This window comes from Rhyacophila brunnea, unplaced genomic scaffold (genome assembly GCF_057557595.1).
Source record: "Rhyacophila brunnea isolate RB1 unplaced genomic scaffold, BYU_Rbru_1.0 scaffold_20, whole genome shotgun sequence".
NCBI lineage: Eukaryota > Metazoa > Arthropoda > Insecta > Trichoptera > Rhyacophilidae > Rhyacophila > Rhyacophila brunnea.
Window position 1 is genome coordinate 29,918,440 of NW_028232860.1, and position 72,089 is coordinate 29,990,528.

Here is a 72,089-nt window from a genome sequence, read left to right on the forward strand (position 1 = left end):
CCCTGCAAACACCAACCATAAGCGAAAACTAACCAACACCATATGAAAATTGTAGTATTATTTCAATGAAAAGAAACACGTATGACTGACAAAAGTTTAATGTGCACTATTTATGGCGGATCGTAACAGCCTACCTCCACCCTTCGCTATTGGTAGGTACCTACTACATTAAGATGAGATGCATAAAATGCTACTAATCACTAATAGTGGTGTGCGGTGAGTTCTGCATATTATGTATATATTTTTTACAAGTACAATTATTAATTGTTCACATTTAATGACATCTCTTTGAAATTCAACTTAAACCTCAAAGCTAGTGATGTCAACCAGTTTTCAGTATTGAATTCAGTATTGAAGATTAAAATTAGATGTATATTAAATAAATTATAAGGAACATTATTTTGTTTTCATGTTTACATATAAAAAAGGTGTTAAAATAATAAATCTATGTATTGCTAAATGGTACAAACCAATGTGTCAGAAATATCAACCTAATAGGATCTCAGATTCTGGTGATTTGGGTAAGTGTCTAACTTACCTATCATTTATTCGCTTTTTATATCTAAATTTGATTTAGTGTATTTTAGTGGTACTCGTATATATTTTGTTGGTCGGTAATACGTCTATACCAGGGTTTCCCAAACTTTTTCTGCAATGGAACACTTCGCAAACCCGAAAATTTTAACGGAACACTTAGTTTATTTTGTAGGTTATTTATTAGCCCAGCTAACCGTTCTTCCAATTTTGGCAACTGTCGTTAAACTGACAAGACTTGTCAGCCGGTCAGTTAAAGACAATATACACCATATTTTTCATGCGTACGGTGTGAGTCTGTACCTAGATCATGGCCCCCACATCCCGAAGCGAGTGGATGATGAAAAATACTATATAAAAATTGGGGCGGAATTTTGTCTAGGGACGACATTGCTTAATATCGATGGCAATATTAAGTTAGAAGTTATTTTTTTAATACTCACGTATATACATAATATACTTGATATTTTTTATATTCCAGTTCTCACGCCATAGCATATTTATTATATACCGGGGCGTGAATTTCTGCCTATTCTATTCGTTTCCCATTCAATGTAACGCTATTGGTACGAATCCGTATTTTGTGGACAGTATTGTAGGGGGAAGTATTAATTAGAATGGCTGATTAACAGTTTTTTTTTTGTCAAATCCTAGAATTGTATTTAAAATTTGCATTACTTTTGGTAGCCTCTGTACATTCAAATGCTGGGCCGGCTGATTGGATCCGTGTTTTCAATTAAGCGCATTTTGGTTCAATGGAAGTCATTTGTTAGAGTGTTTTTTGGAACCAATATCATGAACCTTAAACCAAGTACCCACTAGACAAATCAAGCGATTAGAACCTGAAACGTATTGATTTATCTACTTATTGAAATACTTACGATGGATACAATAGAATTTGTCATACTTATATCTTCTTGTTTTTCAAGTATTTTTTTAAACAAAGTCGAGGTGCCTACAATATACATCCACATTGCAGATGCGATTTTGATGGCGTTCACGAGAATTGTGTAATTATATTTATTTATTTAAGAAACAAATCATTGACATAACAAATTTAAATTCAAGACCCTCACAACAAGAGAGAAAAAGAGAATATATTATTAGATAAAATTATATAATAATTAAAAAAACATGAGTACAATTTTATACAGAAAAATAAAATTTCGAATACAAAATACATAGCACGTCACTAAAAATTTCTACGTCTTTGGGGAGCGCATTGACTAGTCTTGTATCCCTCGCCAATGGTTCCTGATAGGCTTGACACGAGGAAACGGTTCCGATTCAGAATCCATCATGGCTGCGACCACGCAGGTAATTGACAGGCGCATGTAAATTCAAATTCTTTAGGACGCCAGCGCATCTATTCAATACACAAAACTACTATCGGCCGCTACCGGCGGTTGACGAGGGTAGTTCATCATATATTTGTATTGAAGTATTATAAATGTTACGATAAGTTAGCCGTCTAAATAGTCAAAACTGTCTATCTCGCTCTAAAATTTAGCACAGTCAACAGAGGTGCTGCTAAAACATAGCACTTATTCTAACAATTATAACTAACTTATTGTAATTGTTACAATAAGTGCTAATACTTCGATACAAAAATATGAAAAAACTACCATCGATAGCTGCCGATAGCGGCCGATAGCGTTCTTGAGAAAAGAGTAGATGCGCTGGATTGGAAACCACCCCTTGCGATAACAGGCAAAAATGTTTCAAGAGCAGAAGTGACCAACGAGATTCAAGAGAGTGAAAAGTAAGCATGTCTTGTAGAAAGGCAGTTAGCATTAGCGGTTGGTTTTGTTGGTAAGAAAAAACAGCTACCTAATGATACTTATAATAAACTAAAAATTATATTCAGCATGCATTGATGGAATCTATCGTTCAAAAGTTATACTATTCATAGGTCGCAGGTGGCTGTAAGTTCGAGCGACCACCGTGCCGGTCTACCAGATTGCACAGAATACGAAAATGACAATTTATTTAAATTAGAAAATATCCACAAAAATGTTGAAATTAATACTGACAGAGCAGTAGCAGTATTAAAATTATGATGTAACTGTCACATAAGTGGAACAGGTCTCCAAGAATCCCTGTTGCTCGCCAGTCTTCTTGCATCGTTCCAGGTAAAACCAGCATCTCGTAACTCCGCCGTGTACACTAATTGTAAGCGATAAATATTCTTTTTAGTCTATTTCTTCCTATCCGTGTATACTCAGCTTAATACTGTGATACGTGAGCTACGGTATAGAAATAATAAAAATCATAGTAATATAAAGGTGTAAAATACACATATAAGAATATACTTTTTTTATTTTTCGTCATATTCACTTTTTCTTTATGTATATGAGATTAACGTGCATGATGCAAGAATGTCATACGTTTTATACGGTTTACAGTATAATACAGTGAACAGCGTGAACATTAATGCGGTGTCACACAAACAATTTATTATTGTTAACCAGTTGTAATGTCGCATCGATCTATTCTAATCTGATCTATTCTAATCTGATTGATTAAACATGCAGACTCGTTTACTCTCGCTGATCGTTATAAGAAATCGTCAACCTTGAATAGAAACGGCTCAGATAGCATTTTTATCATCTTCATGCTTATTTCGATTGTTTCGTTACATATTATACAGTATGCTGCTAGTGTTAAAATTTATATGTAAAATAAAAAGGAACAAAAAATTACACTAAACAGTAATTTTTTTTTATTTTTTTATTCAATACTGGATATAGGTAAGGTTTTAAGAATATATATATTTTTATTGTAAAACATTAATTAAGCATAGAATGTTTCTGAAGTTTTTCAAAATTATATTTTTTATTAACAGTCTTTTATTGTGTTAACTGTCAATTAATGGTGGAATTGCATTGAATTATTAATTTAATTTAATAAAACCTAATTTTCTTATATTATTTCTTCCACTTTTATTAATTACATTTGGACCGGTTTCGCCCATCCCGGACGGACATTTTTAACTAAATAATTTTTATAAAACTTCTAATTTATAAAACAATTATAAGGCCAGTGGTCACTTATGGCTGTGAGACTTGGTGCTTAACTTAAGACGAGGAAAACAAATTAGCTGTCTTGCCGAAAAATCTTTGGACCCACGTTGGAAAATGGGAACTATAGAATAAAAATGAACCACGAGTTGGAAGAGCTGATTGAACAGCAAACAATCATAAGGTACTGTAAGTCCCAAAGACTACGATGGGCGGGACATGTGGAGAGAATGCCTGAAGTTAGAGCGCCAAGGACCATGACGAAATGGCTACCTCAACGGAAGAAACCCAGAGGCAGTCCAAGAAGGAGATGGGCTGACGCCGTAGAAGTAGACTGGCTTCAGATAGGAAGACCCGGTAACTGGAGAAGTGTGGCGAGAGACCGGAGTGAGTGGAGAGCGGTTGTGGAGGAGGCCAAATCCCACCTCGGGATGTAGCGCCGTGGAAGAAGAAGAAGAATCTTTATAAAACAGGCATTCATCTAAACAAATTCAAAATGTGATAGAAATAATCTACCAATAAATTGAATTATCGGCGGACGAAACCGGTCCAGATTTAATCAATGGTTAAAGTACTATAAAATTTGCGTTTTATTAAATAAAATTGATAATAAACAGTCTTAGTTCAAATGCCACCGTAAACTATTGCAGATTGTACCTGTTTAAACAAGAGATAGTCGCTAATTATATTTCAAAGTATATTATTTTTCTTTTGTAATTATATTATTGTCTATTAAAATAATGATTAAATTATTATAAAAGCAAATGTCAGACTGATAACAGTGATAAAATTGGCAGAGCGTGCCGAAAGCGGCCGGTCGCGGAAGTTTGCGTCTTCAAACTGGCTTAAATATAAATGTATCTATTTCGCTCACGACGAGAAGAAAATATTTAAAATTATATAAATGTTGATTGGGCCAGATAGTTGGTAGAAAAAGATGATCTGGTGATGGCAAGGCGTCCCTGAAGAAAAGCAAACAGACGCTTACACACTTAATGTTTCCTCTTCTAATATTACAATATATTTTTGTATGTTTAAAGTGTCTAATTAATCAAATAATCAGAAATAACTAATAATTATTCTTTACTACCTATTAATATTAAGTATTACAAAAATTTTATTGTTGGTAAACGATTGAATAAATCAATTTTACAACGTTTTTCTTAGGTCGTATTCTTACTTGTCCGGTACAAATCTTGCAATCAATTTTTAACTAACTTCCCGACTAGCTAGACATTTGAAACTTTTAGAATATATCAGAACACGATGCCAATGTATTTTTTTAATAGTTTTAATAATCTTTAAGTAGAATTGAATTCATTTTAAGTTAATTATGTTTTGTATGAAAAGTTATTTCGACACTTTTTCGACATTGGTTGCGAGGGTCTGCGGTCCTAGCAACTAAATTATTAATATATACGTGCGTTACTATGGAAATCAATGACATTTCAGTATTATTTTTATCAAGTACAAATTTTTTTGATCGTTAAAGCTAGTCAAGTCAAGTTTATATGATTCAACAGAAAATTTAAAAACGTTGTAAAATAAAAAGTTCTTTTTATCTTGTAATTATCTGGTAATGATATTGACGTTTCTTATTGCACAGGACCAGTAAGACTTGTTAAAGTGTAGGAAATGATGACATTTATTGTATATTATAATCATTTAGAAGTAACCTGCGATGCAGCAGTTTTGAACAATCTAGTGGAAACTTACCTTTATAATGTAAACCCTTACCCGTATGAGTAAAAATAATCTTACAAGAATACATTTAGTTTTGAGCACGTCCCATGCTAAACTGACTTTTGGCACGAACGACAAATAGAAAAATTATTTCTGCCTTTATAGGAAAGTATATCTGTGAATATTGAATTCTAAGTTAAGCTAAATTAAAAAAAACTGTCGTAAAATACTAAATAAATATTAGACACACTGTACCTGATGGAAATCTAACTTAATTTATCCAAATGTATTTCAACTTCCATATTGATCATATTTCACGACCTAAATCAAAATTGTAGTCTATAAATTCAGTTAAGTTTTATTAATTATACATAATTATAATGTTAAAACTTTTCCAATTTAGAATTTATACTATACATACTTAACTTATTACTAAGACTATATTATAATTTAGTCAATAAGCATAGAATCTGAAGTTTACGTTTGAGATACTGAGATACAGGATGTTGGTTTGACTTGGAACGAAGCATGAATACTGGCGAGCGACAGGGATTCTTGGAGGCGCCGCGTGGTGTCCTAAGGGGCGGCTATGGAGAAGAATAAGATAGTGTCTGCAGATGCAGAAAGGTGAAACTCAGACAGAATAAAACAAAATTGAAATCAATTTTAATTTAAATTCAAATCAATCAAGTACCCTTGGGCGACAGTATTTTGCAACATTTTTATTAGCTCGTATTCTTAATTGTCCGGTGGTTGTTTGTCCGGTACAAATCTTGCAATCGATTTTTAACTAACTTCCTGACTAGCTAGACATTTGAAACTTTTAGAATATATCAGAACATGATACCAATGCATTCTTTTAATACCATCTTTAAGTAGAATTGAATTAATTTTCAGTTAATTCTGTTTTGTATGAAAAGTTATTTCGGAAGAAATCCGTAATCCAATCCACTATTATTGGTTGTTAAGTGGCTGGTCCTAGCAACTAAATTATCAATATATACTCGTACGTGCGTTACTATGAACATTTCAGTATTCTATATTTGTTTGTTTGTTTTTTTATTTACTTCATATCAAGTACAAGTTTGAGCATATTGAGCATAATAATTCAACAGATAATTCAAAAACGTTGTAAGTATATAACAAGTTCTTTTTATCTTGTAATTTTTTTTTGTATACTTTAAATGTATTGGTTTAATATTATGTCCTCATTCAAACATGAAAAACAATTACTTATACATTAATTTCTTTTATTTTGTTAACTGTCAATTCATGGTGGAACTGCATTGTATTGTTGTTTTTAACGCAATTTTTTTGTAGTACTTATTTCACTTTTAATCAATACATTAGGACCGGTTTCGTCCGCCTCAGTGGGACATTTTCAACTGAATACATTTTTTTTAAAACAATATTTATCAAACAAAATCCAAAGCGATAGAAATAATACAACAATAGGTACATAAATAATTATCCGTCCAATAATACCTTCCCAATAACAGATTAATTTAAAACTAATGAGGTTGGACATTAATATTTCATACTACGTCAGGGGCATTAAACAAATTTTAATTTGTTAAATGATCAATTATATTTTGTGTCTTCTCCATTATTATACCCTATTTAATATTTGGGATTGTTATAACATAACTTTATATATTGTACATTATTTATTATTTAAAATTTTATTTAATTTTGACTCATATTTTGGTTGTATTTGTTTTTGTATTCGATCTCACTTCAATTGATAATATTGTTTATTTTATTTTTTATATAATTTTTATTGTAAATTTTGACTAATCATAATTATTTGTTGATATTAATGTTATTGTAAGTGTAGATTGTTTCATATTTTGTGGTTTATTAATCTTTAAAATAATTTCTTTAATGCCCCTGATGTAGTATGAAATATTAATGTCCAACCTCATTAGTTTTAAATTAATCTGTTATTGGGAAGGTATTATTGGACGGATCATTATTTAGGTACCTATTGTTATATTATTTCTATCGCTTTGGATTTTGTTTGATAAATATTGTTTTAAAAAATGTATTCAGTTGAAAATGTCCCACTGAGGCGGACGAAACCGGTCCTAATCTATTGATTAAAAGTGGAATAAGTACTACAAAAAAATTGCGTTTTATTAAATAAAAACAACAATACTTATATATTAAAATGACATTATTTTAATAGTAATAATAGAGTATTATCCCACGATGGTCACGCGACTTAAGTGTCAGTATATAGCGTCGTGGGTCCCAGGTTCCAATCCTGGGTCTGGCAAATACACGTATCAATTTGTGTTTGGAGTCAGAGCATGGACATAATAGGTTGAGCAAGTGGCTAACATTTATTTCTCGTAAAAACAAAATCTGTTAATATAACCTCCACTCTGCGGAGGTCCATAATATGATCTTCTACGGATCGAGCATGGCGAAGTAATGTGATAAAAATACACAATTAAATAAACAGGTTTGTGTGCGATGCTGTGTATTAACTGACTTTAAGTGACAAAAAATTGTTTAAATTAAATTTGTTTAATTAAAAAAAATGTTTGTAGCAGTTTTCACATTACCACGTTGTTATCTTGTGTGAAACACGATTTACACTGAGTACTTATTTTCGTTATACAAATTTTATTCTCAAGATTTTTAGTTTATACCTTGTATATCGTGTATAACATGTTGATATTCTTTATATAGCATTGTACATGTATAATTTGATTTCAAATTGATTTAAGTTTTGTACATTTTTTTCACCATCCGATGACGCAAATGTGCACTGAAACGGAATAAAGTCAATTCTATTTTATATAGTAAATTTAAATTGATTCAATAAAATATCATGGCAATGTTATTTAGTAAATAAGTATAGAATCTGAAGTTTAGTTGAAGAATATTGATTAATCTGTAATGGAATTTTAATATAATTATTATTAATGTATTAACAATGACAAGTTATGGTAGTGTACGATAATTTCAAATACTTCAAAGTAATATTTTATTCCTTACTAAATAATAATTTTTTAATGTAGGAATTAATTTGGTATTTAATTATATTTTCTATTTTTAAGTGGGTGTGCATAGTGCCTGCAGATCGCAAAAGGCAAAACTCAGGTCGTAAAAAAATACTTAAATATAATAATACAACACTGAAATCAATTCTAATTTAAATTCAAATCAATCACATACCCTTAGGCGACAGTATTTTTTTTTAATATACTTTGAATATATTGGTTTGATTTGTCGTCTTTCAAACATGAAAACAATTATTACTTACACATTAAAATGACATTATTTTAATAGTTATAATATCAGTGACGTTCCGAGACAAAATGCCGTCCCATTTTTTTCACACACTATTTTTTATCATCCGTGCACGTGTCGTTTCTGGTCACCAAAGACGTCGAGGGTCAATGGAAGTAAACTAGACATCGCGAACCCGACAAAAAAAATACAGTACTATTAAACTTTTATGTCCATTAATACATTTTGTTTCCAACCAGTGAGCTGACTTTTTAATAGAAAGATATATTCTTTATTGCTAAGTTTAGGAAGCTATTTCTATATACCAAATGATTCTCCTCGATTTGCCGACCTTCGAGTAAGTGCCGCCTCCAAGCGACGCTCAATCTGCATACCCCCACGGGACGTCACTGAATAATAGAGTAGTTGAATAGTAATGCTGATTTACAGAATTTTGGAAATAGTTATATAGAGCAGTTGCATATTTATCTTGAACATCAATTTAATTAATTTCATTCCCGGTGTACTTGTACTCATTCAATTCCCAGCACTTTAATAATTTTACTTTTACAAAATTATTATTTTTATCTTAAAAATATACATTAATGAGTGATTCAAGTTCATTTGAGTACATGGTAATGAATACTGCAAATACGATAGATAAACAAATATTTGACATGTTTTAGATAATGCGATTTCGATTGTCCTTATCATTGAAGAAAAAAAAGTATAATCTGAGCGCGTTACTACAAAATGAGAAAACCCATTGTAACACGTGGAAATGGTAAACAATAATAATTACTAATTAGATAAATTAATTGTATCACGTCTTGGAAAATTAGACGTAGGTATTCCTTGAAGTACCTACGTAATATTCAAAGACATAAAATCATCATTAAATTAGTTCTAAGAAAAATTCCATATAAGCTCATTATTGTGATAATTGTTGACATAATAAATATGTATTTTTACTTTGCGCCAATGCGGCTCGTGAAAATAATTATTATATTAAAGAAACAGTCTACATAATAATATGTTTAACGATTATATTATTGGCTTACGTTTAAATTTTATGTTTTTAATAGTGTTTTTAAAACCTTATTCCGTTATTCAGAATTGAATTGAAATAAATTAATATTAAATTTACCGCTGTAAAAAATAATTGGCAGTAAATCCGAAACCAGCCGCGATTGCCGAAGATGGCAGTCTTTCCAATGAACTTGAAATCTGTAGGTATTCCGTTGCATTCAGCCAACTTAGTCTCGTGGTGATCAACGATGCATTCTGTGCGAACAGAGTGCAGTTGTGCGCGTCTTACTCAAGCAAATGTATGGCTGTGAGACGTAGTATCTTACTATTACCAAGATGTCATCTTACATCAAGACTTTGACATCAGTTTTGTTTTATGATTTATACACAAGCCAATAAATGCAAAGAATTATAAAGCACATTGAAAGTTTAATTCATATTATCTATCATACAGACGTAAATATTTAAAATAACATATTGTTTAACACAATATGTTTCAGTTTTACTTTTATATATTTAAAATGTAATATGACTTCCATACTAATTTTTCAAACCTATTGTTTTTGTTTAAAACAACCTTTTTGCTGGGTATTTTAATATAAACTATGTCTTCTCTAGGCGAGATGTACGCTAAATGTCATGGCCACTGATTTGGAATGCGTCATTAGCTTTCAACATATTGTCGATGGTGCAATTTGACATGGAATGTAGACAGTCTATCACCAGCAACAATGCTACGCCAAAAGTTATTGGTCCACGGTTCTTCGCCCACAAGTTTTTTTCCGACCACAATGTATTATTCGTATCTCTTAATATTCATCGCCTGGAAAAGTTTTCGTCGCATATATTTTTTTATCGTTCAAAGATTTTATTGTCTTCATTTAAATTGTTTTGTCATCGAAGTATTTATATATTATGCTTCTATTACAACAATTGATAGGCAATTATTAAATTAAAATGCGTACTTTTTTGTTAGCAAATTTAATTCACCGACTTGCCAAGAAGTGGTTTGCTAATTACCGTAACAAAATCTTTATACCTACTTCCTAGATCTCTATTCCCATTTTGCTCAATTATTTCACTGGCCTTGAATATGTGGCGAAGAATTTTTATGTGCGAAGAATTGAGACGTATAGGTACCGTATAATAATCATAAGAACAGAATTTTTAAAACTCAACGATTTACTGAAACCGATTATTTAAAATGAATTATATTCTTCATATTATATTTATTGCACAAAAGCAATGACATATTGCACAAAAGGAACGGCTAAAAGAAATAGACAGATTGTTGTAATTTAAATAAAAATACCAAGAAACCAACGTTAAAAGCATGCTTGACGCACAAAAATGTAATTTTATCACTGATAATGTTATAGTTATGATTTGAGAGCGGATTTATATGCAACATAAAACATGATTATATGCATGCACATATGCACTTAAAATCATTAAAATATGCAGCTAAAAATTCAAAAAAAAAATTAAAAAGTGGAAAAAATTGTAAATACCCACTTCATCCAATATTACTGATAAAAAAATTGAATAACAAATTAATATTCTTAATGAATATAATACAATAACAAAAAAAAACACAAAGTATCAATATAAAGTTAATCAATTACAATTTTCAAAATAGGTTGTTTACATGTAATTGAATAAGGAATGCAATGTAAAATAAACACAACTTTAAAAAACAAAAACGACACACTTAACTATTTGCTGTTTTTTTTGTCCGGAAAAAAGTAACAATATTTTTTTCAATATTATGCTTTGGCATTAAATTTTTCCGCTTATCTGTTAGTATTTTGTTTATATGCGTAAAACGACCTCTCAACGTCCATAGAGGTGATTGCGCAAAATTTAAATAAAGATGCACGAGTTGACTTCACTTTTTCTGATAAATCCACAGCTCGGGGATGCCATTAAAAATGTAAGTGCATCTAAACTATCTGCCAACCTAATTTAGCTATATTTCGATAAAATAATTTAAAAAAACTGAAGTTATAAATGCAAAAACCCTAAAATATGCATTTATTTATGAAATATGCTCTAACGTCTCAAATATGCATTTATATGCACAATAAAATTTTATTTTTGGATTCTGCACCTTTCAAAATGGATTTATGTGCAATTCTCATAGCTGTGCATACACCGTAACAAAACATGCACTAGCATATAAATCCGGGCCCTAGTAATGATAGTTATAGGAGCGAAGAATTATTGTAACCAATAAGAATGTTACAGTTTACAGAATCACATTATCATATTACTGCAGGTACTATAAGAACCGTTATTTTTCTTTAGTTACGATTAATGCAATATTTAATTTCCATTATCTCAAAAAGTACATCGATGATACTCATGCTTTTTTTTATATTTCCATCTGGAAACCGTTCATGATGAATGAATCTATTAGCTAAGTTTTCCGATCGATAGCAGCAATGACAAAAAGAATAATGTATGGAGACACCATGTTTGGTGTACCGGACCGCAGACAATTTTAATAGCATATTGCGTTATCGAAAATATTTTTTTCTCAATTTAAAAATAATATACCTACTTGGAGTGATACTAATACAAGATTTTATAAAGTACACTGAACTTGACAAGAAATTAAATATAACATTGTTTTGTAGCTGCAGAATAATAGCATATATCTATTGTTTATAAAAATATTAAATTACTTTGCAGTAATATATTCCTAGCGAATCCATTTCCAGTAAACAACATAGCTAGACCATTGGCGAAATTAGAGACGGTGTATTATTACATCATATCACAGCTCATTATACCATTACGGTGTATTAGCCGAATAATCATTTTTCATAGTATTATATTTTCTTACGGCTGCAATAACAAATAATATTTCTTTTCGCTACTCAATTTAAAACGCTGATTCTATAATTAGTCTGATATAATTATCTACCAGAATTTTATGTTAATGTGTTAATTTTTATTGTATAAATAACGAAGAATAATTTATCTCAATGTCACTCGAATCGAAGTACTTAGCTAGTAACTATCATGTATAATATACTATTGTACCGATACGCTGCTAATAAATCTCACCCTGCTACATCGTAGACTTCGTCATTATCATCATCCTCAACCTACACATCAAACACCACACACTAGTGACCCAACAGTTTTAAGCCACATAACGTTATTTTCATTTTGACCACTATTTTTTTCTGAATGCACACTTCGCGATAAAACTACTTTTTTTTTGATTCTCTTAAAAAACTTGCACACCAACCTGTTTTTGAACATGTTAAAAAATGTTTCATTTAAATTATAGAGCATATCAATGCTTCTAATAATAAAATAGCAGTACATACCTACTTAACTTAGTTTTTGTGCTCATAATAGTCCAGTAAATATAATACCGTTATCTGACAGATACTATTCTAGGTGAGATCGAACTAAAAAATAACTGTAAATAACAACAAAATGTCACCTAAGACTGTCGGTATGACATTCGATTTACATACCGATTTAAAGCATGTTATTATAATTTCTTATGCAACAAGGTTGTCTTATTACAGATTAAATTATTTTTTAAATACTTGAAAAAACACTAAAAAATATAAGACGTATAGGTTAATTATATTAATTTCTATATTTTTTAAATTCATCTTTACACTTAACATTAAGACATATGCGGTGCGATAATATTTTTAATTTTAAGAAAAAAAATTGAAATCAATGAAATTGAGTGAATATATTGGTATAGATATACTATATATATATATATATATTTATGATTGCTCGCTGAATCAAACTGGCATGGATTTGTGCGCCGGAATAGTACCTATCTTAAAAAGTGACCTCGCATTGTATTAAACGTAAAGTGTTCAACCAATGTGTGCTACCAACGCTGAAGTATGCATGTGAACAGTATCAGGTAATCAGAGAGACGACGTCTTGTTGCTAATAAAGAGAATTTTTTTAGTAAGGAGGAAGTGAAAAAAATCGCTGTTTTCCACTTGCGCACACGCTGTCAAAAAGTGGATTTAATCAAATTTGAAATCTATCTTTTTTATAAAATAATAATTTCAATTATTTTCTTTTTATTAATACTATCGACTGAAGGTACTTGATGGAATTTGAATTTAAATTCTAATGGATTTAAGCTTTGTACTATTCCATTTGAGTCTTTTTTTGCGACCCGGGTTTTGCGTTTCGGTATCTTCAGGTACTATTTACACTCACTAAAAAGCAAATATACACTGACAATGAATACAATTAACTCTAACTTATAAAACATATCAATACAATAAAGTAAGTAAAAACTTTATCACCTACCTATTAAGTCAATAAAAAAATATAAACAAACAAATTATGAATAGTTGAAGTGTTTGTAAAAAGCCCCCTTAAATTTATTAGAATTTAAATTTAAAATCCATCAAGTACCTTCGGTCGGTAGTATTTATATTATTTAAATTCAGATTAAAATCATGTCGGGATATTGTGATGTAGTTTTCCTCCTCGAAATACAATTTTCTTCGTTGCCAGATTTAGATTTCTTTTCTAATTTCGATTTGCTACATTCCGTTGTGATTTTTTTTAAACAACCGGTTTGAAAAACATGTGACCTCTCAAATTCCGATTCGCACAGTGTCCTAGTTCTGGTTCAACTGGGATCCGGGGCATGGTTTGTTTTTTTTCCGGGATGATCTCGGCCAAGCCGAAGCGTCTGGAAACTCTACATGAATATCTTTTTTGATGTCGTTAAATTAATGCTCTACAACTCTTAGCGTGAAAATGTGACACTCCTACCACAGAGTCGCCAGTATTTACCGCATTTTAATTTGTCTAAAAAATGAGAGTATTAATTATTGCAACATTAGTTATCTCTATTTTTTACACTTAAGAATATTGCATTTTATACAATGTAGTAATTAATTTAAAATTTGCTGGTAAACTGTGTTGAAATAAATCGGAAGTTAGTTGCAAATTGAATAAAATGTATAAGTCAATATAAATATTCATTTACCATCATACAGTTATAACATAATTTGAATTTGGAACATGTTTTAGAAAAAAAAATAGAAAAAATTTACCCAACGGGACTAGAACCATCGCAATTCTGCAAACAACGAATACAATGTTACTAATCAATTTTGCATTTTAGGTATTATTATTTTATAATTCTCGTTTACCTAATTACCTATTATGATGCTAGTTGACTATTTCGGCATTTATATTGTTAATTAATTATCCTCCATACTATTTCTTGGCGGAAAACGACTTTGTTGATAACTTCAATTTTCCCTTTTAAGCGAGCATATTTTGAAAGAAATTTACATTTTCAGAGTTATATTGTTAAAAATAGACTTTTTCCCACCATTCAATACTGTTCCAACAGCTTTATAACGAAAATTAAAAAAAAACTCTTTTTGTCGTTCACGATGTTCTACATAATAATTTTAAATAAAAGTGTTCGAATGAAAATTTAAAATCTGCATACCGACAGAAGAAAAAAAATAAAATTACATATTTGGATTAATTTATTACGATTAACTACAACAACAAAAAATGAAAGTATGACAAGTAGTGAATACAATAATAATTAATTAATCAATAAGTACTATTTATTAAATATTTTAAATATAATTTAATTGAATAATACAATAAATCTTCAAGTTATTTCAATAGTAATCTTTGTAAACCCTCAAAACCGCTTGTCAACTGTTTTTGTTTTCATTAGAAGCTTTGGTATTCTAATTTTTGAAATCTAGCTGTCAGTTCAAATAAAAAACAATGTCAAATTGAACTAATATTATCTGACGTTAAATATTATGTTTATTTATAAATTATAATATTTAGATTCATAATTGAAAATAATTATGTGTGTTGTCTCCCATACTCCAGTGCATCATTGTGCAATTTCTGATATTTGTACGTTTCCTCAGACATTTTTCCCGTATACGTTGCGTGTTTAAAAACTTTTTGTATATGTTATGTTGCAAACTAACATAATCATTTATCCGTTTTTTTCTGTATGTTTTTAGTGAAAATCACTACCACGATCAGTACCATGGCTCCCACATTCTGAAGCCTCCAGACTCGAAACTGTGGCTGCCCCCGTACATATCACAAAGGTTAATTTAAAAGACAGTATGACGAACGACATTTGCGTATTCCTGTGTGTATTTTTAGTGATTTTTTTTGAATTTTTGCGTTGTCGAATATCAAAAATTGCATAGCACAATCACATTATTTTAAATGTTAATACGCGTGAAGTGAGACTGCAGTCGACATTTTTTAACTTTTACTGCAATTTTGTAACGTGTGTTTATCTCACTTGGCTGGTCGATCCGCCAAGCCGGGCCTCTAGGCTAGAGCCCTGTCAGTCCCACCCTCGTGGGGGCCATTATCAGTACCTACCAAGCTGTTTTCATCTCCATAAATAGAAAATCTGTTTCTCAATAAAGTTTTTAAATATTCGTTTCATCAACATTAATCATCAGTCAACCCACTGCTGGATGAATGCCTCCCCTAGCTTTCTCCACTCTTATCGGTCCCTAGTTCTTTGCTGCCAGGTACATCCACTGAAGTTTATGAGCTCGTCTATCAATTAATGAATTATTTCACTAGCATTGGGGTTGGGTAGGTACTCGGAAGATAACTATAAATTATATTTTGATTTACTTTTTTAAGCAAACGTTTTGACAACTTACTCTCTTAATATATTATTTTGAATATTATATAGTAAGGCGTAGCCGGATTTTTTCTAATTTAACATTACCTACTCATATAATAATAGATATATATAGGTGTAGGTATTATATCATAAGATATGAAGAAAATTATAGTACTTGCTTATATATTATCATTAGTATTTTACAAATCGTTTAAAATACAATTTATTATTATTAAAATGCATTAAAGTCTAATTTTTGCATTGATATAATAAATTAATCTTGCGAATTCGCAAATCGGATACAACCGCACGCTATTGCAAAATATATATTAACTTTTTGCAACAAATACGTAGTCTTAAAATTCGAGCCGCCTCTGGGGTTTTAATAATAATACTAATATTGGTCAATATAATGACTTGCCGGTAAAAATAGTAGGCATTACGACATAAGAAATTATTTCGTTCTTCACAACGGCATATCAAAATCAGACACAAACTTTGTACATCAGTATCGGTTTAAACTTTGCGAAATTATAACATTGCGGTGCACAGTATTATGGCTAATTAATAATTATATTTCTTCATTAATTTAATGATAACACTGTTTATAGACATTCTGATAAGTGAGTGTTTATTTTATCTTTTAAAGCAGTTGATTATAATGTATAAACCATCACTTCGATAGATTTCAATATGAGTAATTTAAAATCAATTTAGTAAATGGTTTGGCTACATTGAAGAATAACGTGTTTTATATGAATTATTTTGTTTTTAATTTAAATAGTTTATTGGTTCAAATACGTTGCAAAAACGGTGCATTTTTATAAAATGAGTGGATAGTGCATAAATATATATCATCAGAACAGTGTTAGTGAATTAATTTAAAATCAATAAACCAAAATGCATCAATTATTTTTTTGTGCGTTACTTGTAACCTTCACTTGCACATCGCAAGCCGCAAGAATTTTGTGCATATACCCGACACCATCAATAAGTCACCAAGTTGTATTTCGCGTACTAAATGAAGAGTTGTTGAGACGAGGTCATCATCTGGTAGTTCTCACGACAGATCCTATCGAAAATGGACTGCCGGGATATCAAAACATGACTCAAATTGACGTACACTCAATATCTTACGATATATGGGGTAAGTTCTTCAATTTCGTCGAGATAAGAGATACGAAGGGAAGTAACTCAGCGATGTCTCCGATGTACTTTGAAGTTATGATACAAATGATGGATCTTCAGTTACAAACTCCGGAAGTAAAACGACTGATTGATGACAAAAATGAAAAGTTTGATCTACTTATAGTTGAGACATTGGTACCAACAATGTTTGCTTTTGCCGATAGATTTAAAACTCCGATTGTATCAATCTCTTCCTTCGCTGCCACTCTACAAAACTATGATGCCATGGGAAATCCATCTCATCCGTTGTTATATCCAGACATGTTCTGTCCATTTGTTGGTCAATTATCATTCTTCCAAAGGCTTTACCTTGTATACCAAGACTTAGAATTCAGGTGGACTTATTATCAAGAATTTCTGCCGAGATTTGAAGCAGTCGCCAAGAAACATTTCGGTGAAAATTCGATGCCAGTTGGTGAATTGGAGAGGAAAACTGATATAATGCTGCTAAATGTTCATCCCATGGTAATTGGAGTCAGACCTGTAGTACCTGGAATCGTCTACATTGGAAGCTTGCATATCTTGAATAAAAAACCATTACCAAAAGTAAGATAATATTATTCTTGTCTTCATTTATTCATTTAAAACCTGATATATTTTATTAATATTATTACAACGTTTTTATTAGGTCGTATTCTTATTTGTCCGGTACAAATCTTGCAATCGATTTTTAACTAACTTCCCTACTAGCTAGACATTTGAAACTTTTAGAATATATCAGAAGACGATGCCAATGCATTATTTTAATACTTTTAGCCATCTTTAAGTAGAATTGAATTAATTTTCAGTTAATTCTGTTTTGTATGAAAAGTTATTTCGACACCATTATTAGTTGCTAGGATCTGGGGTCCTAGTAACTAAATTATTAATATTTATACGTGCGTTACTATGGAAATCAATATGAGTGTCAAAATGACATTTCAGTATTATTTCTATCAAATACATTTTTTTTTGATCATTTAAGCTAGTCAAGTCAAGTTTATACGATTCAACAGAAAATTTAAAAACGTATTTAAAAAGTTCTTTTTATCTTGTAATTATTTCTATTAATCCTTAATAATTATTATTGCATGATGTTATTTTTCAGCAACAAACAGATGTATTATTCTTAATATTTTTTGTGTGGATGTAATTTTATTAAAACACTTGTAGTTCTCTGCAGTAGACAAAGTGTGCTGATAAAATATGGCACATATGTCACTGGTTATTTATAATAATGCTACACATGAAATGTGACCGATTAGAAAAGTAATATACCTACACATTGAAGGGCTGGCATCATGCATTTAAGGGTTAATATTTTTTAATCCAGTGGTATTTAAATTTTATGATGTAGGCTGTTTGCAAAACGTAATAATTCCAGACAATCTTAATCTAATTCTAATAAATAAATCTGGACCGGTTTCAACTGAAAATGTCCCTCTGAGGCGACGAAACCGGTTCCAAATTTATTTATTAAAAGTGGTAAAAGTTCTAAAAAAATGCGTTTTATTAAATTAAATCATTAATACAATGCATTTTCACCATGAATTGACAGTTACCACAATAAGAAAAAATAATGTAATTCACTGATGCATGATGATAATGATTGATTTGTATTATTGGTATTTGGTGGTTATTTTCTTCGAGCAGCAGTAAAAAATATTCATTAACTGATTTTCCCTTACTGCTACGGTGTGGTTCTTATTTTAATTTTAGAATGCACTCAATTAATTTAGCGTTTTGTCCTTTAAACAGTTGATAGTTATTTTTCAAATATTATATTGATTTTTGAAATTCATACCTATGTATACAATTTTCATTTAAAAAAAATATCTTGACCTATAAATAGTAATATTAAGTCAATGTCCTATGCATTATATTATATGTGTTTAATATACTTTTTGGGTTTGGGTCAAAATCCCGAAGGTCGAAATCCCGAAGGCCGAAATCCCGAATGCTGAAATCCCGAATGGCCGAAATCCCGAAAGCCTAAATCCCGAAAGCGGAAATCCCGAAAAATAAAAAAAATACAAACAGTAATAATTGCGCAATTCAAGATAAGTGTTAGGACTGCGCAATTTTTTACATGGGAGACAAAAACCCATTTGTTCTACAAAAAATGGTTTTTGTCTCTCTTGTAAAATTTCCGCAATTCAAGATAAGTGTTAAGATTGCGCAATCTATAATGTTTGTATTTTTTTATTTTTCGGGATTTCGGCCTTTGGGATTCCGGCCATTCGATATTTTGGCCATTCGGGATTTCGGGATTTCGGCCTTCGGGATTTCGGCTTTCGGGATTTCGGCTTTCGGGATTTAGGCTTTTGGGATTTCGGCCATTCGGGATTTCATCCGGCACCCATACTTTTTTGTATAATATGAAGGTTTTGCAAGCAGTTGTATTTCACATTTTTTATATGAATGATAAGCCGATCGTAAAAATGCTGTTTGAACTAGAAATGAATAACGCGGTCTAATTAATCCACTAACCTTTCTAAGCAAGGTTGTTTCTCCACGCGCAACATAATCGAAATTCCTCGCAAACGCAAGTATACCTATTACTATGATGGGTGCACTTATTATGTCAAAATAGCTTCTCCCCATAAATATGATGTGTCAAATAATTGATTTTTAGTTTTACTAATTATAAAATAATCATAGATTATGTTTGTTATTTACATACTGCGACGATTTCTAAAAATTGCGATAAAGAGCTAGCGACTGGTTTCTTAATCGACCAGAACAATAAATTAATGTACCTATTGCTAATGTAATATTATGAAAAGCGAATGGAATAGGAAATATTTCTTACAGTATTTCGTCTCTGATCTGGCAGAACAAACTAACTGGAGAATACTAATTTTGAGTAATTTGACTTTGACGTTGTTAAAATGTTTGAAATGGTCTATCATGTGAGTCTATTAAGTAATCGTAAAAAGGATGACTTTAAAATAAAGACTGTTTATTTATTAAGAAGGTTTCCAGACGGTAAAGTTTGAAATAAGGTACATTTTGGTATAACTAACTCAATATGTCATGTTTTCGAATTAGTGTCTTCTCCAGAACAGTGACGATTTTTTCTCTGAAATCTGTTAATACAACCTTGTTACTCTGTGGACGCCTATATTATGATCATCTTAGGATTGAAATTGGTACAAAAAGTAAAGAATACAATAGATACATTATTCCGATGTAATAAGTATGAATATAATACCTAAAAGCTCCTTACATTTTATTATTATTGTGAATCAAGCTTTTAATAATATGTTATGTGAAATGGTTTTTTTTATAAAAAAACTGTTATTTGGAAAAAAATTATATTTATCAAAAATATTTGGCTGCTCACTCTGACGAGGAAATGTGTCGTGAAATTGCTTATTTAGGATTAAAATAAAAATGATTTTTAATAAAAAAACAAAACATATTACATAATTTGAAAACATCTCATGCATATACTCAATTGAAAAAAATACGGCACTCGACGGAACTTGAACCGGTAACCGCTGGATTTGTGCCAGTATGCTTTTCCAATTAAGCTTCGGGCATCATACTTAATTACGACCAATGACATTAATATGGACGAATCATCTGGGAAAAAAATGACACTCACTTTATTGTCGGGTCTGCCGAATGGCATAATCTGTTCTAACGCCATTACAATAAAGGTGATATTGCTATAAATTCCTGATGCTTTTTGTTGGGTCTGCCGAATGGTTCAGTTCGAACGGGTTCGCTCAAATGAACATTGACACTATTAGAAACACTGCTCTAACGCCATTACAATAAAGGTCATATTGCTATAAATTCCTGATGCGTGATATCGCTTAATGGAAATTGCGTGACGTCTACTTATACATGCGAATGCGCGAATTTACTTGCTAGCTACTGTATTGAGTGCGTCGTCCATTAATAATGTCATTGATTACGACGATTTTAATTAGTAAGTATTACATGAAATGCTTATCAAATTGCGTCAGTAATCTTTTCTATCGGTATTTTTGTATATTAAATCAAGGGAGGTTCAAAGTATGTTTATAGAATATTACATTTTAAAATCTGTAGTATACCAAAGTAGACGTTATTTTCAATGTAAAATAACCCTATAAAACCTGACTGTCTGAGTGTATATTCCCGTTTTTTATGTGATTACTAAAAATAATCATACACACTACGTAACATTATGGTAGGTACTAAGATTATTTAGATATTTTTGTGGTTGACAAGGTTCCGAAGTAAAAAGATAAAACTTGTCGAAAATAATGCTCGAGGTAAATTTGTCAGATAGCAGCTGTTTAGTAATGAGACAAGATGCGAGAAAAAGGGTGTGCTCTTACATCCAACTGTTGTCAAGTAACGCACTTGCAACAATGTATCACGAGTAGGTACAGTAGTCATATAACAGCAGTGAGGTGGAGTGCGGATGGTCCTACCTGTGGTAGATAATATATCTCATTAATTAGAATCAGTCAATTTCTTTATTCTATATTTCTCGCAGATGACGTTTATCTTTTTTTCCCCCGACCATGTACAATCCTAATAAGATCATATGGACCTCCACAGAGTGGAGGTTTTTATTGACAGATTTTGTTTTTACGAGAAATGGAGGTCAGCCGCTTGCTCAACCTATTAGGTCCATTCTCTGACTTATGAACATTGAAGCTAATCCCTCCAAACCAAAACCCACCACACACCACAGTCGTTCTTAATAGAGCGTATCACGTGTCCTTACATTGGCGATGTGAAGCATCTAGTTAAGTTTTAGGCCGGGAATGCCCTAGGAGAAGATACCCAGGACTAAGGTTGCTACGCTCAAAGTGAGCTCTGAATGAGTTTAAAGAAGTTACTTTCTAATACAAAGTGCCGGGAAATAAGAGCATAAGGAAATTATAAAAATAAAAACGATTCTAGTGTATATATAACAAAAATAATGAAGCTAATCATACGGACAGCAAAAATTATGTGAAGAGATCTTCACGCCCGCAGTAAGACGCCGCATTTTTTTTAAATGCAAGATAATTGGCCTTAGTATGACTTATGAACAAATTGAAAAACAATATTATGTGTACTTGCCAGAGCTAGGATTCAAACCTGGGACCCTCAATGCTATAAGCCGACGCTTAAGCCACGCGGCCATCGTGAGTGTCTTTAGGATTTAATAGTATGACGAATATTAAACGTAAATATAACTATTTAAAATGATTTAATAAAATGTTATTTTACAATTTTATAATACATGTATTTTTGCAGTAATAGACGTACTTTATATCGGCCAAGGACGAGTCATTGGTTCCATAATATGTTAAATCTAGTTAGGTACATGTTTGATTGGTTTATTAACCCAGTGACTTACAAATTTTCCGCGTTATCTGTCAAACTATTAATAATTCATTATGTGCTGTCAAATATTTTAATTTATTATGTATCCGGTGTCACACCAGCTGTGTTGTTGAATATATATTACATCATATTATATAACCCGGATTTCTTAAAAAAATATATATTTATAATTTATTCAAGGTTTCGTGACACCCATTAATAATGGTATATACCTACGTATTTTAGTATTCTAGCCAAATTTACAAATTATAAAAAATCGATCAATGTTGATTTACAACTGATAAAATTAAAAAAAAAAATGAAAGCAGTGATTTGCAACATTTTTTTTTGTATGGTACCCTTAAGATTCAAATAGACTATATGACGATCGGGCACATTTATGCTAAGAGCGATTTAGTGTCTATGATCATATCTATGCCATTCCGACATATTATACATACATATTGTATGACAGCTATGACATCGTATTTACACTTTGTGACACCCTGTGACATAGGACGACAACATAAGAAACGGGGTTTTCGGCATTTATATGACCGATCGTTATAGAGCCATTAGGTAACCTTAGCGATATATTGTAATTTTTGGGTAATTTCTGTGGTCTATAAGGGTAATTGGCTACATTTTTGTCTAAAAGTAATGGCATATACAGGTAATGTTTCGACATTAAAAACCCACTTAATATGCCGCTAATTAAGAACTATTTTGATAATTAAACAATCTCTAATTAAAAAAAAAACCGTTCACAAGTTATTACTATTTGTTCAAAATGAATGGTCAGACCAGGTCAATATAAAACGTACGAATGAATATTATGCCAATAAATCTATGGTGCGATATAATAATACATATGTACCTCTAATATTAGGTAACGCGGAATTTTTAAGCGATTTAACAAACATATTATAATGAACAGCTCGTAGTAGGCTAGGCGGTGACATTTATTATAAAACTACTGAATTTTATATTGCTATAAAAATCGACTTTCAAATAAAACTCTATTAATTCTAAAATAATTTATGAGATGATTAATTTAAGATAATGGTTCATTATTTTGGCTCACGTTAGCAAAAACCCGGTTGTGAATTATTGCAAAGATATGTACCTAAGTATTAGTTGGCATTGAAAATAAGATAATATTTGATATGCGAAAACCTCATATATTATATTATTTATAAAATAATATTTGCATAGCTTAAAGTTTTGAAATAATACGCATTAAATTTCATGGTCATTACTAAAATATACTGATTATACAATGGAGAAAATTTATCGAAGGACAGATTACTGATTATATATTATATTATTATCATATACTATACGATCAAATAATAACGTTTTATTTATAATGTAAAAAAAAGTATTTACCTCGCATAAAAATGATAATATAATAGGTATATATACATTTATCATTCTTTGACTAGATAGTGATGGTCTAAATGGAATTGTTGCTACATAAATATATGTTTTAAATAATCGGTTACTATTTTTTTTAAATTTTATCGCATTTTTAAAACGCTGTATATCTTCTCTATGAATGGTCATGAGGTCGTTGATAAAGTCCGAGGTGGTAGCGAAGAATATTAATGTATGGAGGAATTTTATCTTGACAAAATGTTAAAATGGAAAAAATAGAACTTAATGGCTGCCCCCCATTCTTGATCTCCAATTTATTTATGTAATGAACTTTCTGGCCTTATCTCTTTCTTTATACTTCTTGATAATTTATTTGCAATCTATCAAGTTTGCGAAAATATAAAGAGAAACCGTCATCAAAGTTTATCGTCACGCTTTATGATTGTAATATTAATTATTACTACATTTGTATCTCAAAGCCAGCGTGACGTATGTACAATATTGCAAGAAACGGGTAAAGTAAATATTTGGTACGTACTTTAAGGGTCCATAAGTATTATTTTTTCGACCATGTCCGATCCTAATGACATCATATGGGCCTCCACAGAGTAGAGGTTTATATTAACAGATTTTGTTTTTACGAAAAATGGATGTCAGCCACTTGCTCAACCTATTAGGTCCATACTCTGACTCATACACAAATTGAAAAACAATATGCGTAATTGCTAGACCCAGGATTCAAACCTGGGACCCACGACGCTATAGTCCAACGCAACGGCCATCGTGTGAGTATCATAATATAATTCAAAGCTAATTAACCTTATATTATATATATTGTATATTCACTACGGATATTTGAATTTCCTAACATGTATCATATACTACATAGACTTTGCTGAAAACTGTTAAATTACCTTTTTTGGATTTTTTTTTGTATAATGGGTATGATATGCTGACTCTTGTGTAGTTACAGATGATATTTCAAATTTTTCTTTGGTTATCTAAATGTCCAAAGTATCCATGTTATTTTGTTTTTTTTTTTCGTTCTGTCTAAAATAATAGGTAATTTTATTATTGTTTGATTTGCCATTTTTTTTATTTGCTCTCAACATTTGTTAAGTAAATTCAACTCACGCATACATACACACATACCGGTAAAACTCATAAATATTGTTTGTTTACCATAATCAAAAAATGCAAGTGTGTGAAACTGAAAAAAAAATCCATGTTACGTATGCGAATTTCCGCAAAATTTTTTTAGTTAAAAAATGACATTGACATTTTGATTGTGTACATAAAATATAATAGGTACCTATCTGCCTATTTGATAATATCTACCAACATGTAACCATTAATTTGTTTTGTCATAAAATTAAATGTTTGCAAAATACATTTAAGTTTTATTTAAATTCATTCCGTACTAAATAAAGTACATGATTTAGGCATCGTTTGGGAAAATATATATTTCATTAAGTTTATGTAATAATACGGATCAAATTCATAGATTAGAAATAAAATATTGATTCAGTAAAGAAAAAATGAATTTATTAAAATCTACTTGCAAGATTTGCATGCCATGAAAGATTCATACTTATCTATAAATAAAAAAAATGTAGTTTATTGTCATTTTTGAGTTATTTTTTTTCAATGTCATCTCACTGTTTTTCTTATATTATATTTAAAAAAATCATATTATTGATAATATTTTTCCTGTATAGTAGGTGCATATTGGATACTAATTGGAAACAAGATGTAAATTCACATGTAATAATCAAAGACGAATGTTTTCTTTGGTATCTGCAAAAAATATAATTGAATAAGGTGTTATATAAAATTAATATTGTAGATTTCTTATGTAGAAGTACAATAACTAAACATAGTATTTAGATTTTTTTTTAAAACGAATAGCACACTTCAACTACTGGCTATTTCCGTCATAATTAGATACAACGTACATGTGGGTCTATTTTATACTTATTGACCGCTAAAGTGATAGAGTGATAAATACGACGGCTATCTAGAGTTAGTTTGTATCATTAGGTTTGTAGCATTATCTCTTATTGTAACAATTACAATAAGTCGGTTGTAATTGTTGCAATAGAGTTGCAAATTTAGAGCGAGATAGACAGTTTTGACTGTTTAGACAGGTAACTTATTGTAAAAACTATAATACCTCAATACAAATATCAGTGGCGAAGGGTGACTTTTTGAAAGAGGTAGGCTGTGGAAGTAACCATGCTTGTGAGATATATTTGCGGGAAATAAGAAGATAACCCAATATTACTACTGACGAATGGGTACGCTAAAACGAAGAAATTTCAAAAGCTAAATTGGTTTGTTATAATTAGTTCATAAAAATAAGCAATTAGTTTGAATTACTTGTGTACTTTCCTAAACATTTATAAACGTATCATATACTCAAAATATTTTACCTTTCATCTATGAAAATATCCGTTGTTGTATATATATTATGTTCCATAACAATTTATAATTTAACCCGTAAAACTAGATATTTTAAAATACTTCTATATTTAAAACACAGACTTAGGTAGGTACACTATCAGATATCTAAATTGTCTAATGAGTGAACTAATAAATAAATAAAAATCACGAGATAAATTATTTTATATTTTTAACAACAATCAATACATATTTATATGATTGAATCCCATAGAAATTATTTTTTAAATTATCTTCTTATTAATTATTTTGAATAAATGTGCTCTCGTGACGTAAGCGCCAACAAAACAGCTTGTACATTTGTATGCGGGACGCCAGACATTTTGAAATAATGAGAAAAAAAACTTCATATTGAAAAACCCGTCGATTCACGCGAAAATAATCCTTTACAATATGTGAAGCGAAATGCGGTGTGTTCTATTTCGGGAGATGCCATAGATGGTGCTTATTGAAATATGGGAAAAGAAACAATTATACGATAGATGTCTTTGGGCATATTGAATATATTATTATTTGTGATTATATAAATACGTCAACATGAAAATAAAAATTATTTTTCTTAAGAAGGTAGGCTTTAAATAATCGCCTAGTATGGAATCTTCGCCACTGACAAATATATTATGTAATACATACTATCACTTTATCACTTTGGCGGTCAATAGTCGCATTGTGTATAGAATATACCCGCAGGATTGGAAACCATCCCTCGCGATAACAGGCAAAAATATATCAAGAGCAGAAGTGACTTACGAGATTCAAGAGAGTAAAAAGTTAGCATGCCTTGTAGAAGGGCAGTTAGCATTTAATATAGCGGTTGGTAATATTGGTAAGAAAAAACAGCTAATGGCGCTTATAACAAATTAAAAATTAGATTCAGCATGCATTGGTCCAATAGACCCGCTGGTTCAATTATTAAAGCACAATAACGCGAACCCAGTGGCTGCGAGTTCATAAAGACATGATGAAGATCAGTTAAGGTGATTCATCAGTGAAACGGCAAATAATTTTCAACCATAGGCGCGACGAAATTTTGCACTCGCTCCCATTCGGAGAGAGAATGTAGAGCTGGAAACACGTAATTTTGCTTCGTGATGGCGACGGCCGTAATAATTCTTAAATCGTGTAAAGATGACTTAAAACGTTACCCATTTACTTTAAAAAGAAAACATGTCAATGAATATATTATTATTGTTACTGATAAAACAATAAACAGAACATTAAATGGACACATGTTGGATTTATAAGACAAATTATATTTGGTTTGACATGCCTCATTTGCACCCGCGGCCCGCAATCCGCGCATCGCCTAGCGACGATCTTTTGAGACCGTGTCTCAACTAAGGCATGGCCTTAATACAATAATGTATGTATAGCTTTCATCTTAGTCGCTATATTGATTTGCATCTGAAAATAAGTCCATTTTACCGTAAAAACCAATGTTTCATGTATTTGTACCAGTAATTTCGAATATAAATGAGTTTAGGGCATGACTGTAACCTACTTATTAATGGCCATAACCACACGATGAAGATAATTTTTATTTTCAGTTGTTAGATTTGCGTTGGTAATTTTTTGATGAGACCTTTAGACATTTTTATTTATTTATATATATATCTGAAGAGATACAATGACTCTAATAACGTTAAGATTTTTATGCCCCAATTATATAATAGCCTTATAAAAATATATATTTGCCCCAAACAATACAAATATTCATTGAATATTTAATATTTAATATTCATATTGTCACGTTATCTGCAGTGAACACTCCATATATCAGAGGAACCTAGTGGAATGAAAAAAAATACTGTCAATGATAAAAAAATTAATGAATTTCATGTTGTACCTACACAAGTTTTTTTATAAAAATTGATGATTTTTAAAATAAATATAAAAAACATTAAAGAATTTATCATAAATATTTTTTTGTAAGTTAGTGAAAAATGAATTTTAATAATAAACATGATCACAAAATAATGTTATATAATAATAATTAGATGGGATCTTTTAACGAATTAATATTTTGACAATAAATAAAAAAAATCTTTTTAATGTTTAAATTAATTATTAAACCACTTTAATATGTAAATTCTCAAAAGAATTTGTCAAATTGTAAGACTTGTATTTTTCCGCTAGTAGCCTCTGGTAGGTGGAGTATTCACCGTAAGGCTTTATATTTATATGTATTATCAAAAACGGCTATTTATACATGTTGCCAGACAAATATTTGCAATTTTAAAATTACTAAAATACCCAAAAGCAAAATAAAATTAAACTGTCAAACGTGGAAGACTGAAGATGTCCAACCACTCTCTTGAAATGCAGAAGTATGGCATAAGGGAAACATAATTATCGACTGGTAAAGTGTGTTATTTAATTTTTTGTAGGGGAGTTTCGTTATTCCTCGATTGTCCGATATGCCCGGTGTTCCCCTAATTGTTATCATATTATTTGCGTATTGTTTTATTTATAGCAATCACCTGCATGAGATTGCAGATATATGCCAATAAGGCAAATGAGTTATGTTATTATTGATTTATTAAAATCCGTCGTAGTTACTTGTATACGCAGTACCTTAGAGCCAGTGTATCTTATGTCAAAAAAAGTAGTACAATCAAGATAATTATGTAACGCAATAAATATAAGATTTTTTCTGCTCTCAATGTTAATGTAATTATTGATTGATAGTATTAATGATTTCGGGTTTCTGTTATTGTGGTATATTATATTGAGTATATATTAAGGGCCCACATGCTCAGCGTAGGTCAAAATGGAGCTTTTATGGTATTTTCAGAGCATAACCCTGGACATTACTTAAACGTTGTAGATAATCTATTTATATAATTTTGAAGCCTTATTATCCTTTATATTTATTTTAAAATGCCTAATTCTTGCCAAATTTGGGATCAAGAAGATTATAAAATACAATTTTTTATCGTAACTATGTCACTATATAATGTAAACATTAATTTTACTAATGGTTTTGTAAATGCGTTTAAAAAATAATAAATCTACAATATCTTAACACCACTTTACATGGACGTACTGAAATATGACTATATTCTAAAACATTAGAGCAAAAGGTTTAAAAGAATACTATTTTATGTAATAAAAATACTTTATGCAGTCATCAAAAAATGTTTAAAATAACTATAAAGGATAATAAGGCTTCAAAGTTATATAAATAGATTATCTACAGCGTTTAAGGAATGTCCAGAGTTATGCTCTGAAAATACCATAAAAAGCTCCATTTTGACCTACGCTGAGCATGTGGGCCGTTAAACATAATCAATACTTAGGTAATTATCGGCAAAATCCGACTTCAGAACTAGAATACATCAAATATGTAATATTATATTATAATAAAATTATGTGAATATTAATAGCATTGTCATTAGCTGGAGTCACTGCTAGACGAAGGCCTTCCAGTATTTCTTTCCAATCTTCTCATTCTCTAGTTCTCACTGTTACGTAGACATGTTGAACTTGACGGGTTCGTTGACCCAGTGGATTTTATGACGCCTCTGTGATAGGTTAGTGCCACAGAAAAGAAAATAAATAATTATTTCTGAGTTCCCTGCTTAGTGCCTTTAGTAGGTACCAATGTATGACTGAGTGACATTCTGGCCAATTGCGATTTCATCAGATTGGCAACCTTTACTAGATCGCATATTCTTATCTGCTATCCTACATATTATTATATCGGTTTCTTTTTTGGTATTTGTATATAATGTCCAACATTCACTTTTACACGCAATATTAAAATAGGTAACTACCTATGTAATATTATTAGACACATACTTTTATTCGCCAGCGTAATACATAAGAGTATTTTTTCCATTGCTACTACTTCAACTATACTACAAAACGTAAAAAAATATCACGAGCCTTTCCAGTTACAGCCCAATTCTTTAAATCGATCAAATATTTACGTTATTTACATTTATTTATTTAACTTTGAAAATACATAAACAATCCTATATTTATTTCCAGGATCTGAAAAGATACCTAGATGAATCCACGCAAGGAGTCGTGTATTTCAGCCTGGGAACCAACGTCCGATCCAAAGACCTGCCATTGAAGAAGAGACAAGAACTTCTGCAGGCCTTTGCTGAACTTCCATATAACGTGCTTTGGAAGTGGGAAAACGACACCATGAATGATAAACCAAGCAATGTCTTCATCTCGAAGTGGTTACCACAGCAAGACATTTTAGGTAGGTACTTAAATAGTTGTATTCATTATCAGCGATCGATATACTTAATTTCAAAGAAAAGATTAAATTTTGCATAAAAAAACATATTTTATTTTATTTAATATCCAGTCAGTACTTTTAGACATGTACGTCAGTATCATACTCGACTAAACCCGCGCGATCAATATTTAATTGCCGTATGTGCTAGGTCTTCAATCTGTACTCCAGCGCTGCTATTTTTTGATCACTTTATCCAATCGTAACACATTTATCAGTGAATTGTTGCAAGCACGTTGGTTTATCTTATAGCTAGATAAAACTGTACTAAATCTATTTCAACAATGTAGTCTAGGAACTATGCAAGTTTCATAAATATTGGATGAATATTCGTTGAGTAATAACGGAAAAATCCGACAGACCTACGTACAATGATTAAACTATATTTTGTCCTGAGTATTTATGTAAACAGTCAAAATGTTCATCAAAAGGCAAATTTCAAAACTATCGGCTGAAAATTTATTTATTAAAGTACCTACCTATGACTTAGAATTCTTTTTGGCGTTATATACCAGGGAATGATGCTATTTACGGCTATCATCCACCAAGTCCTGACTTTCTTTGTTATTCTTCAGCTCTCAGGTTTGTTCGTTTAATTCCATTTTAGTCTAGAGTCCAAAAGCATTACGGGAAAATCACGTCGCTTTATAGATTTTGGGCTCTGATATAATTTATCTCAATAGCAAGACAGTTAAAAATCCGAGAGTTATTCAGAAATTACGATTTAATCTGTTTGCAAATAATTTATTATTTTGTTATCGTTTTAAATCTGAAAACTTTAAACCTAATTAAAAATAATTACAAGATAAAAAGAACTTTTTAAATACCACGTTTTTAAATTTTCTGTTGAATCATATAAACTTATATATATTAATAAAAACTTTTTATTGAAATACTGAATAAATAGAGAATACTGAAATGTCATTTTGACATTTCATATTGATTTCCATAGTAACGCACGTATATAATAATGATTTAGTTGCTAGGACCCCCTTAGCAACCAACAATAATAACTTTCCATACAAAACAGAATTAATTGAAAATGAATTCAATTATGCTTAAAAATGGCTAAAAGTATTAAAAGAATGCATTGTCGTCGTGTTCTGATATATTCTAAAAGTTTCAAATGCCTAGCTAGTTGGAAAGTTAGTTAAAAATCTTTAATCGTCCAATACAAATCTTAGATAAACAAGAAAAAATGTATACTGGATACACAAGAAAAATCTGTACCGGACAAACAAGAATACAAGCTAATAAAAACGTGGTAATTGACGGATATTATAATAAAAAAATATGTTGTAACCAGTTGCAAAGTCGGTTATCTCGGTACATTTTTATTCTGAAATATTTACAGAAAACTGATTGTCACACCCGAGATTTTAAATGATATATGTTTGGTATGGATAATTGATTGTAAAATAAATGATTTTAGATTGTAATGATATACATAAACATATATAAACGTACAACCACATTATGTTCATTATAAATCATAGTGATCTATCGGTCATTGCAATTAGCTTCTGCTTGTAACCGAATTACTGATTAAACAAAATTATAAACTAAAGTGACAAAATTGACTTTGCAGCTATAACCTTCATTATTATAATATTCCTTTGGCTGATCATGTAGGTATAGTTTGAAAAAGGTAATTGTTAATTTATTTGGATGTGTGTAATCAGCAGACTGGAAAGTAAATTAATTGTTCACTGTACTCGTAATTATTTGGTTGTTACAAATTTGTTGTAATTTTGTGTTATTATTTGTCATTAATCATAATTTTAATACCTACCTACGACAATCACAATTTTATCTGACGTATGTCTAATTATAGCTAATAAGTTCATCTTAGTAAAAAAACCCACACTTTACTTGTGAAGTGATTAGCAAATTAATAATACCTACAGTGTTTATTATAATAATACAGTGTGATATATCAACATTAAATACTTAATTGATTTAGTATTTATTCTCTTAGAGTAATTCCGCTTTTTAAATTGTTGACAAAAATCACAATGACTGACAATGACAAAGACAAATCACAATGAATGAAATTCTGCCAAAAGTTGGTAAGTCGATAATTTAGGCATTTAGAGTTAACAACTGACTATACTGTTGTTGGGGTCACTCTAGTGTGTGGTGTTCGATGTGTAGGTTGAGGATGATGATAATGACGAAGTCTACGATGTAGCAGGGTGAGATTTATTAGCAGCGTATCGGTACAATAGTATATTATACATGATAGTTACTAACTAAGTACTCTGATTCGAGTGACATTGAGATAAATTATCCTTCGTTATTTATGCAATAAAATGTAGTACATTAACATTAAATTCTGTTACATAATCATATTGAACTAAATATAGAGTCAGCGTTTTAAATTGAGCAGCGAAATGAAAATTATTTGTTATTACAGTTCTGTTGTAAGAAAATACTATGAAAAATGATTATTCAGCTAATACACCGTAATGATATAATGTGCTGTGATATGATGTAATAATACACCGTCTCTAATTTTGCCAATCGACTTGCTGGTCTAGCTGAATTGTTTACTGGAAATGGATTCGCTGGGAATATATTACTGCAAAGTAATTTGATATTTTTATAAACAATAGATATTCGATCGCTTATTATTCTGCAGCTACACTGTGTATATATATATATATATATATATAAATATGTATATATTCTAGAACATAAATTAAGGTTATCCGATATATATAACATGCACAAAGAAATTAGCATTATGTATGATTTTAGAGGGCAAGTCAAACTTCAAATTGCAATTACTCCATAACATGATTTCGAGACTTACCAAATTTTGTCAGTATACATAGTATACCATATACAAAATTTGAATGACCTCAGATAGATACCATTTTGAAAAATATTTTTGAAAACAATATTAGTATAATAGTGTTACCAACATAGCGTTTTTCTTGCCAAATATAGCATTTTTGAATAAGCACCTAGCTTGCAATATACGCATCCGGCTTATGGTGTTATATTTAGTACTTTTCGACATCCCAAACAGCATTAAATTCTCACAAAAAACTATAATATTAAACAATATTTGATTGAAAATCAACAAGCTGGTTATATTAGCAATAAAATAAATTAGCACACATTTAAATAATTACCAAATTTCGTACACGCATTCAGTTTTAGTTGCATGGACTATTTTGTTAGTAGCAATAACAATAATAATTATTGCCTCGTAAAAAATGTCCATAGGTAATAAATAATAAGTAATTTTGCAAATGATAGTTTTACACATTTTTTAATTGTGTGAAGTTCTAGCATTTTCTTATGCCAATTAGCTAATTTTCTTTCTCTATCTGGTATATTTTAATGAATGACATTTGGCAACACTAAACTACGGAGCAGAACTCGATTCCGCATTCATTCGATACTGAATAACATATTTTAGCAATTAAGTCGTCCATACCATATCTAATTACGACGAAATTATTACTTGTTAGTTGCGATACTTTAAAATTCCATAAAATATATTTTTGTTTATTTGTTTATTATTAGATATTTCTGGCTTCAAGTCTATCTTCGTACTCTTGATTATGTTGTGAATGCCCAGAGTACATAGGTATAAATAATGAAATTAAATTTTATTAAATGACATTTAATGCAATTCAATGCATGACCGAAACTAGTAGAGGAAAAAAGAGAAATTAATTAGAACATAATTATTATTGTTTCTATAATTTTAATGTTGAATAAAGTATAATTTAAAACACCCATTCATAATCAATTCACGTTGTATGTTTTATTTTGTATGTAATCATTGACTAATTATCGAATGAATCTAAAATTTGATGAGTTTATATAGTAATTTGACAGATATACGTGATATAGCAGTGAGGTATATGAAATAGATTTTGCTATAAATAAATCTGGAATTCAAAAAGATTTATACCATTTATTAGTTACATTTCTTTCATCTTTACTTTCATATATTTAAGCTCTGTATATATAGATAAGGTTTAATTCAGTCTTTGTTTATTTGCTGATAACCACGGGGCTTAAAATTGTTTCATAATTTTACACGATTAAAATATTACAGGTCACCCAAACATCAAGGTCTTCATGACGCAAGGCGGCCAGCAGTCAATGGACGAAGGCATGCACAACGAGGTGCCGATGGTCGGCATGCCCTTCCTGGGTGACCAGGACCACAATGTTGGCAAGATTGTTAAACTCGGAGTTGGACTTAGGCTAGACTTTCAGTCGCTCACCAAGGAGTCGGTGAAGAGGACCATCATTGAAGTAATTACCAATAAAAAGTAAGGAATTAATCAATAAATATAATATTAGTTTAGTGGGTGAGCTTCAACCTTCAACTTTAACACTCTAATATTATTATAGTAGTATTCTGAGTTACTCCCTTTTAGCGTATTAAACATGTATTATAATGAATATAATAGAGTAAAGGGCCCGGATTTATATGCTAGTGCATGTTTTGTTAGGGTGTATGCACAACAGCTATGGGAGTTGCACATAAATCCATTTCGAAAGACGCAGAATCCTAAAATAAAATTTTATTGTGCATATACATGCATAGTTGAGACATTAGTTCATATTTCATTAATAGATGCATATTTTAGGACTTTTGAATTTATAATTTTATCGAAACATAACTAAATCAGGTAGATGCACTTGCATTTTTAATGGCATCCCCGAGCATTTCAGTCGTTTATCAGAAAAAAGTGAAGTCAACTCGGGCACCTATATTTAAATTTTGCGCTATCATCTTTGTGGACGTTGAGAGATCATTTTCCGCATATAAACAAAATACTGACAGATATGCGGAAAATTTAATGCCAGAGAATATTGAAAAAAATATTGTAACTTATTTTTTCGTACAAAAAAACAGCAAATAGTATTTAGGAATAGTTTAAGTGTGTCGTTTTTGTTTTTTTAAGTTGTGTTTAGTTTCCATAGTTAACATTTACATTTTGCATTTCTTGTTCAATTATTTGTACCTACGTAAGCAAACTATTTTGAAAATTGTAATTGATTAACTTTATATTGATTATTTGTGTTTATTTGTTTTTGTATTATATTGCTTAAGATTATTAATTTGTTATTCGATTTTTTATCGGTAATATTGGGTGAAGTGAGTATTTACAATATTTTTCCATAAAAATGTAAATTTTTAACTGCATATCTATTTTGTTTTTGTCCATATTTCAATGATTGTAAGTGCATATGTGCATACATATAATCATGCTTTTTGTTGTATATAAATCCGCTCCCTACTTATTACTGCTAATATTAACTAAATCTATACTTTAGAACAAGAAGTGTATCAACTAACGATGTTGCGTAAAATAGTAATTGTTAAATGCAGTTTTTTTTTTTTTACTAAAATATATATATATTATCTTTCAGAGCCAATTCACATTTTGAATCTATGTATTCATAATATAATTCTTAAATTTCAAAAATCAAACTGAAAAAAAATCAGAGATATAAAGCGTATAAAAACCTTAAATTGCCTTATCCTGAAAGAATTTTTTAGACATTATGAATAACTGGCTCTCGGGTACAGATAATGTTTAGATTTTTTTTTTTAAATTTATTTAGTTATCAAAAGTTAGACAGTATCTGAATCCTTGCACAAGTCGGATCACATTGTATGACAGCCTCCAATGAATGCTTATTCATTTTGGAGAGTTATTGTCCATGCTTCCAAAGAGTATGTACATACGTGAATACAGGCTATACAGACGTCTTGTAAAACGTATATTTTGTTATATAATATACTTGTACCGACATCATGTTTTATTCTACCAAAGAATGTAACCATTAAATTTTACTATCTACTTATTATTAAAACGAAATAAATGGAATATTGTTTTGATATAAAATATACCTATATGTTATTCATAACTTTCTCTAAAATAAATAAATCATGTTAAAATTTATATTCTATTGTGTACCAATCAACCACTCCAACCAACACTCAGTAAAGTTGATAGATAGTATTAATTTTCAATACATAATTATTTTAATTTAAAAAGTATTAAATAGTATATTATTAACGTGTATTTTATCGTATTTTTAATGATTAATAATATTTATTCCGATAACGTTGATAGCTTAGAATTGTTTTCTAATATATACTGTATTACATTTTGTATTTTCAAGGTTATATAAATTATTACATTTATTCCTATGAAACCAATGACATTATTATGAAACACATAATTTCAACTGTGTAAGGTAGATCACATCTACATAGCAACTGTTACTATATTGATAATTCTGATTAATATTGGTATATTTTATTAACACTAATGAAAGTCTGCCGTGATGTTTAGGACAATAGTTTAATAACATAGTTTTGTTCAATTACGTTGTTGTAATTGCATAAAAAACACAATTTACTTTTTAAGATAATATTTTAAGGTTCATTTTTAATTGTTTATTAATGCTGGTTTCGTCGGTACATTTTTAAACTTGCGGTGATTAAAAATTAATATTTCGTATTCGCTATTAATTCATGTGAGTTGGTTGCTTGCTACATTAATAAAATATTCAGGTTCGATTTTCGGCTAATGAGAAGAAAATAAACTGATAATTTGACTAATATTGTTTGTAATATATCCTAAACGTACAATAATCTATAGAAATATTTTAATACGCATCTACAGACTCGATCACAAAAGGTATAATTTTAATTATAAGTAAGTTCCTACAGAAATTGTCATAACAAAATTTTGATTAATCGAGATAGCATTTACTTGACATAATTCTATTTTACAAAATGATAATAATATATAGGTAGTATAACTAACCCAGACAGAATGATGTATTAGTTGATAACCATTTCGTTTGTCACAGCTTTATGTAGATTGTTTATACGGACAAATAATTAAGAACTTATAAAACCTAATCCCCTGTTTAATTCACTCATATTTACGTGATATTACAGACAGAAAAATGTCACAAACAAAGCCACAAGTGTATTTCCGATACTATTTTTTACTGATAAAATACCAGTACATAACGATTCTTATTAATTTTCTTTTTCAAATTTTCATTTTTTTTCCATTTTTAATATACATAAAGGGAATATTACAAATTATTAATTTAAGACGTCCACGACATGACATTTAGAAGAAAATAAATAATAATAAAACAATATTATATATAAAAAAGAAATATATCAGCATTCAACAGTAAAAAAGTGTAAATACAAAAAAATATAAATTATATACAAGGAGGTAAATCGAATGAGCTAAGCAGACCCTATTTTTTATAAAATAATGACCACTCATCCTCATGCAGGTCGAATATGTCAATATCCAAAGTGATTTGGTTGAACAGATATGATAACCCTAGGTGATCCTGATTTATGGTTAAAAATCAATCTCCTATATCCCAATAGTCCACTGTAGTCCGACCGTGACACGAAATAATTGTAAACTTAGATGGTAGTGTTAGTTATTGCTCAATCTTCGAATGCAACATGGTACACTGTTGAAATATTAAAACAAATGGTTGCATTCGACGATAATCGATAACTAGCAATACCATCATAATTCACAATTAAGTACTACGACCTGAATATAGTCGGCCTTGAAAATCCCCACATGCACACACCTACCGTATATACCTATATTAAATACTCTGATATCATAGCAAGCGGTACATGGCATAGTTGTGTCTGCATTTGGCTTAAATAAAAATGTTGACTGTGTAAAAAAGCAGAAGTTATAGTATTAATTTTTGTCTTTTTCAGATTCAAAGATAATGCCAGAAAATTATCGAATCTACTAAGTGATGAGCCAATGACGTCACTGGAGAGAGCAGTTTGGTGGACCGAATACGTCATCAGGCACAAAGGCGCAGAGCACCTCAGGGCACCAATGATGGACTTCCCCTTATACCAATACTACTTCCTGGATATCGTCGGATTGTGCGTCGCGTGCTTGGTGGCAGTCCTGATGATAGCATACATGTTTGTCAAAATAATTAGGCAACTTCTTGTGAGCGGTTTCGATAGGAGAGCGAGTTTCGATAAGAAGTATGATTGATGCGCTTCGTCACACACGTGATTTTATGACATTTTCTTTTATCAAAATGTTAAAAATACTTTTTTAATAGTTGTTACGTATCGTGATTTATTTTAAATCATCATGCTGGACAGTTGTGATAATAGATATAAATTGTTATATTGTAACAATTACATAATACAAATTGAATCAACAATTTAAAAAAAAAAGTGGAAATAGGGACCTACAATTTTAATGTAATAAAAACTAAGGATTATTATACAACGTTAATAGTTTGATTACGTACGTTCTATATTTAAATAATGGTCAAATTCTATGACTGTTTCCATTGGTGCAATAACATTTACAAAAATATGAACAGTTTTGGAGGTACATTACATCCAAAGTTATAATAAAACGCGATGAAGTATTGTTTAGTTTGAAATGTCAAAAATAATATTTTATTAAAGACAGTCCCGCCGGGTGCGTTTAATAAATAAATTCTTGAGCTGTCATTTATAATATCGTCTCTGTTCTGGTAGAACACACTAACCGGAGAATACTAGTTTTGAATAATTTGACTTTGAAGTTGTTAAAATGTTTGAAATTGTCTATCATGTGAGTTTATTAAGTAACCGTAAAAAGGATGACTTTAAAATAAAGACTATTTATTTATTAAGAATGTATCCAGACGGTAAAGTTTGAAATAAGGAACATTTTGGTATAACTAACTCAATATGTCATTTTTTCGAATTAGTGTCTTCTGCCAGAACAGTGACGATATATTGTTACGTTTAAAAAAATTTAGACGGGTTGGAGCCAATCATTAGTACTTGCTATTAGCACTAATACCGCTACGTGTCAATGTTAACAGGCCGAAGAATATTGCTTATTACTAATTATTGGGCCTGTTTACACGTGGCGGTATCGGTGCTAATAGTAAGTACTTATAATTAGTAGGTACGTAAAAAAAACTTTAGTGATAGTATACTACGGAAGATAAACTTCGCACGACCTCATCCGAAGTAGACACGAAGCACGCACGAAGGACGAAACAGTAAATATTATTATGTTAAGTGTATATTGGTTAAATGACATGAAATATAGCACATTATTTGATAGACAAAAACGAAATCATTGTTGCCTGGTTCACATCGTGTGTTTATTTTGTTTTTAAAGCGTTTACAAATTTCACGGAGGACCCTAGAAACGAACTTATATTAATATATTCGTTAATACAGTAGTTATTTTGTTCATTTTTTTTTCTTCAATATAATCACGTCATATTATAAATTACTATAATTGGTGATCCATAATCATTTCAATGACAACTAGATTTTGAGCGCTGGCTGATACGCTGGGGGTAATGAATGATAAGCAGGGCTATCTTAGATTTAAAAATCGGTACGTAAAATACAGTATTCTTTATAATAACACATACATAATAATATATTCATGTTTTTCTGACTGGTATTTGACTACCTAACTGGTGGGTTTCAATTCTTAAATGCATAAACAGTCAATGTGCTTCGAACACGCGTCGTAGGCACCTTTTGACGAATTTATACATTTTGCATGAACGAAATTATGGCCGAAAAATGAGAGATGATTTAAATAATTAATGTTTACTTAGATTTATTTAGTTTTTATATTAACAAATAATATTTTATCAATGTGAATAATTTAATTAATTTAAATATCATAAGAAGAAAATGTGTAACATTTGAATTGTAAATATATATTTTTTATTACTGTCTTAGTGAATTTTAATTATTATAATCATGTTTATGTATTATTTTATTATTCTTAGGAGAGATAAAGAAACATATAATTTTAATTACTTACTTTCATTTTCAAACGATGATAAGATAAGTTTACTACAAAACATTGATTATGTAACCTTGTTCCGATTATCACCATTGCAATAGTTAGTATCCATTTTATATAATATTGTTAATTTAGTATAGGGCTCCTTGCACTTTTTATGCCGAATGTGTTGGATATAACTTATATAAAAATCTCAATACCAATATCGATATAAATTATATGAAAAAAATCATTATCATATTTTACAACTATTTTAATAAATATTATTGTTTTTTTCTGTACATATATTAATATAGTTTAATATGTAATCATGATAGGTTAAACTTTAAAACTTAGAAAATACAAGAAATAAAAAAAAGCTTATTGATACTCAATTTTCTTAGATGTCCCAATTTTCGAGATGACAGGATCGGAAGTAAAATGATAAGTATGTATATAAATACAATTCATATGCACGGCGTTGCCAACAATGCTTCTTGCCTTTTTATCATTTTTAATTAATATAAATTTGGCTTGCAAAATACGCTTTTGGCGTATGACGTTAAGGCCTTTCGCTCATGAAAATACTCAAAAAGGACAAGACTGAAACTAAAATTCCAGCTAGTATCTAGATAATGTATTTCAATGGCGGCTCGCTCACGGCAAGACTGGAATCTCTAGAATCATGCGACATGCTAGTCTCCTAGTCTCTCAGTTCCCAGTCTCCCATAAAACAGAGGTGCCAATATCAGTAGATTTGATGAAAAATCATATTTTCGTACCAAAATTGGTAGCACTGAACCGAACTGAATAAGCAACAATAAGCCAAGACGTCAAAAGTTAAAGATGTGTGAACCAATTTTTAATTTAAAAATTGTGGCAGAAGTTGAGAAATACTCTTGCCTGTATAATTACAGGCTGCCAGAATAATCCTCTAAAGATATTACGGAAAAGCTTAGAATGAAGCAGGAAAGACAATGGGTTTGATAGTTTGAGGTTATGAGATTATTATTGCAAGTGGGTTTCAGTAGCGCCGTGTGCGAAGCATTGGTTATTGGCCAGTTTATGAGTTCCATCAGCCTAACCAGTTCGTCGGATTTTAGTTTCTACGTGAGCGAAAGGCTTAAATCTAACATTTTTTTAGATACTTGCATTATCTGACAATGCTGAAAATTTCTCAAGAAAAACCTCAAATGTTACTCGGGAATCACACATTTTGCTAGATATTTATCGCGATAAACTAAAATGTAACATAGCACATTTTATCGTTAACTTATGGCTTATTATTAGCTGTGAAAAAATAAATTATTCTTCTAATGAGAAAAGTGAGTGCTAGTGTTTAGACATTAAGCTACTGATATAATCTAGTGTTTTTCTGCCAGCTGGTATAATTTCTTGCTTACCCTATATGGCATATTTTAGTTAATAACAGTTGAAACTTAGCATTTTTTAAAGAAAAATTGTTCTAGGATTTTTATTAGCAAAAAATAGAGTTTTTATTGAATCCTCACATGATTCGGATAGTGTATATTGCGAAAAAAATATCTCATATCTTTCACACTGAAATTCTCAAAGTCATCCGTTATAAAATTAATTTTGTTTATATTATGATAAAACGAGATAATATAAATTATCACGTACCTCCTAATCTATAGATAATACGGCGTTAGTATTATCATTTATAATCTTCAATGACATTTGTGTCAAGTGAAAGAAACATTTATTAGAATTTACGCGACAGATGCTAGTTTTTAATATGAAAACAAACAAAAAATAAAAGAAACTGATTGATATCTAAACGGCTATCAAAAGAGTGCTAGAATTGTTTTATATGATGATAATAATAATATTTTCTTTAAGTGCCGTGTGCTCTGCGTAAATTAATTGGTAATCGTTATTACGAACTCGAGTTTTGAGAATGCTTGTCGAAAAACCGACATAATAATAGTTAATAATTTATTCAGTTCCTTGATGAAACCGAAACCGAAATCATTTATCTTTCGTTTTTCCTTTGGATTGAGTAAAAGCCATCCTTAGTGTAGAGACCATGAGCATAGTTTCACCCAAAGACTACTATTGTCTTTCAAAATGTAGGTATATGTTGCAAATAGATAATTTAAACAGTTTTTTTTGCACTACGAGTACCTACAAATAATTAGTATTGAAGATACTATTATATTGTTTTTAAACTATTCTAGAATATTTATATTATCATTATTCATAATTATTATAATATCTAACATATTCTTACAATGGATTTTTTTTTATTATTTCGAGCATATATTTTTATATTTTTATATATTATATTCCTATACCTAATGATTAGATAGAAAACGTATAGCTAAGTGGTTAGAGCACAAGTGCGCGAATCCCTGGGGGCACATGTCGTGCTGAGTATGCCGTTTTGTGGTTGAATTTTAATTAGACATATCATTTATATTATGTGGAACATTAAAAATAACGTAGATTTTGTCAATCAATATATTGGCGTATTTTATTCTACAAAGAATATTCACAATATTTAATAATGAAGTATTCTTTATTGAAAATACATCAGAGAAATAATATGTAACCATTAGAAAAATACATGTATAAATATTTTTGAATAAGAGGGAATTAGTACCTAATAACTGCTAGTTAATTTCGTCGCAATTAGATACGACATGTACCTAAGTATAGTTTAGTGGTCAGACCATATTATGGGTGCAAATTTCGGGGTGCACAGGCTCGAATCCTGCTAGATATCGTGTTTTTTCAAAGAGATATTTATTTCTCAGAAATTATATATATGTAATATTAACTTTAATAAGATGTATGTAAATTACTTTTAAGAGTCCAGACTACCTGCATTGAGCGTGGCTGCCCAACTCCGGAAAAACAAGAAAGTGGCCGCTTACACGAAATCATGAGGCAGAGAGAGATGTGATATTAAATTATAAGATTACCACTTAGAAATATAAACAGACGCTTGAATTTTTTTTTAACGTATTGATATTCACTAGACACTTGGATTTCTTTAATTTCCTATCAATACAATCATTACGCTGCACTTGTAAAGCTTTCTCGTTAATTGGAACTCGCTCTATACAGTCTCATGATCAACGCATTTCACCGAAGAAGTCATATATCTTACCCATGCTAGTGATACAATTACCGACATTCACGATTCAGTCGTAAAACTACATGCATACACCACTATGACCGTGGCCATACTAACAATAATGCTGTTTTTCATAGCTTTGCATATTATAATTCTTTTATGAGGTGGCTTTTGATGCTGGTTATGTATGACGAATATTGCACTTAGTTACGAATACAATTGCATATTTTATAATGAATTCTAGATTACTTGGGGGTGAAAACAGAAATCTCTTTAAAGGGGTTGTTATGTATAAAATCTGACAAAGTAATTACTATAAAACCAGCAGCGTAGCAATGGCGAAGAGTGGAGGTAGGCTGTTGAGATCCGCAATAAATAGTGCACACTAAACTTTGTCAGTCATACTTATTTGATTTCTTTGAAATAAGACTACAAAGTATGGATGGTGTTGGTTAGTTTTTAAAATTCAATTAAACCCTGCGAAACCAAGCCATAATAGATACTAGTAAAAAAAATACTTGTCTATCTATAAAATATAAAATTATGCAATTAAATCATACACAACTTTGGATATTTCATAGATATAATACCAACACCATCTGTAAATTGTAGTCCTAGTTCAATAAAAACAAATACTTACGTATAATTAACAAAATTTAATGTGCACTATTTACGGCGGATCGTAACAGCTTACATCCACCCTTCGCTTCTGCAGCGAGTATACTATAATCTTCAACTTGTGGCTTAAAAAATATGCCACCCTTTCAGCGTTAGCTATATGATTCAATCAATAATAACAGACAAAAATTGCCAACCGAATTGTCTAATGGTGATCAGAAGCTAGTCATATTGATGCTCTCGTTTTAAGTAAATGGATTTAAGTTTAGTAACCATTTGAGTCGTTTTTGCGACACGGGTTTTGCCTTTCGGCAACTTCAGGCACTATCTACATTCTACACTCACCAAAAGGCAAATATATACTGATAACGAATACAATTAACTCTAACTTATATGATAAATCAATACAATAACGTAAGTAAAAACTTAATCACATCCCTATTAACTCAATAAAAAAATATATCACAAATTATGAACAGTTGAAGTGTTTGTAAAAAAAACCCCTACAGTATAGGCGTATATAAATCAAAACCTAATAGTAATTATAAAAAATAAAAATACTACAATTAAGAGGTGTAAAATCGTCCATTCTGGGAACAATGGTAACGTATTGGAAATTAATGGAGTTAGCTAATGAGATATATCTATGATATCAGTCTTTAAAAGTTATTAGTTAAACAATTATTGTTAATTATTAATATTCATTTTTATATGATACCTACTTTTTTATATATATTATAAACTTTATATATTATATTTTTTTAAGTATAACAAACCCACAAATAAACCCACCTTACATAATATACACACGTATATATTATATTTATATATTCGGTACATCCACATACAAATATTGTATGTCAATCCATATCATTTCACCATATTATTATAGTCTCACATGTAAACCATCATATTATTATAATATGATATAGCAATGGGCTATTAGGAAAGCTAAGTTGATCATTCTCAGCTAATCCATTAGAATTTAAATTCAAATTCCATCAAGTACCTTCGGTCGATAGTATTAACATGTATTAACCATTTACACGTGCTTGTTGAACTAAAATTGATTTTGAGGCCCATATTTGTCGTTAATTTTCTCAACGCAACAATGGTTTGTTTGAGGCCGCATCGTTAAAATGTCATCGCACCTCAAAATCTGTAATTTATAATTTTGACAACGTCTCAACAAATTAATTGTTATCGTGTTTCGAGGGAGCAAACATATTAAATTTCTTACAACAAAGCGACTCAATTAATTTGATGTTATTTCAGCTGTCAGTTTGTTAAGAGATCTAGTCTATGCAGCCATGTCCATTTTGAAATGACGTGGGGTGGAATGTTTCGGCCAAATTAGTTTACAGCCTTGTCCGTTAGGCGTAATACGTTCTATGGAAAATGGTATCTAGTTACAGGAATGCAATTAATTACTCAGGCTTTTGTGGTAAATTTACGCATTTCATTATTTTAAGTAATCATCATCATCATCATCATCAGCCTGAATCTATCCACTGCTGGATGAAGGCCTCTTCAAGCTGCTTCCACTTCTGTAGGTCCTTTGCGTTGCATTGCCACGTAATTCCGCAGAACTTTATCATTTCATCGATCCAGCGGCCTCTAGGTCTACCTTGCGGACGTTTTGTACCTAAATTTGTCCAACGATTGTCTCTTTTTAGAGCTATATGTCCAGCACATCTCAATTTGAGGCTTTTACTGAACTCTACCACATTGCAAACCCTTGTCTGCTTCCTTATCCACTCATTCCTCTTTTTGTCCTTTCGCGTTATGCCCAGCATGTACCTCTCCATACCAAGTTGTGCTACTATAAGTTTCTGGATCTCTTTTTTTTCTTAGGGTCCATGTTTCACACGCATATGTGATCACGGGAAGCACACACTGGTTGAACACTTTGCGCTTTAGGCACAGTGGAAGGTCACCTTTGAAGACATTATTCAAGCGGTCAAAAGCACTCCAGCCTAGCTTTACTCTGCGAACAATTTCATCAAATATACATCCATCTATAGACACTATTGTTGTCCCTGATAGATGTAGTTTTTCACCTGTTCGAGCTGAGTGCTATTAATGAGGATCTCTTAATATAAATACCTACCTGCCGTATTATGTAACTGTGAGACGTGACACCTAACCAAAGCACAATGGCATGGACTTTTGTGGTTTAAGAATCGATGTGGCTACATAATCAGGGTTGCAGTAGTACGACCGCATTACTAGTAATTATATTCGTGGGTAGATGTCCCAGTATGGAGTAAACGCTGCGTGCTTGGCAGGGGCGATGGACCACTTCTTCCAAGGCCAAACAAACGCATTTGTTTTTTTCTAATATAAAATGGCGCATGGAGATAACCAGATTGACTCCAGACCATTGGACTTCTCAGTTCTTAACCGGACACGGTGATTTTGCCTCCAAGCTATGCCAGCTTGGCCAAATAGCATCTCCGACTTGCTTATATGGCGAATTGCAGGATGCCGATCACATCCTCTAGGAGTGTCCCCATATGTCGGTTGAAAGGGAAGAGCTCCTCAAGTTGGACCGGTCGGCCATTGCGACTTGGTATCTACGAGGGGAAATTTCTCGGCTTTTAAAAAGTTTGCGGCATTTTACGGCGAGCGAGAAGGTCTTTTCTCATCGAAAATTGACCGTAATACATTGTATCGAAGTAGGGATCACGCACACTCTAGTGCACGCCAGCCAAGGTCTTGGAAAGTTGCTTCTGGGACACTTTCTGCACAAATTTGAAGAGCGCCTAACGTTCGTTACGCCTTGGTTTACGTCTGCATAACGGGTGTGGAGACGTGGCGGATGGTGGAGGAAAAAGCAAGGATGGAGTAAAAAATGAGACTAGCGAAAGGGTAATAATATCCTGCTATATTTGACCGTTTTTTATACGCCGTATCGCACATGCAAACTCTTCTCAACTGCAACACGTCAAATTGGTCGATGTGATTTAATTTTCATTCACAAAACACATGAAACTTAATGTACTTTGGTGGGATATTTTTCGCAGAAAAAACAACTGCTTATCGTGTGTAACATAATATTTCACTCGGAATGGGCCGCAGGTAGAAAAAAAATATTGCATCATCCCAGGCGCAGATATTGCTTCTTCACAAAGTTTCGGCTCGCCACGTGTGACGTTGCTACCCCTTCATGATCATGCCTATGTGCGTGAAAGAGAGTTGCAACATCACCGGCCTCTTGATTTATGACATGTCCCAGTCAAGACGATTTTGTATGTGCGAACATGATTACTTATATTATGATACATCAAAATCTCAAGTATCTATAATAATAGGCATGAAAGTAGGTGCTTCAGATAATGATAAATTCGGACAGTCGGTAAATGATATTTTTTGACCAGAGTAACTTACATCTCTTGTTTTCTTTTGTAAATTCGCCTTTTTTGATTATTTTTTAAATTAAGAATTATTATCATTATCAGATACAACTGATGATAATAATGTAAATTGAAGACTCGATAATATGGACACTCAGTACGCATGCTCTGCACACTAGTGGATTTACTGTATTAAACCTTCTAATCGGTGTGCCATGAGCGAATGAAAAACTGTAGGTATCGAAATATTATAATATTATTGTATACAATAAAACTACTGAAATAAACATTACCATATCATTTTTTATGAGTCAAATAAATATATGTTAAATAATATTTACAAATTATCCTATTTGACTTTCAATCCCTTCAATTCAACCGTGAAGTTTTATTGTTACACATTCTCAGCGGGCGGTACGTTTTGTAATAACAAATACCCATCCCTGTAAAACCTGTCAAACAACCCTTTGTATTCAAATGGCTACCGCTAAGGGATGATTTTAATTATGAATATGTATGCATGTTTTCTATTCCAACTATTATAAGCGAGTGGAAAGTGTACCCGTGCAATGGGAAATACGTGCAGAACATTAATGATTCACGACCAATTACAGAAAACTAGACATCAGGATTTTATAATATCCTCAGCGTCTAAAGCTAGAAGATATCCTTGTCACGTTACCAATATTAACTGTTACACTAACTAAAAATAACTTTAGTTTATTTTTAGTCAGGACTTTATGACTGAAGATCGTGACTCGAATGATTTGGCCATCAGGCAGCCTTCAATATAGAGATTGGTTCCCCTCTTCTCGGCAATCAGATGAGATTGAAAAAATCACGCGGTATTCTTGATTTCAGTTGTATTTCGACCTGTTTTCGAACTGACTACATACTACCTGCGTGCTACACAATCTAATAATTTGAGAGACAAACGCATACTAACTAAGGAGACTTTGTTCCAAATAGAAGTTCATTGGCGACCTCTGCAACCTCCTTTAGCGAAATATTTACAATGCCTCTAGTTTATATATAATATATATGTATATATATATTCTTTAGAACACTACAACAGGCCAAGTTTTATAGTAGATCTCCTAAACCTTGGTTTAGTAAACATTGTAAAATAAAGCGAGATGTAATAGTGACAATAGCTAGAAGCAGGACAGGGCATTACAGTCTCAACGAATCATTGTACATCTAGATAGCCAAATCTAGATAGCCCTCAGAGGGCTCGCACATCAGAACTCGCCGCATGCGTCTTACGACGAATTCGTCGATGTGACGTCATCGTAAACCAAGAAACAAACGTTATTAAATGGACCTTCGCACATTGGCCGTTGCAACTGCGACGCGAGACGATCCGCTGATGCAACATGTCGAATTTGTTACAGCCTGCATGTCGTATCTAAAAAAAGACGACTCCGCGCAAGCGCACAGCTGGCGGCCATCGGTCATTTCTGTCTTTGTCTCTGTCTACAATGTCATTGCTCGCTGTCTACAATGTCATTGCTCGCTCACGCCGCCGCGTTTGACGTTTGTTCATACAATCAACACAATAAAAATGGCAGACGAGAGACTTCTCTTTTTTCGTGTTTGACGTTTGCCGCTAGGCAGATGTGCGATGATGTACGATGCAACATTCGTCGAAAGTCTTAGAACTTTTGATTTATGGCCGTTAGGCACACAAGGCGAATTGTGATGTGCGAGCCGGCTCAGTGTGGACATCCCACTCAAGATCTTAACCACATTGTCTGGCAATGTGATGCCTATGACCAGGATAGAGAAGTGTTATTGAATAAGTTGGGAAAATGCAGGTTATACCCTCCTTTAACGATTAATTCGTTCCTGGCAAAACCAAATATTTCAGTTATGAAAATTGTACATGAATTTCTTCAAAAATGTAACGTAAATGTCTAGTGTATAGTGTAACAAAAATGTAATTCTGTATTATTAATAATGTAACTATTTATGCCTGTAGTTAAAAAAATGTATGTATACTTTTGTAAACCATTGTAAAGCAGAATAGCCTTCCATTCAGAGAAGAGCTCAATTGCTTCCAAATAAAGAAAAAAAACAACAGGCCAAGAGGCCCAATGAGAGTGGTGTAGTGAATCAGTATTGTATTTAGTAATATAAGTGAGACAGTCACAAAGACCCAGGTTTTGAAAAAATAACATAAATATATTGTGACCTTTCCGGGGATCGAACCCGGAACTCTCGAATGAAAGGCCAGCGCCTAAAGCGCCTCGGAGACGATCAATTAATATAGTGTTAACTAATGAAATATATCTATAATATCAGGCGAAACCCGGGTCGCAAAAAAAACGACTCAAATGGAATAGTACAAAACTAAAATCCACTAGAATTCAAAATTATGTAAATGAGGCCTGTTCGAGTAATGAGTAGCTGATATTAAATTCAGTCCAAAAACTTTAGTTTCATGGAAAGACTGATGACCGGTCTTTGGGATTATTATTACGCGTCTTAAATAATAACAGGAGAATTTCTAACTGACCCTTAAAAGTCTAAGACAATATTTTCCCCGGTTAACGGAATGGAGTTCGGCAGTTTCGTTTCAAATGTCCCCCCCATTATCGAGTAAAGGACCGAACCCTTTTTACCGGGATGTTTAATTAACCGGGCCCGGACGGAGAACGGTTTAACTAGAGATGGGCGTGGAAACTATCAAGCATTAATAAAGGTTGTATCGTTAGTGTATAATTATAAGAATATATAATATTATTTTGTTGTCACTAAGTATTTGATTGTACTTGTTTTATATCGTCTCTGTTCTGGCAGAACACACTAACTGGAGAATACTAGTTTTGAGTGGTTTGACTTTGAAGTTGTTAAAAAGTTTGAAATAATGGTCAATCGTGTGAGTTTATTATGTAATCGTAAAAAGGATGACTTTAAAATAAAGACTGTTTATTTATTAAGAAGGTTTCCAGACGGTAACGTTTGAAATAAGGAACATTTTGGTACTAACTCAATATGTCATTTTATTATATATTATGTACATACGACAAAATTTTCGAGGATATTGCTAGTGCACAGTTTATAACGTAGGTACCTTAATAAAAACGCCCACGATGCCCGAAAAGCTACCAAGTGAGCTTATATTGTCATGGGTGCCGGATTAGAATCATGGATCTGGCAAATTTACATGTTGTTATTCAATGTTTTTGTGGACCTAATAATTGGTAGAGCTGGTGATTAACATCAATTTCTCGTAAAAACAACAAAAATCTGTTAATAGATCCTTCATTTTATGGAAACATTTTATGGATCGAAATGGTAAAAGAATTAACATAATATATTTCTATAATTTATGTAATAATTTAATGATGGTCGGTTACGTTCTCATAGATTCTTTCTCAAAATTCAAGAATTGTCAAAATATTACAAGGATATTTTTAAATGAAAAAAAAACTCACAGACCATCATTACATTAGTGGCTATAACCTCACCTCACCATTCCACTACTGCTTTCTGATCACTTTATCTAATGCATTATATTTCGAAAAGTTTAACCCTTTAACATCAAAAATGAATGACAAATCGAGATGAAACTTTATTAAATTGGTACAGGTGTCATTGTTAAATGTTTAAGATTGATAAAATCATTACCTTAACAAAATGTTTTAAAAGATTGTCTTGGGATTAATATTGTAGTCTATACGCTCTGTAAGTTTCATCAATATTGATCCAACGTTTCATATATAGAGCAAACACAAACGGAAAGAATAGTAGATAAATAATATACTTATATGTATATATATAATATATATATATTCTATTTAATTATATCTAAATTAAGTCATGTATGTTTAGTTAGAATCTCGGGTCTTATAAATTAACATGTTTTTTTTTTAATGTATGTTTGAAAACAGAGCAAAAAACCCAATAAACTGAGCATGTGGCTAACATCCCTTTCTTGCAAAAATGTTATTATACCTTTTCACGAGGTCCATATCTGAATGTAGAGGTAATTAAATAATGGAGAATGCATTTTTTGCAACCGGATAATATACAATCTAACAAATTTAGGTATATTATTATAATATTTGAGTCTAAATATAACTAATGAATCATTTTGAGCACGTATGAGGTATCGTCGCTGTAGAATTAGTTTGTCGAATAGACCAAATGTCAAATATTCAGGAGACGAAATACAAATTTTATTATCTGTATGCTGTATTCATAACAATGTAATTTAAAGAAAAGGATGGTTCTGGTCCATTTAGATACAAAAAAATCATTATGCATTAAAAGGTCGATTTCGACAAAAACGGATATTCGACAAACCAATCCTGTAGCGACGGTATGACATCTCATGTTTGTGCTATACATGTACTGTACTTTATATGGATATTAGTTCAGTTCTTGCATTGAAAGCCTGTTTAAAGATAACATTAAAATTAACGACTTATCCTCTAGGTAAATGATTGAGAAAGTAGGAGAAATATGTAAAATTAGTGTATAAAAACGATTTACGTTAGTGTGATAGTTGAAATACTATTGGAATAATATATAGTTTACAAGTCTAAATATTCGGTATATTATTCAAGCCTAAAAACGGAACTCAGTTTACATTTATGAATAAAATAGTTCATGAGATACCTTTAAGATAATCGAATAGTTAGTAACGAATAAATTTCCTTCGTCCCATCTCTAGTACTAACTACCCGCTCGTATGCAGCGCCGGTTACAACCGTCTCAAATATTCATGACTCGATTATCCGCCGGCCATGTTTACATGATTATACGGTCGGCCGAGGTTCGGACGGTGAGACGGAACCACTTTCAAATGCGATGCACTGTGCATACTCATATCTTGCCTAAGCCCACTTTACTATCTATCTACTTGTGGTCGAGTGGTTGAAGCGATGAAAAATAAAGAGAAGGGTTGGGGTTCTATGCGTTAGAGGGTGAAAACGTGATGATTTTCATGCTCATAACTTTTTTTTGTATATTTTGCATAAGAATATCATAAATCAACAATCAGAGGACGAATAATTGCCAGATCGCTCCTTTAACTCTTGACATAGTTTTTCCGATAAACTTTAAAACCACCTGTTAAAAGGTATTGATTATTGTGGTCGATAAAATAAATAATCTTTATTGAATTGTATGATCATTACCACCATAGATAGGCTTGTATTAATTCACTGCTGAATGAAGGGTTCTCCAAGTTTATTTCATTCCTTTCTGTATTAACTATTGTTTCGTGGCATATTATACGTATTATTATACCAACAAACCCTAAATAGGTAGATATTAAAACAATCGACTGATTTTTTAAGTACCTCTCCGGAAATTTGTACGTATGCAATTCGCCATATCACACTTAACCGTGAAATATTGAATCGGAAATATAAAAAGACCGTCCAACGTCTTTGGGTCGTATAGTACTGACATACAATTATTCATGTCTAAATAAAACACGGTTCTTGTCGGTTTACACTTTACAGAAAGCCAGCAGCAAACAATTTTTGAAAATTGACGATATACTTGATTATTTGTTAGGTTAGGTTTTTATTCTTGAATTCATGAATTTTGTCAAAATCAGCTATGAAAATTGAATTAATGTTCATATTGAATCTGATAAAATTGAGGACCGTGCAGTATACGGTCATCTCTTTCCGATAAGAAAGCTCACGGCGAACTGTGCCACGGTGAGACGTTTTACTTACAATTTACATGTAACCGATTTTATACATACATATTATTATTATGATAAATACGTGCATATTTTTCTTTCAGTTGTATTACTTTCTACGAAGCGACTACCTCATATGTTTCATAGGAAACCGCCACTATGCCAAGAGAATAGAAGTCCTATTTATTGTTAAAATCAGTGATACCCAACCGAGTTACGCGAGCAATGTCAGGGGCTCCGCTAGGATTCACAAAAGCTACAAAGTAAAATCAATACCTATGTAATGAACGTCATAGCCAACTATGCACTGCTTATTTATGTTAGTGCTCTAAATTTTCATGATAACGTTATAGTTACATCCCACAAATGATTTATTACTAAGCTATTAGTTGTCGAGAGTGGTTCATGATGGCCAAGGGGTTACGCGACAGTATAATGGTGTGGATTCCAGGTGCCAATAATTCCTAATTGCCTAGAAAATTCACATATATTTTATTATTCACATGTATTTTACTATGGACATCCGTACGATCGAACATGGTAGTGTATTTTTTGGCCTACTTAATAACTTTAAATAAAGGATATGTGAGCCGGCTCTGACATCAAAATTCATCTCACCTGCAAAGTGTCGAATTTGTTGATGTGACATCATCGTTATTCACAAAACATACGTTGCCAAATAGAGCTCCGCAGATTAGTCGAATGCAACTTTTTAGTTTGAAAAAAACATCAACTGCTGCAATCAACAAGTTGCACGCTTCTCGGGCTGCGAGTCGAAGACGCTAGGACGCATACAAACACCTACGAATTGGTACCGATGCCGGCTCGCCGACCGCAGCATCCAAATATCTATACGTTTCGAAGGTTACGTGCGACTGTCGCGATGCGACACCGTATCGACGTTCTTGGAAGGTTTGATTTATGGCTATGCGGCAGACAAGGCGAGTTTTGATGTGAGAGCCGGCAAAGTAACTATACTCTGAGACTCAAAATAATATTAAGTAAGTGACGTATTTAGTTTACCTACTTAAAAGGTTATCTGAGCCGCACTTTGCATTTGTGTCTGCCAAGGTTCTGTAATACAAAAAGATTGAGAATCACTTGCCTAAATTGTAATTTGTTTCGTGAAGACGTTAGTTGAAAATATCTTCAACGAAGTATCAACCTATTCGAGCTACAAAACAGAGATACGCCTTGATAATCTTGGTTAGGCAAAATGCTTAACACTTCCATAGTGCTGAACAAAAATAACAATAAATTACCTATGTAACTGGTCTATCAGTAGTAGGTATATATGGTAAAGTAGTGTTTTGTCACACAAGCAGATCAAGATTAATATCATATATTGTCGTTGAAACAGAATCTCGTTAGTTACAAAAGACTAATGGCATCTTTATTGCGTCTCGTAGCTTATCGATTGCAAGAAGACTAAGAAATAGCCGGTTCTTACAAGTTACTACTTACTGTTATTTATAGCCTCTTTGCGCTAAGCAACTTCAACAATATACATTACAGTTTTGGAGTTACTAGCTTCTGTCTCCATAAACAAATAAAGCACATATTGTGTTTATTACTTTGCACATTGATAAATCGCTGGTAAATTGCAATGAATTGAAACTGTCGATAAAGGTTACATTATAATTGGACCAAGTAAATTCCAGTGGCGAAGACTCCATACTAGGCGATTATTTAAAGCCTACCTTCCTAAGAAAAATATTTTAAAATTTTATATTGACATATTAAATAATATAATCACATAATAATATATTCAATGTGCCCAACGACATCTACCGTATAATTGTCATAATAATTTTACCATCTTTTCCCCTATTTCAATAAGCACCATTTATTTATGTCATGTCTCGAAAGTTTAAAAAAATAAGCGACATCTCGTTTCGCTTCACATATTCTATGGTTTATGTTCGCGTGAATCGAATGTTTTTTTTTATATAAAGTTTGTTTCTTATAATTTCAAGACGTTTGGGGCGGCCCATATAAATTGGTAAGCTATTTAAGGAGCGATTACTCGTACATATTACGTAAGTGTACATTTATGATAATTCAAAAAAAAAATCTATGGGATTCAATCACATAATATTATATTGATTGTTGTTAAAAATATAAAATAATTTATCTCGTGATTTTTATTTATCAGTTAGAGTGAGTTCATTCATAGACTAAGATAATTTATTCAGACAATGTAGGTACCTAAGTCTGTGTTTTAAATATAGAAGTATTTTAAAATGTCTAGTTTTACGGTTAATTAAAAATTGTTATGGAACAGATACACAACAGCGGATTTTTTCAAAGATGACAATATATTTTGAGCGCATCTTGCGTTTATAAATATTTAGAAAAATACATAATTCAAATTAATTGCTTAATTTTATACCATCAGTGAGCTTTTGAAATTTCATAAATTTTTGTGTACCTATTCATCAGTAGTTATGTCGGATTATCTTCTTATTTCCCTTTAAATATATCTAACAAGTGTGCTTTCTCCACAGCCTTCCTCTTTTCAAAAGTCACCTTTCGCCACTGGTAAATTCCATTCGTATCAAACTAGAGATGTTATTTCTTGTATATTTATTCAATTCTTAAGAACTCGAGATGATATTTTTTTGAATCATTTTTTGATCCTTGAGATTTTTTTTAGTTATTCCGATGAAATTCTTACGTTAATGTGAAAGTTAAATTTCAGGGGTCTTCCAGACTCCGGTATAAAATATTAAAAAATATGGCAATATGTCTTTTATATAATGAATACAATTATTGTGAGAGTCTTTCTAAAAAGATTCAAAACAAGTGACAGTGACTGTTGTACAAAAGTTATGTTAACCTAACAAAGAGTGTGGGGTGTTATCAAGAACTGCCCAATACTGAAAAAGATTGGTTCTCGGAGCTCTATGCAATTACGATATTGACCTCTACAAGCCTCACGAAATACTTAACAACAAAAAACACAGACAATTATACAACATATTATTATTATTATTATCTAATTATATAATAACATATTTTAGATACTAACCTGGCAACAGTAATATTGTCTATGAGCTGTGCAAGTTTCAAAAATATTGGTGTAATAGTTTTTGGGATTATATTGCAATAAATATACACACAACCACAACAAAATTATAGATACTTTGTGCTGAAGTATCATAGAAATAGTCAAAAGACTGATAAAAATTCAAGATCGACATTTAAATTTTTCTATTAGTATAATTTGTATTGATTGTAACATTACGACTTGTTCATCTATGCAGACATGGCTGTATTATGCTGTAAAACGTGCACACTACACGCACATTATTTTAATAAAGAAACCCTCTTTCTAAGGATTGTATTATCAATCCTGCTATCAGTTTAACAATAGCGCCCCTCTTCAGCAGACAGAACATAACTGTGCCCCCTTCCTTTTACGCTCGCCTTTCAGCGCTTTATTGTATTTTCCACTCATCATTTTTCATCATATTTAATTTAAAGTAGGTTGAAAGTGTGTTTAGGTTCTGCCTTCAAGGAAAATGTCTAAGTATAGTATATCGATTCGCAATAGACGTATGTATCTTCTTTTATAGTAATTAAATTTTATTATTATGAACAAACAGCTAGGTATACATTCTATTATATTGAGAATTATAATATTAAAAGAGGAAATCAAAATAAATGACAAAAGGTATCAAATAAAATAATAATTATAAAACTATTGATAGACTAGATTTCCTAAAGTACACAAAATACCGCTTCCAGTCCTCTAGATACCTCGAGAGTGCCGAAAATTGCATTACCTCTTTGGATTTATATGCTTATTTGCTGTCTCATGTAACTAATGACACTCACCTGTTTTATCAGTCTAGCGACAACCGATCTCAGCCATCATCTTCAAAGCAGACGGTATTCAAGGCAGTGGCGCACCCAGGGGGTGGGCCAAGGGGCCCTGGCACCCCCCAAACATGAAAAATATCAGAATGATTTTAAGCATTGAAAGCCAATAAACTATACCTTTGGGCTTACACAAATAAAAACACGGCAAAAAATGATTTGTAATTCTCCAGCACCCCTTTTAGAAAAATTTCTTAGATTTTAATTTCTAACACAACACTAATACCAGGTTTTTTAGAAACCCAATCCCTAATGGAACTGTAAAAAAATTCTCGGTTGGCTGACTGGGATGGCTGGGGAGGGCTGACAGGGCTATAGCCTGGGGGTCCGGGCTGTGGGGGGCCCGGCGTGTCGGGTTGACCAGATAAGTGAAATAAACACACATCATAGATTAGCTTTGATAGTAAAAAAAGTCGCCTGCGGCGCTATTATACTTCGTGGTCATGAACATTTTCAATTACTTGTGCAATATATTTTTTGATTATTATGTGTGGATACTCGACAGCTCTATTATTAAAGTAGATGTATTAAAAATCGCCAATAATTCACTGTATAAGTACGCTTAATTTGAACTAAAACACAATTTGAAAAACGTTAATGTAGTATTTCACACTGCCTTTATTCTTAGCGGTAAGTAGGGGGCCCGCCAATCCTAGGCTGAGGGCCCGTTTCAGGATGTGGGGACCATGGTGTATGTAATAGATAAAAGACCGATAAACGAGAAGAAGAAAAAGAGCCTATGAGACTAATTTACATTCTCCTTCTTGGGTCCTCCCCAATATTAAATCCTGGGTGCGCCACTGATTCAAGGTCCAAATGTCTCGAAACCCAGGTGATAGATAGTCATATTTTTGGCTTTGTTAAACTCAGCTTAAAGATTTGTGAACCTGACGATTAAACTGATTAATAATTATTTTTGCTATACATATTTTATAATAATTACGTATAGAAAGCTGGTATATGACGCAGACAAAATTGGTATCAAAATTAACTGTATAAAAAGTAAATAATAAATGACAATATCCTTAAAACTTAACCTTAACTTACAGAGCCTTAAACGCTAGTATGTAGCTACATGGAAATACATATAACCATCCAAAATAAAATTAATCATTCGAGAGAACTGACACATTCGCATATATGGGTACCATTGATTGTCACCGCTAATTATTATATGAAACACCCACGGTGGTCGCGCGGCTTGAGCGTTGGACTATCACGCCGTGGGTCTCGGGTTTGAATCCTGGGTCTGGCAAGTACACATATTGTTTTTCAATTTGTGTGTGAGTCAGGGTATGGACCTAATAGGTTGAGCAAGTGGCTCACATCCATTTCTCGTAAAAAACAAAATTTGTTAATACAAACCTCTATTCTGTGGAGGCCCATATGATCCTATTAGGATCGGACATGGTCGAAAAAAAAATATTATATGAAAACATAAATTAACAGACGAATCCAGATAGCCAATAATTATTGTTACTTACTTTGGAATCAGTAAACATCTGAAATCCAAAGTAATATCTCGGAATACACGAATCTAGATAAGTATACAAAACACCGTTGATGCTAGTCATCACATATTATTGGATTCGAATATTGGAAATAAGTCTAAAAGACTAAAAAAGATCTTTGGAGTGATATTTGAAGCCTGGAATGAAGATGAAGTGTGACGAATATGGCAGAATCGCTGAATCTATGACGAATTTGGGGAACTCTACACAATCCATACCATCAAAATGTCCAGATAAAATGGACTGGTCATGTTCAGCAATTGGATCCGACAAAATCTTTTGACGTGGGTACATCTGGGTGGAGGACTGTCAGGAGACCCACACTGCGGTGATTTGATGGTGTAGTTAAGGATCCATGCGTGATTGGAATTTTGGATTGGAATGGATTGCAGAGGATTGACCGGTCTGGGAAAGATGACTTGATGTAATCAAGGTTCACCCCGGTTGTTCTGCCGAGGACGATGATTGTTGTGGTAGACAACTCAAACTCACAAAATCACCATGTATCGAGTCACCCTTTCACATAGCAAAATATATAAATTGGCAAAATCAAAATATACATATTTTAAAAGGAACATTTCGTATAATATTTCTATGAATAGTGAATAGAATAGAAAATCACAATAAGTTTAAATTTAGTAAACGTAAAATCACGATTTCATAAATCGTATTATTATAAGATAATTCGTGCACTTTACAGAATAGATGTACGTTTACATCACTGAATCGTTTCAATACTTAGTGTACACTGTTTGTACAACTTTAATAGTATTGACTGAGGGTACTTCTACTAAATTATGACTCTGGTCTTACCTTCTACATCTCAGAACTTAAGTATACCTGGTAATGACATTTTGGTATACTAATAATAAAATTAGTCACTAATATAATAAGTAGATAACAGTTTATTAGGTACTGTTTATATATAAACGTATATATATATAATATATATTTTTTTTCCGACCATGTCCGATCCTAATAGGATCATATGGGCCTCCACAGAGTAGAGGTTTGTATTAACAGATTATGTTTTTTTTTTTTACGAGAAATGGATGTCAGCCACTGGTTCAACCTATTAGGTCCATACCCTGACTCACACAAAAATTGAAAAACAATATGTGTACTTGCCAGACCCAGGATTCGAATCTAGGACCCACGGCGTGATATTCCAATGCTTAAGCTGCGCGGCCACCGTGGGCAAACATATAATGTAATGTGTGCAATATAACGTGGGCAATAATATAATATATAAACGACTATAAAAATTGTCATTAGATGATAATAAATACAAAAGAATTTATCTGAATTATTAATATAGGTATTCCTTATAAGGGCTGTGAATAAACTGGAGCAAAGTTCCGGTTCGTGAAATTGTCGTTGCTATCGCTTCGCGTCTTGGAAAAATCAAAATATACTCGATATATCGGCTTCGTGAATTTAATTTTATAAAATATCCAACATCTTCAAGATATGAGGCTGTGGATATAATTGTATGTATGTTATTATCGAAATCACCAATTAAACGATCAACAGTATAAAGCAGTGGCGTGACAAGAGAAGTGAGATCAGTATTTTCAATGTATATTGTATTTATTTATTTTATCTTTATTTATTAATGAAAAAAAACAGTTACTTAGATTAAAAATATGCATACAAATTAATATATATAAAAAAAAGAAAGATATTGCAACCAGAAAAGTTTCCATATATAAATCATAATTTAGTTAAGCCTAACAAGATAGAATGTAAGACAGTATGACTTGTTTGATGTATATTCAGTAAAAAAATCGCACGCAGTGGAGTTTTGTAAGGCAGTTATATACATTAAACAATTGTTTTTATGACATACATGCAACATATTTTTTAATGTTATAAGGCCGTATGTATGAGATTCCCAAATTCTTTATAAGCTATTCAACCGATTTTTCACCATATAGCGTATAGAGCTGTTTGTGACGTAAGCAATCTGACGTAACACATCATTCAAAATGGCTGCTTCATCTGTCACTTTCAAATGTAATTTTAATAATGCATTCATTACAACAAACGTTTGCTTGAGGCACTCGTTCATTTTGTAGACTCTGTAAAACATTTGTGGACTTTAAAATCAGTTCCTAGTCGTGCTGTTTACAAAATACGTATAATATTGATCTATAGTATATAATCTAGATAGTAGGTAGCTGATACAATGCTCTCGTATTTCGCTTAGGTAGGTATATCAAAAAACGCAGTATTTCTCATGGAGAGATAAGATGGGTTTACGCAAGAGCACGATAAAATACCTCCGCTAAACAACCGCAAAGATTGGCAATTGGAAGCATTCTGCATTCTTTCAAAATATTATGGAACCTACCTACCTAGTTAATTGTGAGATAACTGTAATAAACAAGGCAAAACTGTCAAAGACACTGGCAACATCAATAGTGTCATACGGTGATTGGTACAATATAAATGATAATATTATACAGATATCATTACATATTATTATCTAAATCCATTTTCATTTCTATCATTTATTCTTATTCCGTTTTGACATCCCATAATAGAAGTGATTGAAGTGAAGTTAGTCATAATATTTATAACTGTTTGTATTGCCACCAAATGAAAATATTTACTGGGAATACACTATCCTTTCGTACAGATAATTATAAAATAAATGTGATAAAATAACTGATAAATCATTTAAAGTTCATAATAATTATATGTTTATAATTATTATTAAATTTATATGGTACTGTTCGCACACTTTCAGACAGCTTTACAATTTCAAAATTTTAAATTAATGATCGGGGAATGAAGTTATATTAGATTGCCATTATATGGACGGCATGACACATTATGACGTCACATCGTGACGTCGCTAAACAACGAATTACATTTGCACTCATGCATACTAATGAGCAGTATTTAGCCTGTAAAGAAATTGGGAATCTCATGCATACGACCCTAAGAATTGAACCTTGAGAATATGAGTGTAGTGCCCCCTTGACGATTTTAAGTTTGTTAATTATTGCTCCCTCAATGGGGAAAAGGTTTTCGACTTCAACTGATCTCTAATCAGACAAAGTTTTATATAGAAATATACTTATGTGTGTATTATGAAAAAGCACCTGTATTCAAAATAATGTAAGAAGTATGTTAAACAAGGTGAGATTAGCTACAATAATTTGGTTTCGCATAAATAAAAATAAACCTACCGCAAATGTAAATGGTCAAACTTGAACAGATAACGCTATTTATAATTGCGGCATGGGCAATAAGTTACAATCATTTAATTTGCGATGGTATAACTCAAAACGGCGTGTGGGCACGAATGTAAATGGGAGTAGGCAGGATCCATTATGCGCGAATGAATGAAAAACCTTTAGCGTGTAAACAGCGCAGCGGCGGTACTGCCTGCGCGCTTATACCTGGGGTCGGGACGTACCTTTTGAAGATTAAACTTCGCACCGGGAGGTTTTGCTTGGAACATTTTGAGAGGGAGTGATACCCCGCTTCCCAAAATGTTTTAAATTGTCATTGAAAAGGACAGATCAAATATAAATATAATTAATTGGTATTAATTATTGCTATAAAAACAGAAATATTAATTTTACTATACTATAACAAAACTTAGTGAAATATTTAGTCCAAATATTTTTTTAATTCTTTAGTTAGTTACATTATTTAATTCTTTAGTTCGAAGCAGACTTGAGAGTGGGTCTATTGTTTGGGCACCGCATCAGTTGAAGTATAGCCTTATGGTGGAGAGGGTTCAGAAGAAATTATTTAGACTCCTTTGCTTGAGGTTGTATGGATACTATCCGTGGTTATATCCAACTGACATTCTCTTAGGCATGCTAACATATTGCAGTCTGCAATTTAGAAGAAATCTTTATTTAGCTACGTATTTTTTTCGACTTATACGAGGTATAAATAAGAACTCTGCCATTCTGGATAGTGTTGACGTATGTATCCCTGATAACTATCTTAGAAATAGAGAACATCAGTTGGTTATTCTCCCAAAGTGCAGAAACAACCTGCCACTGGTAATGCCAATTAGGAGGGCGATAACTATGTTCAACGAAATTGCTTTGGGTATTGATATATTTCACCTACGTGAGAATGAGTATTATAGGTAGACGTTGTTTTATATAATTCTTAAAATAGGGTCTGATTTACTCATCCGGTGTACTTCCTTGTAGCTATCTAATATATATATATTTGTATGAACAGATTTCTACTGTTTAATAACTTACTATCTATCTCTATACTGATCTGTCCCTTTTTTATGTAATACTGTTTTATATTTATCTGTTTCTAAATGTCATGTTGTGAACTTCTTAAACATATAATTTGTAATGTCCAGAATATGTTAAAAATAAATAAATAAATTGAATTAACAACCGTCATGAGTGGTTTCAGGATTAGTGTTTATTCTAATTTGTAATTTATTTTAATTTGTTTTACATAGTTTTCATGCCGTAATGAATAACTTTTTTTAATGAATTTATAAATAAAAATTTACAGAAGAAGAAAAAAGAAGTTTTCAAGAAACGTACTTCGACTATTCTTTAAGGTTTTAGTTGCGTTTCAATTCCATCTTTAGAGAAACTGCAAAGTTCTAAATTGTAATATAATGCATAATCTCAAGATTAGCACATGTAATTAAAATGAATTTAAAGCCTCTGGTTACATATGGAATATAGAAAAATACATCATATATTTTTATTTTGACCACGTCCAATCCTAAGACGATCATTACCCCCAAAAAAGTGGAGGTTTGTATTAACAGATTTTTGTTTTTACGAGAAATGGATGTAAGCTACTCGCTCAACATATTTGGTCAATATTCTGACTATTGAAAAACAATATGGGTATTTGCCAGACCCAGTATTCTAACCTTGGACTTACGGCATTAGAAGTCTACGCATTAGCCGCTTGGTAATTGGTTAGTTTTAACGTGAGTCTTTTTTCTATCGACAGTTATTTTTATCATTATATTTTATTGGTGTTAAACCTTTAATTTACAAAATGTCTTTGAGAACTTTTAGAAGTTACAAATAGAATATGATCTTTTGTTATATTTTGACCACAATATGTGAACTTATCGGTTTTTGGAAATATACTGACAATATTTTACACGTAGAGCCTCAGTAAAATCAAATTATGTTTATTAAGAGCATAATGTATAATATAATCTAATAATTTGACAACTGTTGAGAGACACGCGCATAGTTACCAGTCACCACCATCCCTCAATGCGGGGTGGGTTATGATATCGTGAGCACTCGCTGATATATTATGAAAACAGTCTGTGTTTCGCGCGCACTTTTACCATCAGAGGGTACTAATGATATTTAACTCAATTATGAAGAATTTAACTCGTTTCATGTTTCAGAAAGTTCCCTACTTACCATATAATATATGCGATAAAAGCTACCAATAGTTATTTATTATCGTATTGCATTTAAAATATAAATAAATAATATTTAATTATTAAAACGACCTATATAATAATATATGCCTACCTGCTTCAGATTGTGATATAATATATTATGATGAAAATCTGGAATAGAATGCTTTAGGCCGCCTGAATAATGTCATAGAGAGTAACCTCCTGTTGTTTCTAAAATAAAGTGGGTATGATTGTGTCTATTTCCAGCGACGTCATGTAGGGGTAGGCAGCTCATTCAATGCTTATGGGCAGTAAATACAGAAACATTAGAAAATAATACAACTTTTGGGAGTAGAATATCCCTTTATACCTTCTACCATACAATATTGACAATAATTATTTATTTATGAAAACAAAACATTGTGAACATAACAAATCAAATTTCAGGACATTCACAACATGAGATTTACATTATAATAAATATTACTCTCACAAGAGAGAAGATGGAAATAATAATATTACTTAATAAACTTTGGTTAAAGTTTTAATTAAAGTCTTAATTAAACTATAGGTACACTAAATAAAACTTGATATCATATGTAATAATGATCTTATTTATTGATAAAATTTAAATTGTAAGTATGGTATCCATAAAATTTAATCATGACAATCACTGACAAACACTCAATGTGAATAATGGCCTTTCATCTCCTTGGAAAGTTTGGGTAAGTCAGGTTTGTATGTTGTTGTTTTTAATTTTAAGCACGATTCCAAGTTCTCATCAATAAGATGACTTCTCAATTTACTCTTGATATCCTCTCTAGAAATCTACTTACCACAAAACTCACTAAATGACATGACAGGGTGTGTTTTGTAAAGTGTCTCTCCAAATTTGACTTGTTATGCGCCAATTTTTACCGACAAATAATACAGGTCGGTAGGCCATTTAATTTTTGAATAAACACGAAAGTTTCGGTCCATTCAACTTTAAATTCACGGTTTTCGTCTTCCGTTTTTCTTTGGTTCTTCTTTGTAGCCATGTCAAATAGGGCAGAGGGCATTTGTAGCAGAGCCACACTCGAAGGGCCAAAGAGCCCTTTGGAGAGTAGATCCATAGCCCCTTCCATACATGCAATGCAACGTCATGGCTGCCCATGGGATCCATTCAATAATACTGTTACTTTTTTAATCGACCTTATACATCAACTAGTAGATACATGCTCCATATATTGCTGGAATTGTGATACTATGATTGTGACCTGGAGTTTGTAATAATAACACTGCGAAGTACGAGGAAGTTTCGTACATTCTCGATCTTCCATCAATATATAAAAGTGCCTAGAACTTACAAATGTCTTAATACGCCCTTCTATTACAAGGAGTATTATGATATTGATAAATATTTTTTTCAATACAACAATGAGTTACCTGTAATAAAGCTCTTTCTTTGTTTAATATGTAAACATGCTAAAGGAATGTATTGTCTCCTTATAAAATCTACCGAAAAAGGTATAACTCAATTTGATTACTTTTGACTATCTAATATATCTATTATTTTTATTATTACAACGTTTTTCATAGCTCGTATTCTTATTTATCCGGTGGTTCTTTTTCCGGTACAAATCTTGCAATCGATTTTTAACTAACTTCCCGACTAGCTAGATATTTGAAACTTTTAGAATATATCAGAACACTTTTTTAATACTTTTAGCCATCTTTAATTGTAATTGAATTCATTTTCAGTTAATTCTGTTTTGTATAAAAAGTTATTTCGACACCATTATTGGTTGCTAGTGGTCTGGGGTCCTAGCAACTAAATTATTAATATATACGTGCGTTACTATGGAAATCAATATGATATGTCAAAATGATATTTCAGTATTATTTCTATCAAGTACAATTTTTTTTGATCGTTTAAGCTAGTCAAGTCAAGTTTATATTATGATTCAACAGAAAATTTAAAAACGCTGTAAGTATATAAAAAGTTCTTTTTATCTTGTAATTATTTTATGTACGAGTTGCAAAATATATTTAATTTAAAACAATCGACAATACCTTCCTCTTAGGGAGAAAGAAGAAAAAAAAACAAAGGAAAACTCCAAACAAGTTATATGTATAACTTACTTTTATTAATTTAACTTCAATATGACATTGTTAAAAACAATTCCGTCGAATTTATGCTTTTTACCTCTCGCGCGAAAAGTGCGCGGGCAAAAACTTTTCTATATGCAAATTCAGGGAAAACCGTATATAGGCGGCCCTTCGGAAAATTTCCCCAACGAGAAAACTTTCCGAATGATTCCGTACAGAATGAGAAAATCTGGCGAAAAAGATTGTAACATGTGTTATAAACTTTCTTTCTTTAGGTTTTCCAAACCAAAATCCGCGGCAGAAAGAATCCGCGGGAAAGATTCACGCAAGCAAACAGGCCAAACAGATTTCCTTCGAATTCTTCATGATACGATTTAAGAACACATTTATAAAATTTCTGAAATTCATATGTGGTAACAAATTTATTTTATTTGAAAACATATCTCACCATACACGCGTAAGCAAATGTTTTTTTTATTTAAACGACTCGTATGTAGAATAAGTGAACTTTAAATTGTCCACAATTGATTATTTATTTTTTTAGACTTTTGATATTTCATAAAAGGTCAAATTTTGAAATACGTGGAAACTATAAGGCGCCGGGTACATACGATCGAGCGTGCGGGGCGCTCGCGCATATTCAATGTGAATCATCGAAAATACAACGTAATCAAATATGGCAGGGGCCCTATGTTAGAACTTGCGAGTGCAAGCTTCCCGGTCGACATGACGTCATATGACATCATTGTGACGTACTACCGGAGTGATAATAGCACTCGAGAAAATCACGCTACTCAGACAGCGGCGCTATTCATTGTCACCATACACATATAGGTGTTTCATCGTAATAATTATCTACGGTGAGCACTGCGCGCGGGCGGCATGCTTCGAGCGTGTATTGGCTGACGTCACAATTACGTCATGTCGTCTGGTGCCACACGAGTCGATAGTTAGGAAATCGGGGCCCAGAGCACACTAGTTTCGACGAAGCGCTATGCCCGCTCGCCCCATGATTCACACGTTGTTTGGCTTATCAGCGGGACGAATTATTAACGAAAATACTACGTTGTTAAATATATCAAAGCCCATTGAACACGGCAAGCAACAAGGGCGCGCGCTGTTTTATTTTATCCGCTTCGGGACGCGTTGTCGATAAACGGACGCCTCCATTATTTTAATAACAAAGAAGTTATTGTATAGTTGCTGGGTATGCGATATATTGCTAGTAGAATTATGTCATCGCGAATATGAATTAGAAGCCGCCGAGAAATAAAATAATAAGTTTATTGCTTTGTTATGAGAGGCGCTGAAAATAATAATTATTTTGTGCTTCTCGTGCCTCTTATTACATCGGTGAAGGGTAATGCGCGGGTGGGAGGAGGGTCATTTCGGTTGTATTTACGCTTCACGGACCTACTTCGCAGTGATCGCACCGATCCGACGCTTTTGATATTGATACGTTGTATTTTCGTTAATTCGTCCGGCTGAAAAGCCACACAACGGTAACACATGGGGCAGGCGGGCACAAAGCGTCGTCAAATCCAGTGTGCGCTGGCGTATTTGATTACGTTGTATTTTCGATGATTTACACGCCACTTGTGAAATTTTGTACGAGAGCCCCACTCGCTCCGTTAAGTGGGTTTTACGCCTAAGAGATACGGTAATGTAACATTTCAATGATGATTAATAGTTTATTAATCGGATGCGTGAAACGGTGGAGGGGAAGTGCAGCGGAAATAGTTTTTTTTCGCAAACTTGGCGCGGCGATGCGGTATGTGTCTTGGCTGATATCGTTAGTTTGACTTAAGATGTATAAGTGAATGGTGTATTGTTCTGAAGATTAAGTAAAATCCAATCATTAATTAATAATACACAATGGCCATCGACTCGACGTGTGAGATTACGCATACAAGTTTCGATATACCTACATAACTTTTGGCTTTCATTTAATATGTAGTTATTCAAAACCTAATACAGCTATGATTAAAAATGTAGCATTCATCATTGAACATTGGTACTTACAAAACTTGGAAAAGCCCCGATATAATACATCCTTGTAATTTAAATAAAAGTAGGTAATTAGTAATAGGAAGATTTCCCTCTGATTAGCGATGGACAAAACATCGAGAGCGTCGACAGCACAGAAAAGAAAAATAAATATAACTCTGATCCAAGGTCCTGCAAACGCTGCAAATTGAAGCAGGATTTTAGAAGTGTGCGTTAATAGGGTGGACGGACAAAAAATGACCTTCACAGCGCACACAGAGCCGCATCATTGATGTCTACTTTTTATTAGAAATATTTCATACGAAACAATATAATATTATAAATACATATTACTAATATTGGTGTTTTAACGCGTTTTTTAAATTAACATACTTTTCACACACAGTTATGAATATACTTTATAGAAATTGAAAAAAGGATATTAATTGTATTTTGAAGTAAGTATATTTCTATGTTTGTGCATTGTACAGAATAATTATGAAAAATATTAAATATAATTATTAAAACCTCATCAAACTTATACGTGACATAATATAAGATTAAGTAATAACAAGATAAGTACATAAATATTTACATACAAAGGTAATTCTAAATAAGCATAGCATTAATCGCATTTATAATTATATATTACAGGAAATATCATTATATAACATATAAATAAAATATCAAGTTTTTTGACTATTCTGTCGCATGTATAATGGAAGATCTCTCTAAACATGGCATCATCACTTCCCTTCCGAATAAATATGGGTAGGTACAAAAATAAATTTTAAATAATTGCTTACTTGATGACAAAACGGTATCTAAATACACTACATTAACGGTGAGCAATAATTAATAACTGAAACATTTAATCACTTGATTTTATTTTTTTTATTTTATAATTAAAATGAATATTGACAGTAAATAAATGCACATTTACCTATGCATATTGCATTTGCAACAATAAATGATTATGATAAACGAAAACAGTTATCCCTAATTGATTATTATAAATATTGTCTAATATTCCCTGTCTGAAATGCGGCCCTGTTATTCAAACAAAATACACGCATTATATGCATTACAGTGGTGTGCGTCTAACATTACTAACTAACGTTTAACATTGTTTGTGCGTGAACGTCAAATGCCATGGAGAAAATAAATTTTAATGCATGTTACGATATTGACATAAATATTCAAAATAACAATAAAAATATGCTTACTTGTGAAATGTAGTTGCACTATTTGTTTTATTTTTCATATTTGTATCATTACCACAACTTTTTACTGAGCAGATTGCTATTTTCAATTTTAAATGAACATAAAACCGACAGTAGTTGTCAGGGCAACGCACAAGTTTAGAATAACGTTTTATTAACACGCGTTTAATGTTATCCTTACCCGAGATTGGTTGCCTGCGTAGCCTTACCAGTTGGGTATTTCAGTTCCCATTATTTCTGAGTTCCCTGGTCGACAGCTTCAAGTACCTGGGGGTACACATCACGGGAGATGGCATTTTGCAGAAAGAGCTCGCTATCCGAATGGGAATGGCTGGAGCAACATTCAACTCGACGCGAAATGTCTGAGACCAAATGCCGCTTATTCGACGCTTGCATTCTGACGGTGCTGCTTTACGGTAGCGAATCATGGCACCTTACGAAGGCTCAGAGCAACCGTATACTGAGCTTCGAAAACAGATGTCTACGACGAATATTGGGTGTGCGGTGGTATGACAGGAGCAACGAGGAGATAAGACAACGTACCAAGCAGCCTCTCATCACGCTGAAAGTGAAGAGGCGACATTGGACCTGGCTCGGTCACGTGCTGCGGATGCCAGAAGAGAACTTTAACCTGGCTTGCCTGTTCTTCAAGCCGACCGGATTCCGGCGTCCTGGAAGGCCGCTAAATACAATCTACAGACTCTATACGGCAGAGCTACGGGATGCTGGTTTGACCTGGAACGAAGCAAGAAGACTGGCGAGCGACAGGGATTCTTGGATTCACCGCGTGGTGTCCATATGCTCCAGTTAAGGGGCGGATATGGGCAAAGAAGAAAGAAGAAGAAGAATTAGTAATAGTTAGTACATCAAAATAGTAGAATTCAAAAATAAAGTCAACATCTTATTTTTGCGTTTTTTTTTCATTCCGTATCGCTCCTTTCACATTAAGTATACGGTTTTGAACGGCGACATTCTTTTAGTGGGGTGCTTTTAGCATGACCCTTTTCAAATTACACGGCGACGGTTAAAAACCGAAACGTCGCCGTATAGCAACGGTCTATTGGCACTGTACACACGGCGCTCGGACGGTCGCCGATGACTCAGTGGTGTACGTGAACTAATGCACGTTTTCATATTAGATGGTTTTAAATCGTACTGTCAGTCGATTCATTATAACCAAACAGCACCACAAACTGAGCTTGTAATGGAAAAAAAATAGTGCATAAACCGTACATTGTGAAAAGAGCGTGAATTTGTTACCGATTCGGATTTTCAGCGTTCGATATTTTTCCGTACGGTCAAAACCGTATAATGTGAAAGGAGCGTATGGAATCATCTTATCCACGCTGGATCCTGAAATTCTCCTACTGTTTGTTCTATATTATTATAAATGTAATTTTTTTACACTAAATTGCTTTCCGGCTCACGGTCTCCACCTGAAACATTCTCCACCTTGGACGATATATATATTATGACCAAGCATATTCAAATCTCTTCAAATGTCCAGCCACCTCAGACTTGCCAGTTTAGAAATTTTCCACCTTCAAAGCATGTCATCATCAATAATAATCATGAAACAACAAAATTGACTTCTTCTACTTGGCCTTAAAATCCCATACTTATAGGTAGGGAATCCAATTCCGAGCCAAAATCTGATCCCGGGATTTCGGGATTACAATTTGACAATCCCGGGATCCCGGGACTGGTCCCGGATTGGCATTTTTTTCCATTGTTAATATAAAATTTTCATATTTACAAATAACATTGATAAAATCGGTCCAAAATAAATCAAGTATAATTTATAATATTTACGACATTTATTGTTAATATTGTATGCGTTCAATCTTGGAAATACGTAAGTTTAATGGAGTAAATAATATTGATATATAAATAATAATGTGAATTTATTGTGAGATTGCTGTTTCTGATAGTAAAGACTTATGAATGTGTTAGCGAGATTTAAAATAGTAAAGCAAATCATGGTGTACTTATGGCCTTTCCGCTTCAGAAATTTAATTAGTCAGCCAAATATGAAACTGCCGTAAAACATATGAGATCATGGTGGAATTACTTTGTTAATAGTGCTAAGGATTGTTTTTTTCCAATCTTTCTCATTTTTATTAATTTATGTGAAAAAATAAAATGAATCGGCAACTTACACATGGGTATAAATCAAACATCATTCAAACTCAGTTTATTTCTAATGTAGTTACTTATTTGTTATTAAAAGTATTTTTTCTGTGATATTTTTGTTTTTATTTTATTTTTCATAAAAATTGATAAAAAATCAATCCGGAAAGTTTCGGGATTATGTTTATCAATCCCGGGATTCATAGGTATCGAAAATAGTTCGGGATCCCGGGATTCGGGATACCAGATTGGAATCCCTACTTATGGGTATTGGTATTTTCTATTATTATTATTTGATCTATCTAGGTCTGACTGACAAAGGCCACTCTAATGTCCGAGGTATTTAAATCAAACTCAATACCATACTTTCGTTTTGTACTATATCGACCAGGTTTAATTTGGCTCTATATTATCTACCTAACCTACTATGATAAATTTTCATGGGAGAAGGATTATAAATAATTTCAAAAGTAGTGGACAACTCTAAGAAATAACATTCTGGTTTATAGATATAATTTGACATATTATTCTAATTTGGAAAGAATAAAAATCATTATTTGAAAAATCCAGATGAAATATAATATGACATAGGCACAATTTTC

General features: G+C 31.8%; 1 protein-coding gene across 1 annotated transcript; it reads left to right on the forward strand.

The window, feature by feature from the left end:
• Positions 1 to 16,590: 16,590 nt before the first annotated feature.
• Positions 16,591 to 39,110, forward strand: LOC147071515 (UDP-glycosyltransferase UGT5-like). Its single transcript, XM_085948245.1, has 4 exons — positions 16,591 to 17,889; positions 30,469 to 30,691; positions 34,806 to 35,025; positions 38,490 to 39,110. Exons 1-4 carry the CDS (start codon positions 17,056 to 17,058, stop codon positions 38,782 to 38,784), a joined length of 1,572 nt encoding a protein of 523 aa, XP_085804371.1. The 5' UTR covers positions 16,591 to 17,055; the 3' UTR covers positions 38,785 to 39,110.
• The last annotated feature ends 32,979 nt before the right edge of the window (positions 39,111 to 72,089 follow it).

What these genes read in the sequence shown, in the direction of transcription:
- LOC147071515 (XM_085948245.1), top strand. Translation starts at nt 17,056, where the DNA reads ATGCATCAATTATTTTTTTGTGCGTTACTTGTAACCTTCACTTGCACA. An exon ending in ATAAAAAACCATTACCAAAA is followed by an intron (nt 17,890 to 30,468) that starts GTAAGATAATAT and finishes ATTTATTTCCAG; the next exon opens with GATCTGAAAAGATACCTAGA. An exon ending in ACCACAGCAAGACATTTTAG is followed by an intron (nt 30,692 to 34,805) that starts GTAGGTACTTAA and finishes AAAATATTACAG; the next exon opens with GTCACCCAAACATCAAGGTC.